Raw genomic sequence first — 71,032 nt, forward strand, 5'->3', positions numbered from 1 at the left:
GAGGTTTTTCATTTGTGTTGGCCAAGCAAGTTGCTCTCCATATTCTTTAAAGACTTTTTCTCCTTCATCTGCAATCTCTTCAAGTCCCTGAATTATTTCCTCATAGCGTAAAGCCATGAAGGCCACCATTGGCTGAATGGAAACTTGAGTCTGGGTGGCTTGTTCCAGAAGTCCAAGAACAATGTCATATTTCTGTATGCTTGGATTCAAAAAGGCATAAGCGGCTTGGTGAGCTTTTACTAAAGGTTCTGGAAAGTCAACTTTTTGATTTGCATACATTTTGTCTTTGTCTTTATCTTTTCTTTTTGGAGCTTTTGCACATTTGGCATTTTTCTTTGTTTTTTTGCCAGACTTTTTGTCTGCTAAATCCTCCTTTTCAGTATGTTTCTCCCTTTTTAATGAAGCTGTGTTTTTTTCCATTGTTTGACTTTCAGACTTATTCATGTTCACAGAATCTGCATTTTCCAGTTCAGCTCCTTGTATCTTTCTTTGGGGAGTCATTTGTGCCTCTATCTGAGATACCTGGAAACCCCCGGCGCCTTTTCTCTCTTTTATATTCTTATTTTTTGATCCAGTTGAATTATGTGTGTCTTTATCTTCAAATTGGAGATCTGCTGGGGCCTCTTGAGGTACCGGTGGTAGCATTCTCCCCTTTCTCATTACAGTCAAATTGCCAAAATTGTTCCCTTTTGATGGCGCACAACCCATGTTTGCCCCTTTTGCTAGAAAAAAAACAATTCCAACTGGTGTTATTGAACACCAGTGCAGCAGAATGGAGAGTTATGAGAGTAAACGAAAGCAACCCAGATCCTCATGCACCTGCTGTATCCGTTATTTCCAGATGGCTGTTGAGTTTGAGAAAATCCTTATCCACTGGAAAGCACGTCAAACAAAACAAATATAAATCCATTTTAAAGGTCCAACGGTTTCCTCCAGTTATAGATAAACAATAAAAAATCCATAGATGATGGTCATTTTTAAACAATTTCCCAGTAGCTTCCTGTGCAAAACATCCTTCTGTACCTCACAAAGGACAAGCAGCTGAGAGGATTAGTTTGGCTTTCAGGGAACCTCTGAGCCTGCGCGTATGTCATGCTAAAGCAAATAAAACTCACCTACTTGTAAGAAGATAAGCTGATTTGAGTAATGAGGGCTGGCCATAGGCTTTTTATAGCTCAAAGATACTATCTTACTTTTTGGCTGTAAGAAGAAAAAAAGGAAAAACATAGTTACTGAATATTGTATTGTTTTTGTTTTCTGTAGCAAAAAAAGAAAAACAGAAAACATGCACTATGGTTTTGTTCTATTAGATCAAAGCAGTTCAAATCACTGCAGTTTTAGACAAAAAAGCATAAAACTACTGTTTCATTTGTCATATATAGTAGGTACACTGACAGAAATTGTTGTAACCTGTGGTTATTTTGGTGATTCACTGATGACTGATCCCATGAGCTGTATTTCTGGCACCAGTCACTGGAGCAAGAAGGCAAGTTTTAAAATAACTTCAACCTCTTTGATCAACAGCCAGATTAAAAAAGTAATGACAAATCTTTCTCACAAATCCCCCCAAAAAAACATAATAAAATGCATAGTAGGAAGGGAAAAAAATCAATCAACACCTGAACAGCTTATTAGCTGAACAATATTAAGACTGGAAAGATGAGTCCACATTTACTATAACTTTAAAGGGCGTCTTAAGCCTTTTAGAATAAACTATGTCCATATATGATTATATATATTTCACACAAAAAAATCATTTTTTAAGGGCTGCAATATATGAGGAAAACTCGCGATTTGCAATATTAATGATCATTAAGGCCCGTACACACCGGGACGAATATTCGCCAGGCGTTATTCGCCAGCGTTTTTCGCCACGTTTTTTGTGTTCACACCCAGGCGATTTTCGCTGACGATGAGCCGAGCGAACATGCAATTTCCTTCCCTGACATTAGATGGCGCTTAATGTAAACAGAAATACTCCTGTACACAAGGTGGCGCTGCGCAACTTTACGCTTCTTAAAGTCGCTCTTCGCTCAGAAGAAGAGAGCAAGTATTTACGCGCTTGTCAGAATAATACAAAGAAAACATGAATATTTCAAGCACCAGTAGCTCCAACTGGTGCTTCGTTCGGGGATGTTTTAGAATGTCCGTCATTATTTCTTCGCGGCTGTGTAGACGCTACTTGGCGTCTATCTTCTTCGCTGGTATGTGTGCTCAGAAAGGCAGTTTTGTGTTTGAGCGCCCCCAAGTTGTGTTTTACTGTAACTTCAGAAGCTCCAGACACGTGTGCAAAAGCGCCATTCTCATTGGTCGAATAGATTTCGACGCGACGCGTCGAAAAAAAAAAACGAACCCGAGGCGTTTTTTTTTTTTGACGCTTTGACGCGTGGCGTTTTTTCACGTCGGTGTGCACACTCTCATTGGTGCCCTTTGTTTAGTCACGAGGCGTTAAACGTCGGCGAAAATCGCCGGCGAAATTCGTCCCGGTGTGAACGGGCCTTTATTGTGATGATGATATGACTTGACATACATAAACAAATAGCAAAATAATTGCTCTTTAAATGAAAATTGTGACGCAGTGACATCGCAATTTAGAGTCACTTTGAACTTTTTAAAACACTACAAGCTAAGAACAAAAGTAATAGGCAATTGACTTTTTAGAAATAATTTTCAAACGCTTGTTTTGAAATGTTTTGGAGAAAAAACAGAGAAAAAAACATGTTAAAGTCCCCCTTCATAGATAATGTTTTTTGAGGTTTTGACATGTATATGCGTCATTTTTCTTATGAAAGAGAACAAATGTCATAAAAAAATCATTTCATTTTATCATTTCTAAGTATTTCTCCTTTTCAATCGCTGTCAAACAAAAAGTCGCAAAGACACTTGTTGGGTATTCCAGGAAGCATGTTTAAACTAGCCTGACTTTAAGCCTGAACTCTGGCTGAAATCCGCCTTAACTTGTTTACTCTGGGTATGTCGGTTCCAAAAGACCGGATATGAGTTAGCATAATTACGCTCGACTTGGAAACCCTGGGTTAATGCACGTGCACAGCAAGTACATAAAGACATTCTCAATAGATCCCCGATTTCCGGAGTCACCATGGAAACGTGTGGAGAAAAAAAAAGAAAGCGCTATACTTCAGTGAGACGGAGTCTGAGTTTTTAATGACGGCGTATGAAGACGTCCATCAAAAAAGTAACACGGCTGCATCATCAGCAAAAGAAAGAGTTTCTTGTAGTAGAAGAACAGACAAAGTAAACGCACGAGTTTCTGATCTTATTTCCATTTTCCTTGTGACGAATATATATATATAACTTATCCAATTTTGCCAACTTAAATTAATTACTTCTATTGGTAACAAAGAATTGAGTTAAATTTAATCAACCTAATTTTTTACGTCTATAAAACTCAATAATTGTTTATACAACATAAATTTACATATTTATCTAACTAAATGTCATATTACTCCAATTCAATTCATATTTTTTCGATCTTAATAAATTATATTTCTTGAACTCTCATATGTGTAAGTATGAGCCGGCAGATATCCTCATTTGTATAACAAGAAAAAGAACAAGAAAAAAATGCACGTGGTGCATAAATTCATTATAAAATTTCCCATCATTGTCATTACAGCAAGAAATGGTAGGGGTGCTTTATAAAATCATCATTCTCTCCCTCCCTCTCACTCATGGTGCAGAGACGTAAGCAAAGTAGGACATAATAACACGGTAAAACACAGTAAAACAACTAAACACATTTGGTCAAAAACCCACACTTAAACCCAAATCCGTCCAGACAGGCAAAGGTAATGGTATCCCACATTCCCTTGCGGTGCCGATCTAACAGCAGCACCAAAGTTACAACTACTTAATTGAATTAATTTGACTGAAAGTAGAAAATTGTCTGAAAACTACTGTACGTGTTATTTTTAAGCTGACTTAACAAAAAAATGATTTATCTTAACTGAAGCAAATAATTAAGTTAGATCAAAGTAAAAAAGTTTCTCTTTCCAACATCCATATGTGGTCTTATCACCCTCTCATGGTGGAAAAAGTATTATCTGAGCTTCTTCATCAACTAAATCATCTTCAAATGGACACGCCATGCTGCTTCACCTCTCTGAAAACAAACTAACCTTCAACTAAACCTGCTCCAGACCAGGTTATGTTCAGAGCATGAGTTGCAGGGGAACTAAGCATATCCTGGAACAAACCTCCATTTCTGGAACTGAAAGCTGAGGTTATCAACTTCCTTAGCCTCAAATTTACTGTGGGAGCTAGCATAACCTGCTTTCTGGAATAACCCCCAGGTTTGAATTAATGAGCTGTTGTGATGTCACAATGGCAAATGTGCATTCAAGGATGGATTGTGTTGTTGGCTGCACGTATTTAAAATTAAACTCAAAGTTAAAATCCCATTTGTTGACATGTTCTCCGCATTTGTGTTCTCTCTCTGACCGAGTTGGAAGGCTTGTTGTCCCACAACAAACAGAGAGGGTAAAAAACAACAACAATACAATCGAGGGACCTTTTTTTCATTGCCTGGATGAAAATAAGAAAAATATCATAAAGTTTTTGAGGTCCGAGCAGGCTGACTCCCCATCGGGTCATCTTCTCTCCTCCTGCACCTGAGCTGATGTGAACGCTGGACGGGGCAAATCACAATGCGCATGTGCTGTTGTGACATCACAAAATCTCATTAATTTAAATATAGTGTCTCTTTGATTGACAGCAATTTAAAAGGAGAAAATTAAAAGGGATTTTGGTTAAAAATTTTCATTCATTCACTTATTTATTCATTCATTTGTTTATTCATTAATTCATCTTCTTCCGTTTTGTCCCTTTCCAGGTCACTGGGCTGCTGGAGCCTATCCCGGCCACTTATGGGCGAAGGCAGGGTACACCCTGAATCGGGCCGACAGTCTGTCGCAAGGCCACAGTCACACACCCATGCGCACTCACAACTATGGACAATTTAGAGTAACCATTTAACCTATGAAGCACGTTTTTGGACAATAGGAGGAAGTTGGAGTCCCCGGAGAAAAACCCACGCATACAGGGGGAGAACATGCCAACTCCACACAGAAAGGTCCCCTATTGATGTTCTGTTTTAGGTCCCCCATCCGGGACTTGAACCGGGGGCCTGGTTAAAAACATAAACATCATAATTAAAAGACCACTGCAAACATCTTTATTTTAAAAAAAATTGTCATGGGGGACTTTAAGTAAAAAAACAAACAAACAAACAGCAAGGCTGTGTAAGGCTTAAACAGAGGGTTTGTGTAGCGTAATTTTGATTAACTTTAAAAAAAAAACCTGAAATAATATTTTAAAAATTTCAAAGAAACAGGGTAAACAAAACAAGAAGAAAAAAAAAGAGCATTAAACATAAAAACAGACTCTTCCTTGTATTTACTTTAAATAACTGTCAGCTGTCATCGTAAAGTCATAAACAGAACTTTAATCCTAAATAAAATATTTTTCCAAATATAAATTCCTTCGTATTCATCATTTGTCCTTTTTTAAATCTGAAAATGATAGAAAGTGTAAAAATATGTGAAATTCATTTCTATACCAATCCCCGTTCATATATTAGCAGCCAAAATAAAAAAAATTGAATGTTCGAATTTCATAAATAAAGGATGATTTCTTAAAATGTACATTTATTATATTAATGCCGTCTTTAGCTTTGGGTTTTCGCTTCCGCAAAGGAGAAGGGACCGGCGGGAAATACCGAGGCATTGAGTGCGCATGCGCGTTCTGCTCAGTTCTGCTCCAGCAGTCGCGCGGTGAAAGATCTCTTCGCGCTGCTAACTCGACTGTGACGGGTCCACGTAAGTGTAAGTGTCACTTTTACCACTCAAACTTGGAAGCAGGCTCGTTTCACAAGATTGAATATTATCCGACGGTCTCGCAGGTTCGAGCAGGAGTCACGTGTTTGAAGGCTGAACGGGAACTCGGTCAATGTTTTAGATTTCTCCTTCTAGCTAGCTTAGCTACTGTAGCCGAAACCTCCTCCATTGATTCATGATTGACATATGAATGAATGTGCTAATTTGCGGGTATAATTTTTTTTATTACGTATCATTACGGAACTTATGCAGATAAATAATTTTTCCAATGACTGATTTTAAAGTCCCCTCTGGAAATGTGCACTAAACTCAGACTGCTGCTGTTTGGACACATTTCATGTTTGTGTCTTAATGTCTGTCTGTCATTATCATCATATTATTGTTGTTTGCATTCACAGTATGCCAATAGGTTCTCACTTTAAATATACTCTAGATTTACTTTTATTTTGAACTTCAGTAGTTTTTGATGCATTGAAATGAGTTCTTTAAGGTTTGAAAGAATAATGTAAATGTAATTCACCCAAAGATAAGCTTAAACGAATGTAAATCCATTAAATTTGAGCTTTTTGGTGATTAATGGGATAAAAATTCTTACAAATTCCATCAAAAATTCTTGCAAAAATTCAAACAAATCTTCAGCAAATGCTCAGATAAATAAATGTAGTCAATGATACACTAAATTAATGTGTTAACCTGTCTGCCATTTCCAACCAGCAATTTTTGGTGGTCCAGATCACATATGCACTAGAAGATGAAGACTCCCCCTTCTGCGTCTCTGCGAGTGAAACGGAAAAATGTTCGTCAAATCAGAAGACACCTCTGCCAAAACAGTGCCTTTGGTCCAGACGCTGAGGGATTCTCCTGGAAGATTGATCCAAGCCGAGACATTTGCTATGTGACGATGCTTCCAGCAGCTGTCATCCAGCGCCAGGAAATGTCGTCGTACTTCCGACTTCTGGGTGAATTACCGGACTTTAATGTCTCTCACAAATCCAGGGTTCCATGGTTAATTTTGAAACTTGATTTTAGATGATAAACTGATACACGACTTCTTGAGGATGGATTCCTGCTTTAAAATGACAGACAAGGTAAGATGGCCTCCAAATGTTTGTCACAGGTTTTATGTAATCCATAGATGTCCTGAGTCTGGCCTTCTAGGGCATTTTCTGCCTCTTTAAAGGGCCTGTGCCATGCAAGATCAATGTTTTGAGCTTGTAATTCTATATGAACAATCCCAAAGCAGTATTTTAAAGAGTCTACGCTGCCAGCACCCCCCCCCCCCCCCCCCCCCCCCCCCACACACACCCCAGGCTAACTCACACACAGACTTTTTACGTGGTGGACAAAATTGTTGGTACCCCTCAGTTAAATATAAAAGTCCACAATGCTCACTGAAATGACTTGAAACATTCAAAAGTAACAACAGTAACAATAATTAAAATTTATTGAAAACTAAACAATCTAAATCAGCCTTTACTTTTGAGTTGTTGATCAACAGAAGTATTTAAAAAAGAAAAAAAACTAATGAAATAGGGCTGGACAAAAATGATGGTACCTCCATAAAAGACTGAGAACTAATTGTCCAGGGGGTCATGATGAACTCAGGTATGTCCTTTAATTGACATCACAGCTGTTTTCAAACCCATAATGAGTCAGTGTGCCTATTTAAAGGGAGTCAAATAGTCACGTTGCTGTTTGGTTAAAGGTGTGAACCACACTGAAGATGGACAACAGAAAGCCAAGGAGAGAATTGTCCCAGGACGTTAGAAACACAATTATAGACAAACATCATGAAGGTAAAGGCTTTAAAACCATTTCTAAGCAGCTTGAAGTTCCTGTAACCACAGTGGCACATATTATTCAGAAGTTTAAGACCCACGGGACAGTAGCCAACCTCTCTGGACGTGGCAGGAAGAGGAAAATTGATGACAAATGGAGGAGACGGATAGTTGGAACTGTATCCAAAGAGCCCAGAACAACCTCCAAAGACATTAAAGGTGAACTCCTAGATCAAGGTACATCAGTGTCAGATCGCACCATTCGTGGTTGTTTGAGCCAGAGTGGACTTCATGGGAGACGACCAAGGAGGACACCACTGTTGAAAGGAAATCCTAAAAAAGCCAGACTGGAATTTGCACAAATGCATGTTGACAAGCCACAAAGCTTCTGGGAAAATGTCCTTTGGACAGATGAGACCAAACTGGAGCTTTTGGTGAGGCACATCAGCTCTATGTTGGTAGACTCAAAAATGAAGCATCCAACCAAAAGAACACTGTCCCTACTGTGAAACATGGAGGAGGCTCAGTTCTGTTTTGGGGCTGCTTTGCTGCATCTGGAACAGGGGGTCTTGAAGTTGTGAAGGTCAAATGAAATCTCCAGATGATCAAAGCATTCTGGGTAGAAATGTGCTGCCTAGTGTCAGAAAGCTTGGTCTCAGTCGCAGGTCATGGGTCTTCCAACAGGACATCGATCCAAAACACACAGCCAAAAACCCCAAGAATGGCTCAGAGAAAAGCGTTGGACTGTTCTGAAGTGGCCTTCTATGAGCCCAGATCTGAATCCCATTGAACATTTGTGGAAGGAGCTGAAACATTTGGAGAAGACACCCGTCAAACCTGAGACAACTGGAGCAGTTTGCTTATGAGGAGTGGGCCAAAATACCTGTGGACAGGTGCAGAAGGCTCATCGACAAATACAGAAACCGTTTCATTGCAGTTACTGCCTCAAAAGGTTGTGCAACAAAATATTAAGTTATGGGTACCATCATTTTTATCCAGCCCAATTTCATTAGTTTGTTTTTTTAAATAATTCTGTTAATCAACAACTCAAAAGTAAAGGCTGATTTAGATTATTACATTTTCAATAAATTTGAATTTACTGTTACTTTTGAACGTTTTAAGTCATTTCAGTAAGCATTGTGGACTTTCTTTCTTTAACTGACGGGTACCAACAATTTTGTCCACCACTGTATAAACACAATATGAACATCATCTTTGCAAAAGTTCAGATTTTTGTTTTGGTGGGAGAAACGCTGCTGAGGGCGGCTCTAGGTTGTCATGACAAGGAGCAAAAGCCGGTGACTCTGTCGTCTTACGTCCCGGTTGGAAAAGAATTCACAGAAATAATGCATTCTTCAGTCTGCCAAAGGTAATTTTTGATCATATATACATGGATATTTTTACTATAAAAGGCTTAAGTATAGCATGGTATAGGCCCCTTGAAATGGCTGTGTTTTCGGCACCATAAGGTGCGCTGTAATATAAGGTGCAAAAAAAGGTAAACGAGGCAAAACGAGTTTAGTTGAACTTTATTCCAATCTTTAACAATCCACTCACATTATTTCTTTTTATCAATCTTTTCCAACAAACCTATTAAAGTGTCTGAATGAAATAACCGCAACATTTTGGAATCAAACTTGCCAGGTTCCCTCTCATCGTTGTTGGACTCTGTTTGCTGCCAAGTGGCTCTTCAGCAATGATGGCAGGTTTAGTAGAAGCTCATACAACAGCTACAGCTCAGACTTTAGCCCATATGTCCATTCACAAATGGAGGAGCTGCCATCCGTCTGTCATCCATCGCTCCCACCACTCTATCCTGCTGTTCCTGCCGTGGCACCGGGAATGAGTCTTTTTAGGCCTGAAGGGACCTCAGAGTATGATCAAACACTCATCCTTAGGGTTGAATCTGAGTGACTTGCACAGACTCGCATGCAGCAAACATACTAGAAACACCTTTGTGTACAGTTTGACTGGATCTTTGTGCAGAGCGCGGCAGGCGGCCATGTGCCTGTGGGGAGCATGGACTTCCTGGAGCGCTCAAAGTCAGACACATCAGGGCTCCACTGTAATGTCGCCTGAGCGGGAGAAAACCGTCCATTTCAGCATGATCATCTCCTAAACGAACAGATGCTGTCAGACCAATCATCCGCGTATTTTTGGGACTGGCCGTGTAAAATGACACGACGGGGACAGCTTGTGCTCTGAAATGCCGTCCCAATCTTTGTTTTGGTCGCACTGAAGTGGGTTTCTGCCGGACCCTCTAGATGTGGCACAACTTTACCTCCACACACATCGTTTCCTTGGAGCACGGCTACCACTTTTAGGACAAACTGCCATGGGGGAAGATTCCAGATATGAATTTGGATTCAGGTGTGCCATGCGCCACAATCATTGTTTGTGACCCACCTGGGTCCATCAAAACACGCACAGTGCGCTCATCTGTGCGATCGCTACTCCTGTCAGCAAGAACTGGTCAAACAGGCGCTTCCCAAATTGGCACAAGAACATTTTTACAGGTTTTGAAACTCGGTGCACACAAAAGGCTCGATTTAAAAAAAAAAAAAAAAAAAGAGATTCGGCTTTTAAGTGCCTAATAGTGCTGCTAATACTGTAAGATTATTTTTAAGCAGAAGTTACAAATGAGAGCTCACTTCTCCTCTTTGATTATTATCAGTTTTTAATTGCATTCATATGAAAACTGTCAAGTGAGTTTTATTTTTCCACAGTTGTCACTCACAGAAAAAGGTTTTCTGTTGACGCTTTAACTACTTTAAAAAAAACAAAAGTTTTAACCAAATTGTCAAATCCTGAGTCAGGAGCAGAGGAAAAAATGCCGTTTGAAAGATTGTAGATGTGACAGGAAATAGTCTGGGCGAGCCACAAGCTTCCTGCTCCGCTCCATTCTGATGCAGACAAATACATCCATGTACGTCGTTTTCTGCAGCTGAGCTGGCTGAAAATGGTAAACTCATAATTAATGGGAACAGGTTTACAATAGATCAAGAATGACCAGTGGGACTTGAAAGGCAAAAACATTTGAATGGACTTGTTTTCTTTCTTCCAGTACCTTTTAGCCATGACCTTTGTGTACTTCAAACGAGCTCACTTCACTATTGCTGAATACAACAGAAGGAATTTTTTCATCGCACTGTAAGTTCAGTTGGAAATGATCCATTTTTTGTTTGATCATTAGTTCATTTCTGGCAGAAGTGAAGTGTTTAAACGGAGCTTCTGTTCCTCTGCAGTTATCTCGCAAACACCATGGAGGAGGATGAAGAGCAGAGCAAGTATGAAATCTTTCCCTGGGCTCTGGGCAAAGGCTGGAGGAAACAGTTTCCCCGCTTCCTCCAGCAGCGAGACGTGCTGTGGGCTCGCATCCAGTACCGAGCCGCTGTCAGCCGGCGCTGCTGTGAGGAGGTACGCCACAAAGAAAGCGTCCAGGAGCCCCCCTGAGAAGTGTTTGATGCCTCTCTGATTCTGCCCTCCAGGTGATGGCTGTTGTGTCTTCCCATTCTGTGTGGCAGCGAACACGGTCTGATCACCACAGTGGTGCCCAGCGGCAGTACAGCGATCCAGGCTCGCCTTTTCCACGGGGGCCCTCCGCCTCCCCGCCCTCCTGTGGCCTCTGCAACGATGGCGGCAGGTTGCATCACAGGGCCGTCTCCCTGTCTGTCTCCAGAAGCTCGCCAAGGCAGACGCTGGAAAAATCCCACTCATTTACGACTGCTGCTAGTTTGGAGGTCACCCCCCCTCGAGTTGCTGCCCCCCAGAGGAAAACGGTGAAGTCAAAGAGCCAGGCACAGCCATCGCAGCGCTTCTGCCCTGAGGAGATGGCCAGTAGGTCTCAGTAAAACTACAGACACAGGCATCCATGTCTCTGTCAGTCATTAGGAGCACTTGTGGTAAAAAGAAGTCCCAGAAAAATCTGATGAAAATAAACAGAGACAGTTATTTCTTTAAAAGTGACGCTTTGAATAGTAAAAAATTTAAGAAATTTAAAAAAAAAAAGACGTTAGATTCCTGAAGCCAAAACATTAAAAAACACTAATTTTGGAAAACATAACTAATTTTCAGAAATCAAAATGAACTTTTAAAAAAATGGAACAAGTTGAGAAACCTGGAAAGTTAGTATTATAGGACGTCACTGATTGGATGTTTGAGTTTTAAAGAAGGAAAGCAGACGCATGTTTGGCTGAACTGTAGGAAAGAAATCTTTATATCTGAATTTCTGTGGTGGGCGTGGCCAGAAGATCAAAGAAATGTATTCATCATCCAATCAGTGATATCCCATAATACTACTGTTTTTGTTGCTGCTTTTGTTTCATTTTATAGCATGAAACAAAATCTGGAAATTGCTTTAGCCTTCTGAATTTGTTTTTTTCTGTTCATTTTATTTTTAATTAGGTTTTGGTTTCTGAAATTTCATTTTGATTTCTAAAATGTTGGATTTTTTATTAATTGTCTTGCTTTTTTAGTTGTGAACTTTTATATGTTTTGCGTTGCATAATTTGGGCTGTTGGGCCACCGTAGTTTCCATATAAAAACGTACTTTAATTTAAAAGTATTCAACAAAAACTGTTCATCGCTCCTCAGAAAATAAGTAAACCTTTTGAAATAAATACACAAATAAAGAATTAGAAAAAAACAATATTGCAGGTAGTTTTTCTATGTGGTCTAGCCAAGAAAAGTAAAGTTTACATCTATTTAAATTGTAACCAAAAACAAGTGTTTTGTTACATTTCTGTGTGTGAAACATAACTGAGCAAAGTCTGATGTTTGAATTAGAAAAAATAGAATTTTTATGAGGTTTGAGTCGATTCAATTTACATTCCAGTGAATTCATGGTAGAATTGAGTTGTTGCAGATGCTGCAGATTCCTCTAATGTGCGGCAGAAAACATCAGGTTTTTCATTTTAAATAGTTACTATATAGAAAAAGCAACTAGTACTGTAAAGTAAAAAAACAACAACATTAAAGTAAACCAACTTTTTCCCTCATTCACCAACAGTTTGTATCACAAGTGGAACTAAAAGATTTGGATGGATTTTTGAGCCTCGATGCCACAGAAATGAATTGAAGGTCAGGAACCAGAATGAAGGCCAGCGGATGATAGATGTACTTTGAAGGATTTGAAGTCCACTGAATGGTTTGAAAAGTATTCCTTTAATTAGCTCTGATTTAATCGTGGTTTGTTCAATTTCCACATTTGTGTTTGAGATGATCTACAAACTTTAAGATGAACTTTAAATCACTGCTGACATCACTCTATACTACTAATTTACTCCCTTTAGACACATTATTTTCAAAGCCAGTTATGTGAAGCTTTTTCAAAAGTTGTGAAATATTTCAAATTTGGTAAAAAGGCCATTTTCTTTATGCCAAAAATCCAACAGTTTGTTTATGGTTTTATAGTTCTTGTTTTATTTTGTAAAGGGAGAAGTGAGACTTTGAGTTGTGTTCAGTGAGAAATGGACCCAAATGTTGCTTCCATCCCTGCTGAGTTTGGTTGGAGATGACGTCAGCTGCCGTTTCCATCCCAGCTTCTGTTTTTCCAGCAGCAGATGGAAGCTGGAGCAGCCGTGTTCTCCATTCCTGACACATATCAAAGGATGGGTTTGCCCTCCATCCTGATCAGTGACATGAGATCTGCCCGGCAACAATAAGACCTGCTTTTTTCCTGCTTCACATCCAACTGTAGAAAACTTCTGAGTTCACAGAGGACATGTGTAAAACTTGATGCACAGTTTTAACACAAATCAAACATGATGGCGTGTTTGGTTTAGGAATCTAAAAGCCTCCAGACTGATTATTTGTACTAATTTAAGTATATTTTGTGATTTTTAGGGGAGCCCTTTTCCTATGACTCGTCATACGGCATCATGGACTGGATGAGCGAGGTGTGAAACACCAGCGTCAGCATCTCATCTCTTCTGTGTATGAAATGAACGTCACACTCATGGAATGAAATGTTACTTTAGAGATCTGAGGCTCCACGTTTGTATCAATTAACCTGAAACAATGGTGATGGTTTCATGAGCTCCTGCTTCACCTGAAGGCCACATCTTCAAACGTGGCTCCAGCTTCATTATTTATTTAACTTATTTCTGCTTGTTGTCACGGAGTTTCTCATGTTTAACAGACCTGCTGGAGGAGTTCAGTACTGCATAACTGTTGAGTCGCAGGGCTTGAGTTCAGAATAAAAGGTTCAACTCGGCGTTTGTCTTTGTTTTTCTTGACTATTGGGATTGAACTTTATTTTTTCCAAAAAACTTTATTAACAAAGTTGCCATTTGTTACATAGAATCACACAAACAAAATTGAACATGGAGGCCAAAGGAAGAAAGCAACAAATAAAAGAAATGAAAAAGTAAAGAAAGATGGATAAAAAAAATACAGAGCACATTAATAATCAAACTTAAAAGGATTGGCATCACTAATAGATTTAAAATGGTTTTCCAAATATAGTCCATGTTTTTACAGTTTTTAAATTTTCCAAGTTTTCGATAGATTTTGCAAACATTTTGATTTCACAGATTTAAAATGGGCAAGAAGGGTTTGTTATCAGTATATTTACATTTGTACTATTTAGCCAGAATTAAAATTAAATACATAAAATAAATAAGTAAATAGATCCTGTTGTCTTCCTTGTATTACAAAAAAAACCCAAGATAGTTTGTTTAAAATGGAAACATTGGGGTAAGATGTGTTTGCAGCAGGTTAAAACGCCAGAGAAGAATGTTGAAGTATGCGTGAAGTCAAAAGAAACTTTTAGCCGATGGCTCACACCAACCCTTGTGTTATCTTAGATGACCCCCCCCCCCCCTTCCATTGACGTGTTCTCCCTACCATGACAAAGGTGGATAAAGGTGGAAAGATTTCATGTAATCCATGGACACCAGTGAAGATCACAAATCATTGAAGAAAAAAGCTTCAGAGCACTGTCTAGTGGGTCTAGATGACCCAACTCCCAAAGTTAACGTGCCTAGGATAGCACAAGGGTTACTTGACAGATTCTCCTGAGCCTGTTATCAGTGCTTCCAACAAGCTCACTCCTGATTGACAAGAGTGGTTGCCATAGAAACATTGATTTGGACCAATCCTTGCTTACTGATGTCGTCTGGCTCCTTAACTTCATCTTTTACCAAAGAAAAAGAAAACATGGCTTCTACAATCGTTTTAGTTGAAGTAGTAATCCTAGTAATGATGTGTTTTCAATGGAATAAACTGGCTCAGTCTTTCAGAAAGCAAAACTCTACCAGCTATTCTCTGCAGAACATAAAATTCTACATCAGATGAGCTGCTAAAAACAGAAATGCCACGATCCTTTAATAAACATAAAATATACTTTAAAAATTCCACTTCATCTTTAAATGATGGTGTAGGTTTTACATAAAAATATTCCTAAATAAAGGCCTATTAGTTGTCATATGTAGGTGTGTGTGAAATTTAACCTCCTTATGCTGAGTGTCAAGCAGGGAGGCACAGGTCCCATTTTAGAGTCCTTGGTATGACTCAGCCATGGATTTGAACTCACAACCCTTCAGTTTTAGGGTGGACACTCTACCACAAGGCCACTGAGCTGGTCATAGAGTCATAGGAGGATTCAACCATTTGTTTGATATGGCGACTGTCTGTTTGTGAAATGATTTGCAGAATAGAAAATAGCTGTCCCAAAGACATTTCATGGCTGTCTCTCCAAATGTCTGAAAATGTTAAATGGCGTCACTGAAGGCTCAAGCTTAGACACACCTGCTGTGAGCCTCTACGCTCTTCTGAAATCTTCACTAAAAAAGTGTTTGCCTTTCTAAGAAATTGCTTTCATGACATTTAGCCATTATGAAAGAGAAAAAACGCTAAATCAAATAAGACCACTTAACAGTCTCAAGTGAGAACTTTAACCCTTGTGTTATCTTAGATGACCCCCCCCCCCCCCCCTTACATTGACGTGTTCTCCTTACCATGACAAAGGTGGATAAAGGTGGAAAGATTCCATGTAATCCATGGACACCAGTGAAGATCACAAATCATTGAAGAAAAAAGGTTCAGAGCACTGTCTAGTGGGTCTAGATGACCCAACTCCCAATGGTAAAGTGCCTAGGATAGCACAAGGGCTAGACGGGCAGGGATGGGCTGCTTTGTCTGTTTCTACTGTTTACTAGCTCATGTCTGCCACCTACAGTTGGAAGAGGCTTGGTGCGAAAAGTGGTGCAAATCTCCTCCAGGCTTTTTCTTTCACAGCTCTATTCCGATATGGTGTCATCATTCCGGCTGGGCACAAACAAAACTATTGATCTCTCATCCATGATCAATTATTACACAGTTGGCACTACCATGAATTAAAAGGGACTGCATCCATACATCACTACCAAAGTTGAGTCCTTGATTGGCCAAAGTTTGACCTGGTTTAACTTGTTACATGTGTTTTGTACGTAGATTCCAGAAACAGCCTTAAAAACTTGTGTAGCAACGCATGAACTGAAGTATTGAAGGTGGAAGCCCCAAACGAGCATTTCCATGTGTTTCCATAGACTTTCCATTGGAAATGGAGGCTTGAACATGCGTGTGGAAGCAGCTTTACACGCCTGCAGCTAGACTTCCAAAGCATTTCAGAAAAGCTGCTGAAATATTGATGAGCAGTCAGGAAAGCTTTTAAAAGTATTTTATTTTTCAGATTGCTTCCAGTCAAATGATTTAGTTACATAAATAAGTGGAGTTCCTTGCTGGATTGGAGGCTAATGTGTGTACTTCCTCAGTTTCACTAGGAATGCTGGGGAAAGAAAACAAAGACGATAAGTGTTCAGATCTGACAAGAATCTAACTTGAGGTGTGCTGCTGTCTGACCTGTGTGACTCATCTGCTCAGGATGAGGTCTGGCGATGTATGGGACGCTGCCAAAGGCCGGACTGCTGCCGTCATTCGCAGAATCTTCTGCTTCTGAAAGAAGAATTTTAAACTCGACTCAGACGCCACAAAGCACCAACACTCAGATCCTTGAGTTTCCCGTCAATCACCTGTGTGGGTCTCATCTTCCTCTGTGGGTGGAGCTTGTCTGGTGTGGAACTGCCCATCCTTCTGAAGGGCTGGGGCCACCAGCCAGTCCCGTACTGGCATCTCTGTGACGCGCTCGCACAACACGGGGAGTCCACAACACCGCAGACCCTCCAGAAGGTCTATGACCTGTGTTATACTGTCAGACGAAGACGTTCATAAAAGGGAAACTCAGAAAACCTTTACATCTCTATTTAAGGCTTTAAAGACCATGTTTCCATGTTCCACGGCATTCCGTTATCTTGTGGCATTTTTATGGTAATGTGTATAATATAAAGAAAACTGAGCTGAAAATAGCATTTCTGAGTATTGTTTGACATAGACGGCATTTGTGACGCTGGGCGGCCTCAAGCTCCCCGCTCCGCTCATTTCTGTTGACTAGATCCATGAACGTCTTTGTTTTCCTCGTCTGAGCTGGCATCTGGCTCAGAACTACCTCAGACGTTGCTTGGCATTATTTCCCCCCGGTATTGTTAGGTTGGGGGTCTGAGGGGCTGTAAGCTAGCGTGAAAGCCATCTTAGAAAACTGCAATGTTTTTGATTTTGGTTAGAAATATTAATATAAAAACAAAGGCTTTTACAATAGATCAAAAGACGATCAGAGTAGGTCTTTAGGCTTTTTTTAATCCAATTACCAGTTTTTAAATATAATGTTTATGCTACTTTTTTTTTTTCAACCGAGTTATTGATTCTTCTCAAAAAAGGATGTGTTTTGGATGCAGTTACTGTGACAACGACAAAAGCGTCTCCTTCAACGGTTCCCTTTTTTTCTATTTCAGGTCATCTGTAAAGCAAAGGCTGCTTACATTTGTGTCAAAGCTAGAATGTAACCTGAGCAAACAGCACAGCAGCACTTTCACAGCAACAGCAAAAACACTTTTATTTGCTAAATTCCAGGAACATACTTAGCCAGATAGACGGCACACACAGCTCCGGGATACAGATGTGGGAGAACGGTGGGTAACGCCAGATGAGGACGGATCATGTCCAGAGCTATCTGTAACACAGTTAATGTATAGGCTAAATGATCACATAATGTATTCTAGATACTGATCTATAGCAGTATACAGAGGGGCAAAACTGTATTTAGTCAGCCACCAATGATGCAAGTTCTCTCACTTAGATGAGAGAGGTCTGTAACTTTCCTTAACTTTAGGGCCACCAAAAAAAAGCAAAATTAGATTTTAAATTGTAGATTTACGATAAAAAAATTGTAAATTTACGAGATTAAAGTGGAAGAGAGCATACAGAGCAGGAAGTGAACGCCGCAGAGCAGACCCACTAAACTTAGTAGAACAGGTGAACTGAATGTTTATTGATAACGTTCCAAATGACTGGAAGCTCATTAGTTTGATTTATGATTTATTAAAGTTTTATTTATTGATGGGTGGTTTGCAGGATCTCTGCAGCCGTTGATGAAGACGTCGGTGTCCCTGCAGCTGTTCACTTTGATCCACTCTTCCTCCACCAAAAATAAGATCTCTACGTTTGTGTAAAAATCCTAGAACCACATGGGGGACCTAGTGAATGACCTGCAGAGAGCTGGGACCAAAGTGACAAAGGCTACCATCAGTGAGACACTACGCCACCAGGGATTACAAACCCTGCAGTGCCAGACGTGTCCCCCTGGTAAAGCCAGTACATGTGCAGAACCGTCTAAAGTCTGCTAGAGAGCATTTGGATGATCCAGGAGAGGATTGGGAGAATGTGCTATGGTCAGATAAAGCCACAATAGATCATTTTGGTTAAACTCTACTCGTCGTGTTTGGAGGAGAAAGAATTCTGAGTTGCATCCAAAGAACACCAGACCATCTGTGAAGCATGGGGGTGGAAGCATCATGCTTTGGGGCTGTTTTTGAGCAAAGGGACCAGGACGACTAAACGTGTAAAGGAAAGAATGAATGTGGCCATGTATCTTCATATTTTGAGTGTAAACCTCCTTCCATCAGCAAAGGCATTGAAGATGAAACCTGGCTGGATCTTTCAGCGGGACAACCACCCCAAACACACTGGACGGGTAGTGAAGGAGTGGCTTAGTTAGAAGTATTTCAAGGTCCTGGAGTGGCCTAGCCAGTCTCCAGATCTCAACCACCTAGAACATTTTGGGGGAGTTAAAAGACCATGTTGCCCAGCAACAGCCCCAAAAGCATCACTGCTCTAGAGGAGATCTGCATGGAGGAATGGACCAAAATACCAGCAACAGTTTGTGAAAACTTACAGAAAACGTAAAGTTGGCAAAGACATCTGTCATTGCCAACAAAAGGTATATAACAAAGTACTGAGCTGAACTTTTGTTATTGACCAAATACTTCTTTCCACCATAATTTACAAATAAATTCTTTAAAAATCAGACAATGTGATTTTCTGGATTTTCTTCTCATTTTGTCTCTGATAGTTCAGGTAAACCTATGATGGAAATGACAGGCCTCTCATCTTTGTAAGTGGGAGAACATGCACAGTTGGTGGCTGACTAAATACTTTTTTAAATGTTTTGGGTGAAACATGCTATTCTGAGTTTTGATGTGAAAATGTTATAAATAACAAACATCAACTGACCGCATTAAAGGCGTGGCCACTGAGCAGGGGGGAGGCTGTGCAGAGGTCAGCGTTGTAAAACTCCACATTGTCCGGCCACTGCTCCCCTCGATGAAGACTCCACGACTTCCTCCAGCGCTCGTAGTTTAACACGGCTCTTTTGTGATGATCCTTCCTAACCTCCAGACTCACAACACTACCCTTTGACCCCACTGTGGAAATCCAAAAAGCCTGTTTAAAAACCCTTAACTCTAAATAACCAGTGGAACCATATTTCATACAGACATTTCTGAGACCCCTATATCATCAGCATGATCCAAACTGTCCCTAAAAACAATTTTATACAATCTGGTCCACATTTTCTGCCCTGTAGTTCATAATCAGTCCACTAGAGGCAGTAGAATGGCTTTTCTTGCTCATTTCAAAATGGATTCATCCATGAAATCTTAAAAACACTTTTGGTGGGAAAGAGGAGAATAACTACTTGCTGTATTGAAAGAATGCTAAATTTGTTGATTATTAATTTTTATCTTACAGTTATCCCATGTTAAAAATGTGTGGATCACATTTCAAACATTAGGTGTTTCTTCCTATTCTTTTGTGTTAATATGTTTGCATCTTAAACTAACATTACTCTGAGCAAAAACTAATACTATATATATCTAATTGAAAAAAAATGATACTGCAATTTTTTTTTATTTCATGAAAGAGTTTTAAAAAATATCGTATTTCCCCAACATTTGAATTTTCTGTCACATCTTTGATGAAGTTGAGGGTTTTATAGGTTGAAGTCAAACTGTCTATGAGTACATCACTACAGCCAGAGATCTTCTGGATAAAAAGTTGCTGTCCTTTATATATTTTGGATTTTAGTCAGATTATTATAGTAAAACATAAAGTACTGATATTTAAACTTGCTATCAGTTCCTATATACATTTTAAACAGTATTAAAACCTGAAAAGACCAAATCCAATCATCTTCGGATCTATTTTCAAAGCGTTCCCAGCGGTCTTTTAATTATAATTATGACATCTTTAGCCAAAGTCAAAAAACCTGCTCTAGGACATAGTTTCTGTTGAGCGACAGAAGTATTGTAGACATTCTCCTCTGAGTTGTGTGCTGGATTAATGGCGGGGAGTAAGCCTGCCCCCACTTCCCATCATCTCTTTGGTAACATTCTCTCCTGCTTCCTTACACCCCTAACCTAACAATACTGCTGCAACAAAAATGGGAAGCATTACTGGAGCCATGCAGCAAGGAAAAAGGCGAACATGGATCCATTTGTCTGCAAGGACACATCCGAATGAAGAGGATCAGCCTTGTGGCCTCTGTCCAGCGTATTTTCTAAGTAACAAATGCGCTTTTTTCAAACAGCATTTTTCTATTCTCTCCTGATTCCTCACAGATTTGCATAAAAACACCTTAGGGATGCAGTTTCAAGCTTAATTTTCTATATTTTTGTCCTCCATCATGAGAAAAAGGCCACAAGAGAAGATGTTAAAAACACCATTTTCATCAGAGTGGCTCTCTGAAAGGCAACGTCCAACAATTTAAATGACAAAACTCTCATCATCAAGAGAAGCTTTTGAGCGGGAAAATGTCTCTCCTGTAGTGAGAAAGGTGACAGGAAGATGAGGCTGACCTGCTCTGGACAGAAACAGAGACATGGCTCCCGACCCGGAGCCTGACTCCAACACACAGTCTCCCTCTGTGACGTCCATCATCATCAGCATGTTTGCAGCGTCCTGAGAAAAAAACAAGGTTTTACACTCAAAGTCAGAAAACAGGTTCATTTCAAAGTCCTGTTATTGCTCATCAGAATGTACCTTCGGGTAAGCGATTGCCGGCCCTCTCTTCATGTACAGCACATAGTCCTCTAGACTGGCCCGGCGTATGAAGATGGAAACCCCCCTGCTGGTTTTCAGGAAGCAGCCTGCAGGGTGTCCAGCTATGTCCTCATGCAAGATGACCCCCCAGCTGCTCTGCAGCCGAGAGCCTGCCTGAAGCTGGAACATCTTTCTGAACTCCACTCGCCTGTTCTTTCGATACTCGGCAATGAGAAGTTCCCCAAAAGTAAGCCAGCATGCCCCTGGAGGACTGTCTGTTGTCTCCTCCGTGTGAGGTGGCATGTTTGGCACCTCTGCTGCATCTGCGGCCTCATAGGTTTCCAAATCTTCCTGCTTGGGGACTGTCTCAGCTTCACTTTGCTCTTGCATGAAGCGTTTCCTGTGGATGTTTGTGTCTCCATCATGCTGTTGTTGCTGAATCTGCTCTCTCAGCTGCTCCACCTCCGTACTCAGGACCTCCTGGGGCAGGAGGCTGCTGATCCTCTCCAGTGGGGACAGCTGTCGCCTCCTCCTGGACAGCAAAGACTGCCTAGATGCCAGCTCAGAACCAGGGGGAGGGGCACCCGAGTTCTGCCCCTCATTGGAGCTGCACCTCCCTGAGGCAGTGGAGAACCGCTGAGCAATCCTGCAGCTTTTCCTTAAAAGCGAAACTCTTTGTGTATTGTGGGATGGAGTCCATATGCAGTCTGATACCAGTCTGTGCACACAGGGGAGTCTGAGAAGCATTTTTTCCATACACAGTTTAATTAAAAAGCAGTCCGCTTTTCTTTATTATCCCATGAATTTTGAGGAAACTGTAGATAAAAACCAACAAATTAACCCGTAAAATTAACAAATGTAAACAAAAATATAACTAGAGGTTATAAAACTAGGCTTACCTTAACTTACACTTGAGCATTAAAACATAGATGTTCCTCGTTTATTTACCAAACTCACTGCTTACTGCAGAAGAGACGGAGGTCACTCCTGATAGGGAATCCCACGGATCCAGCACGTGTGTACACGTCATCAATGAGCGACGACCAAACCACTTCAGTCTGCCAGCAGAGGGAGACATTTTTAACAGACCTGCAATCAAAAATAACATTTCACATTGATAATGAGTATTATAGAAATAATTATATTATTAGTAATAATAGTAGTATTTGCTGTTGTTGTTTATTTAACTACTTAACTTTTTTTGTCTTTTTACTTTCAAATACTCCCCTTTGGAATCTCCACAGTGATTTATCTAACTCTGTCAAACCTTTTCTTCTGACAATATCCATAAACTTCTTCTTTGGTCTTTCTCCAGGCCTCCTTAGTGCTGACTCCAACCTCAGCCTCCTTTTGCTGATTTATTCATTGTCCATCCTATAGGACCTCCAAACTATCCAATCTGGCTTTCCCTCAAACGTGATCTGTTCCTCTGATGGATTCATTCCAGGATCCGGATCTTTGTCACTTCCTCAGAGAACCTCTACATTTCCAACTATGCTTCCTAGTCGTAGTCTGACTTAAGCCTTTAGAAAAACAAGACACTCATTTGTATTGTTACTATTAAGATGAAGATAAATAAACTGGGATTTTTTTTCTTTGGTAATGAAGCATAAGCTTTAAGAGAAAAGGGCTGTTTTTAAAAAAAGATATAGTGTACAGTATTATTTTTTGACTTCCTTTCAAAATAAAAGACACTCAAAATGTTTTAGTTCACCCCACACTCCCTGTTACTCTGGACTGTCAAACATAAACTTTAGGTCCTTCACGTTCATCACCTCTGTTTCCCTTTTCCAATTGAGTTCCTCTCATTTACACACAGAAACTCTGTCTTGCTGCAGCTGACCTTCATTTTTCTCCTTTCCAGATGAAACTTCCACCTCACCAGATGTTCCTCCACCTTCTCCCTGCATGTCATTTGCAAACATCATGGTGCTCAGAGACTCATCTGTCATTCTGTCCATCACCACATCAAATCTGATCCTCAGTGGATTCATCTCCACCTTCAACTCATCTAGCTCACCTGCACACCACACCATGTTGGTACATCTACCATTCAAGTCCTGCACAACTCCAAAAATACTTTCTGTTTTACTTCACACTTTGTCATACAAAATTTCTTCACAACAACCAGTTTAAATTATAATGATTTTCAATTCTATGTTTTACAAAAATACAGTTGTAGTCATATATATTTTAAAACCTGTTATTACTAGATCACAAAGGTACGACGGAGTATTAGGGCCACCAAAAAAAAAAAAATTAGAGCCACCAAAAAAAAAAAAAAAGTAAAATTACGAGATTTTATCTCGTAAATTTAGGAGATAAAAACTCGTAAATTTACGACTTTTTATCTCATACATTTACGACTTAAAATCTCATAAATTTACGAGAAAAAAGTCGTAGATTAAGGAAAAAACACCGAAGTTGTCCGTTTATCGGAACCTAGCTTGAAGATGAAGTATGTGGAGCCTTTTGTGAAGCTTCATTTCCGGATTATTATAGGTTTAAAACAAAGAGATTCTGAACCTTTTGGCAACTCAAAATCAGATTATTTTCCGTGCAGCAGTCTTTCCGGGGTTCAGTGTCAGTAAAGCGGAGTTTAATATGTAAAATAAGGAGCTCAGAGACACGTTTGGGTGTAGACAATCGCTGCAGCCTTTATTCTCCTTTTCATTCACATATCCTGAAGTTCATTTGTCTCATTACGTCATGAACCTGTCATCCCAACACCAATGCGGAAGTAAACAGTGTTACAAACGCCCCCTCCTGCAGATGAAATGTCCCGTTTCAGCATAAAACAATAAAGAGGAATGAAAATAGTGTTTTATATTAGCTTTGGAACGTTGAAAATGCCAAAAAAAAGTGCTCCTCCTTTTGTGTGACGGAAGCGTCACACAGACGTAGAGTCTTGTCTTTGGTGGAAGAAGAAAGGATTCAAGCGAACAGCTGCAGGGACACCGACGACGGCTTCATCGGGCTGCAGAGATCCTGCAAACCAACCATCAATAAATAAAACTTTAATGAATCGTAAATCAAACAAATGACCTTCCAGACATTTGGAACGTTATCAATAAACATTCAGCTCACCTGTTCAACAAAGTTTAGTCGGTCTGCTCTGCATGCTAACTTCCACTGTAATCTCCTAAAATTACGACTTTTTTTCTCCTAAATTTACGAGTTTTTATCTCCTAAATTTACGAGATAAAATCTCGTAATTTTACTTTTTTTTTTTTTGGTGGCTCTAATTTTTTTTTTTTTTGGTGGCCCTAATACTCCGTCGTACAAAGGAGCACTGTACGATTTTGTCAAATATGCATCATAATTATGGAAACACTTACATAATTAATTTAACAAAGCAGAACAATGGAAAGATAATCAAACAATGAAAGTCCTTTCATCTGCAGAATCACCAAGGCCTTTAAAACTGTATTTAAACTGTAGGGGGGGGGGGGGGTTATAATAGTAAAAAACAACTAAACTAAAAGTAAATTATCTTCATTTGTAATGGTCAGAAACGTGATATATTTTAACTTTTTTATTTGTACTTAATGAAATATAATGTGAATAATATTTGCTTATTTAGGCAAATAACTCAAAAGAAATTTGAAGTGTCATCACAAAATGTAACCTGCAGTTATGTCAACACCTTCTGGCGGGCAAGAGGGGGCAGTCCTTGGTGAGTAACAGTGCGCATGCCCGTGATTGGACGCACGTGGTTTGTGTAAGCACGGCGGCGCACGCAGACGCAAGAAGAGCCACAGAAATGGCGTCTGACGGTGGCAGCTCATCGCTGCAGCTACCCTGCGTTTTCTCACCCAAATCACGCCAGTATTTGGCTGTGTGCGCTCAGGATGGGAGACTTCGAATCTGGAATACAGACAGCAAAACTATTCACCAAGAATACGTGCCTTCAGCTCATTTGAGTGCCACTTGCACGTGCATCGCCTGGGGACCATGCCGAACAGTGAAGGTGCGTGAAGCTACCGTTAGCCGCACGAGCTAGCGTCGGAGCGAGGCCCGAAAAAACTATGTGGCACGCGTTTCCTATCGAACGGACGCGATCCAAACTGTAAAGATAAACTATATTCATAGGTTGTTACATTACTGGGTCATGATTTTGCTTTACAAATTCAATGTTTGTCGAAAAGTTTTGTTTATCGGAATAGTTACTCTAGCTAGCTAGCATGAAAAGCTCCACACGAGCGCACATGTTTGTCCCACATGGTTAGTAGTAGTGAAGGAGCAGGATGTCCCATTTGAAGTGTAGCGTTGGTGACTCCCCAAACAGGAATAAATATGTGTATATATGTAACTAATATGTTGTCACGATGAGCTTGGTGGTCTCCATTTAAATAACTTAGTTATTAGCATTCTGACTTTATCAGTACTACAACCCATGATCAATAAGAGGAGCGATCAGTGTGGAGGTTAGTTGTCTGTCTTTATACAAATCAGTTTTTAAGAATGTGGCTTTTTGTTTGAAATAATATGCATATCATTGTTTGGGGAGGACATAACTAATGAATAGATGATGTGGGGGCATGTTTTCATAATTCATCTAATGTTCTTCAGGAGGGACCTCAGAGGAAGAAGAGGAAATCGGAGGCGGTGCAGGTGGAGGAGAAGGCCGACCTGTTGGCGATGGGCACAGCGGCTGGCAGCGTCCTCCTCTACAGCACTGCTAAGGGAAGCCTCCACTGTTCCCTGGTTAGTTTGGAACAGATGTAAAATACGCCTTTCACTGTGATCAGAGCTCAAACCTGCAGTTGGGACTAAAAATCCCATAATACCTCCAACACACACCTGGATGTGACAGATGGGTTAGAAATCATCTGCAGTGGTCTGGAGAGGAAACGGCGGTGAGGCTGATGCTGTTTCCTCACAGTCTGCAGAAAACTTTAAAGAAACTCACGTCTGTGTTGGTTAAAACATTCTAGAAGCTTTTCTATTTTCAGTTCATTGTTACTAAATTGAAGGTTTGAGAAAAGTAAAGAATGAAATAAACAAAAAGATAATAATGCAGACATGTTGGTTTTTCTGCACTAATTCATGACTGTTGGTAGCAAATCTTTGCCTAAGGTTGTATATTGAATGCATTGCACTTTAAAAAATAGCCACATTCTGCTGTAATATATATATTTTTCAATCAATGATATTTTATTAATCCCACTAAGGGGAAATTTGGTCCATTTTCTCTTTCAAATGAGAATTTTTGTTTTTTTAATGGTAGTTATGTGATGGTTCAGAGAAAATATACATCATAGTTTAAAGGATGAGGAATTTCAACTTGCAGGGAAAAAATCACTTTTGCTTCTGATAAATGGCAAAACCATTCAAATCAGACATAACAGTACGCTGTACTTCTGTTTATTTTGGGGAAAGAGTTGAAGTTATCAACATAGGATAGGAGTTTGCTGGTTTTTGGACCAACCTCCAGTGGTCGTTTGAGGAACTGCAGCATTCTGGGTTTGTGCCCAATTTAAGAAAGGAAAACAGTCAAAGCAGCAGTTTAAGAGGGAATTCTTTGGAATGGACAATGTAACTGTGATTGGCTGAAAAATGCTCAAGCTAGCTGCAGACATGTGGATGCATCAGCATCAGTCACAGGCAAAACCCAAAGGAAAGAATCTTCAAAGTTCATGCAGCTTGGTATGAGAAATGTTCTCCACGTTTGTCCCGTCCCCTGGGGGAGCCATTTGGTGGTTTAACACCCCCCCCCAATCTATATACCCAAAATATATACAGTTAAAAAAAATGTACACATTCATATTTGATAGAACAGTTGAGTGTTTCTACGATGAGCCGTATCACATATCCATGGTCTGTGAATTATTTGTGACGTCACCCATAGAAAATGACTGGCTTCAACCAAATAAACTCAAATTAGTTGACAGATCAAAAAGAGTCATTCTGACAAATAGATCGACTGACTAACAGCTGTTTATTTCTCTATAGAAGTCTATGGGATTTTGGTTTCTTGGAACCACTTTGTACTTCCTGTTTGGAATGCCGGGGGGGGGGGGTGTCACCGAATCCAGTTCAAATAAACAGTCAAATCACTTTAAATGACTTTTTAGTTGATTAAAGTACATAAACATATTTTTTCTGTGCCTTAAACAAGTAAAACACGTCCAACATTTTTCACATTGTTAACAGACTCATATTAATACAGTTTTATAAATATCAAAGTGTGATGTAGAGCAGGGGGGTCAAACTCATTTTCACTGAGGGCCACATCAGCATAGTGTCTGTCCTCAAGGGCCAGATATAACTTATACATGTAACTAAATGTAATGAAAAATAAATGTAACTACTCCTTAATGTTAAATAACCCATTGTTTATTTATTATAACCTTTTAAATGACAATTACAGTTGCATAGAATATGCATAAATATGATTCTGTCAGGTTAGGTTATATGGACAGTGTTTAAGTCATAATGTATAGTTGCTCAATCTGATATTTCAAGTCAGATTCCCCCTAAATATGAATAAATACAAACCAATTTTTATTTTAAGAAATTAAAAACATTCACGCTCTCGCGGGCCACATAAAATGACATGGAGGGCCACATTTGGGGCCTTGAGTTTGACACGTGTGATGTAGATTATATTTCAGTGAACGATCATTCTTAGCATGAATGTGTAGTCGTTAGTGCTGATGTCATGATGTATGTATAGCTGTTTTTTAACGTCTTGTTTTCTCTGTCAGGATGAAGCTCACAGTGCAGGAGTGAACTGTGTCCACTGGCACCCTGAAGACAGCGTGTTGTACAGCGGCTCAGACGACACAAACATTGTGGAATGGGACCTGCAGTCAGGAAAGATGAGGAGGTTGGTCTCCTAACGTGACATAAAAATGGTCACTGCCAACGTTTGACACTTTTCCCCCACTTCTGACGGTTCCAAACCAAATCAACACAAATCCAGTCATGTTGCTGTAGACCATGTCTAGAATGCTACAGTCATGTGATGTCAGGACGAGTTCTCAGAGGTAATACCTGGGTCAAGATCAGAACATTCTCCATACTGCACGATACAAGATGTTGGTTTCTCTACCGCGTTTTGTGACCCTTTTTTCACGGTTTTCTAAATATTTTTTGTAAAAGTTAAGTCTTCTGTCCGTTGATTAATTGTAAAGCAGGAGTGATGACACTTTTTTGGTCAGCTGAGGAAAAAATCCCCAAATCCACGGTTAGGAGTCTGAGGCTGAATGGCCACACTTCTCTGATGTTTAAGAGGAGGAGTGTGGGGAGGGCAGTGACGTTTGTACTGGCAGACGTACGATTGGCTGTTCTGTGTGTCAATCAAATGACTTCCTTCATGGCAAGGATGGTGATGATCCACTGAGGGCGAGTTAATATATATACATGACCCACAATCTAGCTCCCCTTCCTTAACGAACCACCAGTTGATCACGATCGATGTATTGGGCCCCCTGTTGAGAATTCTTAACGTTCTGTTAAAAATGAATATATCATAATAGGTTAATTCTCTCTGTAAAAGATGTCGTTTTTCACGACATTTAATCAGAAGTCCTGCGTTGTTGACCCCATTCATGTTCCTCTATCGTGGCGCCCTTAAATAAGGTATGAAGACCAGTTGGAGCAGTGGATGTCTGGCTGTACTGAGACACTCTGACAAATGAATGTGGACAGGGTTATGTTCAAGAGCCCACCGGTGATTAAAGGGGGAAAATCGAGTCCTGCAGGATCTGACTGATGACCTTCAGGAGACATTTGTCCTTCACTGGGATAAAGCAGAATACTTTAGGTTGTCATGTGAATGTCTGCTTCCCTAAAAACATGAGGCCGTTAGAAATGCTTTGAAGTGGGGCCTTTGGGGTGAAGACGCAGACAGTGATGTCACAGTGACATCCTGTCGGATGCTCGGTTAACCCATTGTAGTCCTTGGAATGGTTCAGGGCAGAGGTGTCAGAATCCAGAGCCTGGTGTTTTCCAACCAACCTGCCATTGAAGCTCATTACCTGTTAAACACACCTGATCCAGGTAACCAGCAGTAAATAAGACAGTATTTCTGGAGCAGGGGGCCGGTCCTCGGGGCCTGGAGTTTGACACCCCTGGTTCAGGGAGTGGTGAGAATTCTAAATAAAACAAAGACCAAGGAAAGCCACCCTGGACAACCCCAGAAGAGTTTTCTTCTGGGTCTGAAACTGCTCTGGGATCTCACTCTAATGCTTCTGGGTAAGTGAATCCTAATGTTCCCCTGTCTGCTTCTCTGTTGGAACAGTAAGTGGAAGGCGGACCGCGCCGCAGTGACCAGCCTGTGTGTCAGTCCTGACGGCAAACTGCTGCTTTCAGCGGGACATGTGATCAAGATGTGGGACCTGGACACCAAGGAGCTCTACAGAGTGAGGGATTGTCTTTATGTTGGTTGTTAGTTAGTCCACAACCCTAATGTTGTGTTTCCTCTGTAGAAATTCACAGGACATTCAACGGCTGTGACGACCCTGCGCTTTGCCACCACTCGACCCCCCGACAGCAACGGGCTGTACTTTGTGTCCGGCGCTGCACACGACCGGCTGATCAGTGTTTGGTGAGTGGCAGCCGTCATTGAAGTAAAGCACTGAGCACAAACGGGACAGAAGGAAATGTTTTTGTTAAAAGTATGAACACAGTAAAAGACGCCAATGCTTTCATGGAGCCATAGAAATGAAAAGGACTTCAGCCATGATGGGAGGTAGAAACAATCGATATTTAGATATTTTCCATTGAATAAAAATATAAAGGTAAACATAACGTGTCTTTAAGATGAACCAAAAACAAACTTCACTAAAGAAAAACCAAAAGTTTGATGACATTTATTTCCACTGACGGCTCAAACTGGACAATTCAAAAGCAGTTTGGTCATAAAATGTCAGCTGAGTGAATATTATTACATTTTTGTGAAGCTAGACTAAATTAAAGCTTTTTTCATGTTCAGACAGTTTTAACAAATGTCTATACAGAGTTTGACAGTAAATCATTTAAAATGCTAATGCTTATTAGCTTAAGATGCTTTTTTCCCTTTTTTAATCAAGTCCAGCTTGTTTTAGTGCCAGAGATGGTCATGTTGACACTGTGAGGAACCAACAGCCTGACAGGTTTGGGATTTAGGTGCTGACCTGATGTGAGCCCAGTTCTCAGAAATGCTTTACTGAGCTGCTTTCAAAGCCTCTGCTTAAAAACCTCTTTAGTGGAGCTGTGAGTAAATGTCAGCCCCATGTATAAAAAGGCTTCCAGGAGTTTAAAAACTATAGAACATCTGAACTTATGTCCGCCTGGAATCCCCTTTATCCCCTATAGCAGGGGTCGGGAACCTATGGCTCGCGAGCCATATATGGCTCTTTTGATGGTCACATGTGGCTCGCAGACAAATCTTTAATTATAGTTTTTTTTTTTCATTAGACCAGTCCTTCTCGGGCGCGATGCGATGCAAGAGGCGCGCAGTAGTAGCGGTGCTTGGAGAGAGAAATCTGCGCCAGCGCTATCAGTTACTATTATCTATTATTTCACAGAGTTTGTACCAGCTGGAAACCTGTGAATTGACGCGCCTAAAACTACGCGCTCCCGTCTCTGAGAAAGAGCGCGCAGATGCGGGGACGGGATGTGTGAGGGAGAAAGCAGAGGGTGAGGGTGGGGTTGTGGGGACAGGCAGCAGGTGAATCGCGCAGGGATTGTAAAAACGTAAAACCCGCTTCCCGTCACTCACTGCAGCGTGTGAGTGTGTGTTTGGCTCCGCGTCTGCATGTGAGCAGTCTCTCACATCTACAGAACATTCAGACCTACGATCACGTTTAAAGTCTCAACGCCTGCATGAAGCAGAAACTCACCACATAATCAACCAGACTAGACCATCAGCAAAACTACCACGAGAAATACTCATCATTTATTAGCAACAGAATAACAATGTTATTAAAAAGAATCCACAGACTTATTGTACTTTAAAAATGTTGAAATTAAATCAAATGCACACATTCACTTGTATATTTAGTTTTAAACAAATTGTCGCGGACTGAGTTGGATGACTGTTGGGCCGCGTTAAAAGTTCTGGAGTTCATTGAACGCGTCAAGCAGAGATCTGATTGGCCCTCAGTTCTGTCGCTCAGCCTGTTGTTAGGTAGTTTGGACCAATGGGGTTCAGCTATGGGCCGAATAAGGGAAATGGGAGGGCTGCAGCGGGAGCAGGGGAATATAAAGTTGGGAGAAGCGCTCTCGTGTCGGCGGGAGAGATTCAGGAGTTGCTGAATTAATTGAACGGCGTTTGTTGCGGTCTGCAGTAACCAGAATAAAGAACTTTAAAAGAGGTTAAGTCTCCGTGGGGAAGGGACACTACATTATTGTATGGCTCTTTCGAAATTACATTTCAAAATATGTGGCATTTATGGCTCTCTCGGCCAAAAAGGTTCCCGACCCCTGCCCTATAGGATTCTGAATGGATAACATGAAACCTGAAGTGAAAAAGGAACATTATTTTACGGGTTTACCCTGCTTACCTCAAAGCTCCAAACATGGAGAAAAAAACCGTCAGGGCGGAAGAATACAATAAAAATCAGCAGCAATTTTCAGAAGAATAGACATATTTAGAATTCATTTATCTGCCAACACCAATATTGTGCAGATGTGAAAGGGCATCGCTGCTTTAAACAGATAATGTCTAAACTTGTTTTTTTAAGGGAAAAACAAAGAAACTTAGCCTAAAGTTGAGCACAGGGACCGTTATTTCCCAAAACCATGAATCTCCTAACGGAGTAGATCAGTAATGATGCACAGATGTCCAGTTAGAAGGTTAAGGGGGGGGTTATTGTGATGTTTGCTGAACATGCTCTGCAAACATTTATGTATGCAACAATATTTTTCACATCTGAGGTTTTTCTTCATCCATAACAAAACATTAACATGAAAAATGCAAATGAAGTTTTAGCTTTTAGAAGTTGTTAAATAAAAAACAAAAATGTTTTTTCTTGTCTGTGAAATGTTTGGTGTTAAATATTACCATAAAAATGCTCCATTGTTACATTTCTGTTGGACTCTATGTAACTGAGAATTCTGACTTTAGGCAAGTACGAGAAGATGGGAAGGACAAGAACTCGGTGGTGTCGTTCACACTCACTGATGAGCCGAGACACGTTGACCTCGTCCCATCCAACAGCAAGGAAGAGGTTAGACGTTCTTTTTTGACTGGTGCTTGTTCTTCCAAGACTGCTTCTGCTCACTGAAACGTCTTTGTTCCTGCAGGCGGTAAGGCTGGCAGTGGTGTGTCAGGATGGGCAGCTGCATTTGTTTGAGCACTTTTTAAATGGGTGAGTCCTTCACTGATAGACCCTGTCTGTAATACATACTGTTTGTGATGTAAAATCAAGGAGCCGCAGCATTTAATTTTCCTACCTTTAAATATAAGAAAAAGGCGCTGTGATCTTGACCTTTAGTCCCGTAGAACAAACTCTGCTGCATACGTTCATCTGAACTCTAAAGCTGCGTTCCCAGCAAACACAATTTGCACACCAAATTGGTGTTGGTTGCCTTTCTTTGGACCGTGAATTCGCTGCTCGACCCCTGTCCAAAGATGTGTTCATAAGCTTGGATGGATGGAAGTTAAGGATGAGAACAGCCAGATCGATCCTCCATGTTGGATTTGTACGCCACACGGTGATCGAGTCCCTGAGCACGTCACATGCCCAAAGCTGAGACCCTGATTTTTGAACTCTGGACATGCCACAACGCTCAAATTACACTGCTGTCAGACTGCTGCGCCGCACCCGACGCTCAAAATGCGCCGCAGGAACTCTGATGCTGTCTGTACGTTGACTCTGAATTGAAACTGGACACGCGCATTGGATTCGCTGTGAAAGTAACTTTACAAATGAAGCTACACACAAACTGGGCATGTGATGCACGTTCAATAACGCACGGAACACGGGTACTTCAATGAGCCAGGGGCCTTGGTGTTCACGCTGGACAAGCAGGGAGGAGCTTATTGTTTAGCGGCGCATGTCCACAGCTGGAAGAGGCTTGGTGCTAAATGTAGAAGCGATTCAGCTCTGGTGAATCTTGTTCCAGGCTGTTTCTTTCACACCTCTGTTCAGATACATAAAAGACTGTCTGACTTGACACAAAGAACAATTATTCATTTCTCCTTCATGATCGTTTATGAAATGGTTTGAACTTCATAAATAAAAAGCTACGCCATCCATATGTGACTACCAAATCAGAGTCCCTTATTGTCCCATATTCAATGGCCGTGTGTTTGGTACCCGAAGCCCAAAAACGGTTGTAGAAACTAGCATAGCTACACATGAACACCGGAAGCCTGACACGCACGTATACACATCTAGAAGCTTTTCGTTGGCCACTTGAACGTATGCTGCCATGGGCAGTGTGAACTTAGAGTTTTGATGTTCCTACCCCCGTCTCCTGGTTCAAATACAGTCACTTTGAATTTAAAGTGGTTTTCCTGTAAATGTGTGCCCTCAGACCCTGTAAGAAGCCCTTTTTGCCCTCGTGTTCGGTGCAAATGGCAGACACCAGGGAGTCACCGATGCCCATCCCCATGCTGGCTGCTGTGCTCGGAAGGGATTCCCGGTCCGTGCTGCTGGCCTACGGAAACCACCTGCAGCCCGTCATAGAGCAAGTGGTGAGTGCAGAGGATCAGGAACTACACCCCAAACAGTCAGTAAACACACGTGTGTGAGGGGAAGACAACCATAATCGTCTTAATATAAGCAACAGAACGAGGGGCTTAGAGGTAACAAGAATGAACAGATGGTCAAACACAGCTTTTGGTTGTTGCTTTTCACTCAGAGGTTGGAGATAAACAGACAAGTGAAGCTCAATGAACTTTTGGTTTTTGATCTAATTAAAGTCCAACTCCAATAATTTTTTGATCTGAAACTTCCTAGTGGACATCATTTCTGCAAAGCGGCAGGAGTTCATCAGAAACTTGCCACTAGTTGTGGACGGGACTGTTGCCATGGAAGTAAGCCTCCACTGATATCCCATCATTCCCCTGCTCGCACTCTCCCGCTACCTTGCAGCCCTTCACATTTGCGGTGCAACAAAAACGGCGAGCAACATTGGAGCTATCAGACATAAAGTTTTAAGCTAGAATCCAGCTCAGAAGAGGAAAATGGAGACATGAAATGATCTTATTGATGCATCCAAATGGAATAAAGCAGAGAGACTTTGACCCGCCCATTTCAGTTTCTGCATCACATCTGAGATCTTTCAAACTGTATTTTTTTTCCATCTGCTTCTGTTTCATCACAATTGGAATGAAGAAATGCTTACAATACAGTTTTAACTTTACATTCTTACATTATGAGAAAAATGCTTCAAGAAAATGTTAAAAAAAAACATTTAAATGAAAAGGAAAATTGAAGTTTGGATGAATTCCATCATTGTTTTCTCCATCATTCTTCATTGCAGATTCTTGGTATTAAATTAACCTCCACTAATTAAACTGTACAAAAAGCAAAAGTTACAATAGTTGAACTTTTAATAGTTGGTTCAGCTTTTATTGTTGGCCTTTCCACAAAGGATATACACACGCCTGAGTCAAGTTGAAATCGTTTTTCTTTACCTTCAGCTTAATGTGAAAAAGCAGCAACAGACTCATTGGAGTTTCTACTCTCGTGGAGTTTGACCTACAATGATCAAATATTGTTATATAGTTTTTGTGGTGATCTTTTTCTGACGATGGAGGACAGAAACTTCACAAAATGAAGGGAAAGACTGCATTCCTGAGTATTTCTTGGATCTGCAGTGAATCAAGAGCAGATGGGTTTCTAATGAACTCCTGCCGCTCTGCAGAAACTATGTCCTAAAACGGCCTAATTCTAAATACAAGACCACCAGGAACGCTTTTAAAATGGATCAGACATGATTTGAGTGGGACTTTAAATCCAATGTTGGCTTTATAACAGGGGTCGGGAACCTAAGGCTCGCGAGCCATATATGGCTCTTTTGATGGTCACATGTGGCTCGCAGACAAATCTTTAATTATACTTTTTATTTCATTAGACCAGTCCTTCTCGGGCGCGATGCGATGCCAGAGGCGCGCAGTAGTAGCGGTGCTTGGAGAGAAAACTATCAGTTTACTATTATCTATTATTTCACAGAGTTTGTACCAGCCGGAAACCTGTCAATTGCCGTGCCCAAAACTGTTGCGGGGACGGGATGTGTGAGGGAGAAAGCAGAGGGTGGGGTTGGGGGGGACCGGCAGCAGGTGAATCGCGCAGGGATTGTAAAAACGTAAAACCCGCTGCCCGTCACTCACTGCAGCGTGTGAGTGTGTGTTTGGTTCCATGTCTGTCTCACATCTACAGAACATTCAGACCTACGATCCCGTTTAAAGTCTCAACGCCTGAACGAAGCAGAAACTCACCATGTATCAACCAGACTAGACCATCAGCAAAACTACCACGAGAAATACTCATCATTTATCAGCAACAGCATAACAATGTTATTAAAAAGAATCCACAGACTTATTGTACTTTAAAAATGTTGAATTTACATCAAATGCACACATTCATTTGTATATTTAGTTTTAAACATATTGTCGCGGACTGAGTTGGATGACTGTTGGGCCGCATTAAAAGTTCTGGAGTTCATGAACGCATCAAGCAGAGATCTGATTGGCCCAGTTTTGTCGCTCAGCCTGTTGTTAGGTAGTTTGGACCAATGGGGTTCAGCTGTGGGCCGAATAAGGGAAATGGGAGGGCTAACGCGGCAGGAGCGAATATAAAGTTGGGAGAAGCGCTCTCGTCTCTGCGAGAGAGATTGAGGAGTTGCTGAATTAATTGAACGGCGTTTGTTGCGGTCTGCAGTAACCAGAATAAAGAACCTTAAAAGAGGTTAAGTCTCCATGCCTCAGTGTGGTAAAGGGACACTACATTAATGTATGGCTCTTTCAAAATTACATTTAAAAATATGTAAAAAATGTATGGCTCTCTTGGCCAGAAAGGTTCCCGACCCCTGCTTTATAAGAAGGCTTTGTCTTTTGTTTTTCTTTATCCATCCTCAGGTTTCAGTTTAACAGAGTTTCTGAGCTCATGGTAAAGGATGATGACCGATGGGATCTACGTTGAAACTTATTTTTAAAACACATATTAAGATGAACAGTTGGTGGTTCCAAGTCTTTGGCTGCCTAAGTGGATGAAATTTGGATCCAGAGGATCATCAGTCAAAAAATGTGGTCACCAATAAATGAACAAGAATCTTATGAAAATCAAATCTGAGGCTTATTATGTCTCCTGTTCTATGTAGAACTTTAAACGATGTTCTAATTTGAAGCAGTATTATGTGAACAAAACCTGAATGAATGTGTTTTCCTCTGTCACTCTCCACAGGAGGTCAACACCACAGAGAGACACGTGTGTTTGAGTCGAGACGTGAAGACCAGCTTGTCTCTCACCATGGAGAGCACCGTCTCAAAGGTAACAGCACTTTTTCTGAAATCACAAACCTGTGGGCACAAATGAAGAAAACAGCTTGACTATTTTGTTTGAATCATTTCCTCCAGGTGAAAACCCCGGTTGTTAACACAAAGAGCAAAGTACTGGTGCCTGGACTTCCTGGTCACCAAGCTCCATTAAAAGGATCCCATCTTGAAAAGGCATCAGAGAAAAGAAAAAAGGACACCAAAGAGGTCAGTGCATGTGCACCAGTTTCCTGGCTGCTCTTTCCTTATTGATAAGATTTGTTTTCACACCGAGTGAGAGCAGTGGTTGTAATCAGCCAGGAGACGTGTTTAATAGTGATCCTGTGTCACACTGTTCTGTTAATGAAGACATTCATCATCATCAGGCTGTAATTGGAGGCTTGCAAACAAAACCTTCCACCTTTATTTTAAGCACACGTGACAGTGGCATCATTGCTTTCTTAATAAAGACTTGTCAAATAAATGTGAATAGAAGTCTCCAGGCTTATCTGTAATCTCTCTCCATAGATGTCAATAGCTGAGCAGCTTGGCGAGATCGATCTATCAGCCACATCCAGCGAGAAGGTGAAGGCGTCTTTACAGACGGACAATTATGCGGTGCTGTTGGTGCAAGGTCTGGAGAGCAACGACGCCGACATCCTAAATGTAAGTATGATCTCCAGATTCTCACATGTGCAGATGAAAGAAAGACGTGTAGTTTGTTTTGATTTCAAGTTCATTTCTCTGCAGAGATGTTTATCCTAAAACTACCTTTATATCAAACACGTTTAGGCGTCACGGGTGTCCAGGTTCAACGTTGAGTCAATGTGTAGAGACGATCAGAGGTTCTCGGGCAGTGGCGGTTTTTGATATGGGTGAGGTGGACGGTGGCCCAGGGCGGCACTTCATAGGGGGCGGCATTTTCCATGCCCACAAAGTTACACACAATGAAATACCAAATTCAAAGAGCTGATGGGGTTACTTGCACAAGGGGTAAGTTAGTGTAGAACCGCCACTGTTCTCGGGTGCGTTTTGATCTTTGGACGGGGTGTGGTGGTCTGGCAGCAGTGCATGTCGGGGGTTGCGGTGTGATGCTTTTAAGAGGTCAGAATTTTGGGGAAGAAAAGGCGTCGCATTAACTAATCAGGGCCGTCGCTTTGCCCCGTGACATGTTTTGGGCGGAGTCCAAAACCAACATGGAGGAGAATCTGATCCTTCTCCTGAACTTAAAGATATGTATTTTTTTTTGCATCGAGACAATAAGAAAATTATTTTATTTATATTTTTCCATCCTTGGACTAATGCGGCACAGCAAGAGACAGAAGTACCGCTGAGAGCGGCCGTCATTCAGACGCAGTTCATCGAACAGGCAGAGTCTCTGAATCATTTCATGAACCTGATGTGAGAAATGACTATCGACGCTTTCGTAGAGCCCTTCAATAGAAATAAACCTGATCTCTCCGCATCATTGGTCGTGGATGCACTGCCTATAAAATGGGGATAAACATTCAATGCTTTCATGGAACATCTTTTCACAGTAGCTCCTCCCCCTCCCTCAAAAAGAGGTGGCAGAAATGAATTTAACGCGTGAATGGCGTTTGGTGTGAACGTAGCAGAAGAACGTTGTACTGAAAGTTTGGTGGAGGGACAAAGTTTATCTGAAACGTCTGCAGAGTTCTGGACTTTTGAATGAACCTCGTCAATTTTTTTTCTTGCAGAAAGTTTTACAGACTCGTAAAGAGATGGTGATAAAGAAGACGGTTGCTCGGTTACCGCTCTCTGCTGTTCTTCCGTTGGTTAAAGAGGTGGGTCATCAAATACGGCTGTGCTTTGACACGCTAACGTCTACATTCATAACTGCACCACAGACGGCTGTCATTTTAATCGGCCATTTCTCTGCTTTATAGCTCACAAATAGACTTCAAGGACATCCTTTTGCGTGAGTGAAAAACTTGACTTATTTTGAAAAGAATGTTCACTTTTTGTAAAGCCTCGTTTTTCCTGGTTGGTTGACATTGTTGACCATTTTCCTCTCAACAGGGGAATTCTGATGGTTCGGTGGCTGAAGGCTGTCCTCATGCACCACACGTCGTACCTGGCATCTGTGAGTCCACTTTATTTTCTTTAGAAAATATTGTAACAATATTTTCATTTTTTCTTTAAAGACCCACTCTGTTGATAATTAAGATTTTGGTGTTTTAACCTGTTCTTGTAGTCTTTTTCTGTATTTATATTTATAAGAAGTATTTCTTTATCCAAATTGTTTTGAATCAGTAGAAGATGAAAAAATGCCAGTATAAAGATTGTATTTGTGACGTAGAAGATGCACTGGGCAGATCACATGATTCCTGCTCTGCTCCATTCTGATGCATCGTCTCATAGACGACTGCATCCATGTGCGTCTTTGTTTTCCTCGTCTGAGCTGATATCCAACTCAAAACTGTACGTCTGGATAGCTCCAATAATGCTGCCATTTTTGTTGCACTGCTATTAAGTTGGGGTTGTGAGGGGCTGTAAGCTACCAGGAGATTGTGTAAACAGAGAGCTCTCGGCAACGAGGGGGAAGGGGTGCGGGGTACAGGGTTGCTTTTTGCCAACAGTCCTGCCCACAACGGCACAGGTTTTTTGATTTGGCCTAAAAATGGACTACCGTAATTTCCGGCCTATAAGCCCTACTTTTGTCATACGCTTTCGACCCTGCGGCTTATTCAATGATGCGGCTAATTTATGGATTTATTTGACAGCCGCCGGGAGCGCTCGTGCAATCTCGGAGGGTGGCTGAATGCATGATCCAACTTCCAGCAACAAGCCTATTTGATTTAGACACACCTACAAGCAGCCAAACAGCATGGACCTCACTTCAGCTATTAGACCCTTCAGTCAGGGTGCAATAAAAGAAACATGCATGCCCAGCCGCATCCCACAATCCTTTGGTGCCATTAGACCCAACGTGCACGTGATCGCCACTACAATATGACGCAGCTTTCAAGTTAAAAGCAATCGTTAAAAGCAGCGTGAAATAATCCACCATCACCGACGGATTTGGAAAAGCCGGTCAAGGAGCCCGCGGGGCAAGATCATGACCATGTGTCACTGTTGTGGAAGGAAACTCCTGGCGCACGCGCTGCGCTGAGGTGCGCGCTTTAAGTCACTGCTGCTTTCTTTTACTTGTCTGTTTTTTTTAACCCGCCCTGTTACTACCATACTGCTGCCGTGACACAGGCGGAAGGAGAGGAGAGCTGCTCTCCTGTTCTCCCCTCCTCCCGCTGCAGCTCCCTGCTCCTTTGTAAACACGCACGCGGTTTCAGCACATATACATCCTCAATCTACAACACAATGTGGCGACCTGGGGGTTAGCCCCGCCTTAAGCCCCTAAGACTCATGGGAAGTGGGTGTGAATTTCCTCACCATAACTGAGGGAGCTGTGAGCAGAAGTGAGGTCCATGCTGTTTGGGAGATGTGGGTGTGTTCAAATAAATGGGTTGACGCACTGTTAACTCCTCCCTCAGTGAGACTGAAGCCAGTCGTATAGTCTGTGGGTCAGGATAATCAGTGATGGGCCGATAGTGTTGGTAGTAAATTGCGGCTCGTGTATGTAAAGTATGACTTAACCTCCTTAAATTGAGTCGGTGCGGCTTGTAATCAGGTGTGCTCTATAACCTGAAAATTACGGTAAACAGACTTAACAGACCACTGGGAGCGCCTTTAGAAAAGATCAAAGCATGATCAGAAAAGGTTTTTAAAACTTAAACATACATTTTCTGCTGGAGTCACTTATCTTGTGTGCTGCTGTTCTCTGCTCTGATTCAGCTGCCGGACCTGGTCACTGAGCTGGGAGTCCTTTATCACATGATCGAGAGCAGAGTAAAAATGTTCCACAAACTCACAAAACTTCACGGGAAACTTTACCTGCTGATGACGCATGTAAGTCATTTTGCCGAATATAAATTGCATTTCCTGAATATAAATGTACATAAACCTGTGAAAAGAGGTGATTTCCTACAGCAGAAGCAAACACCAGCATGTTGGTTCTCTGTGGGTCAAGTTCCAGCCTCTATCAGGATGGAGTTGGATCATTGTTTCAAACATGTCTGTTGATCTGTAATGTCTGTCATTCAACCACTAGGTGGCGGCCAGTGACAGCAGCAACATGGTCTCAGAGGTCGACCACACAGCAAAGCTGGTGTATGAAGACGGTGAGTGTGACTAACAGCTGCTTCCCCAGCTGTTGTCTTTGACCTCTTTCTGAGCATATTCTATGCTTCAGTACTGATGGACTGAATGAACCTTAACAGAAATAGCTTATTGTTAATTTTTAGACCATAACTTTTTTAACTTTTCAGCAAAATTATAGATATTAAAATACTTTTTATTATCCTGTTTGTATGCCTTTATGTGCCCACCATCTATTCTATAACAGGAGTGTTTAAAGACACATCCAGATTATTTTTCTCTCTTTAAAGCATTCCCAGTCGTCCTTTAATTACGATTATCCTGCTTTTAAATAAAATAAAAAAACGTGTCGTTTTTTAGGACGCAGTCTGCAGAGCGGCAGTAGTTCATTAGAAAGTCACCTCACAGAATAAACCCGTCCCCATTTCCATCATTCATTTAAGTGGTCTCCCGCTAGCTCACAGCCCCTTAGGGACCCAACTTAACATTAACGGGGCAACAAAAATAGCAGGTGATATTGGAGCTATTTTTGTACTAAATGAACAAGGAAAACAAAGATGTACATTGATCTAGTCGTCTACAGCAGGACAGGGAGCTTGTGGCTTTGTGTTTTTTCTGCAACACAAACGATTTTTCAAACTGCTTTTTTTGTCTGTAAAGAAATACTCAGAAATGCAATTTTGAGCTTAATTTTCGTTAAAAATGTCTTCCGTCATGAGAAAAAGGCCACAAGAACATGTTAAAATCACCAAAAAGGAGATTTTCATCAGTGGATCTTTTGACACAAAGATGGATTCTGTTTCCTGGCAACCTGACCACCGGAATTCAGATCCTCCCCTTCGAAAACGGCAACCAGACCCTTTTGTTAGTCTTCATTTCTCATTACCAGACTGTAAAAAAAACTTAATTGAAGCACATAGAAAATGGCAATCATGATATAATTAACCTGTGCTTTGAATTCTAAGTCCCCTGTCAGTGGGTTTAGGCTGTGAAGCTGCAGTGAACAAAAACCCAATAAACCCAGCTGATTAGGAGGAAGAGGAAGTGAGGTTCAGTCAGCCCTTTGTGGGCGATGCATTATGGATCCAGTGTGGGAATGTTTGACCACATTCAAACATTTTTCTCATAAGTTTGTGTGTAACTAATGTATAAGCTGCTATAGATTTAGAAAAGTTGACTATTTGTTATTTTGGATAAGTGACAAATAAATGTCAGTTCTTGCCTGAAATCCATTTAAACAATTTAGAAGTAACTTATTTCTGCTGATCTTTAAGACCACAAAGCTTTTCTTGCTGATTGTTAAACTGTATCTTTGGAAATCTGAGGACAGGCTTCAAAATAGCAAGTTTACTTATGTGGGTGTATGAAAACACTCAAAACGAGACATTTTTTTTGGAGGAAACTGCACAGAAATCCATCAAAACATGAAGGGAAAACCATTTAGCACACGTTTCACACTCTCTCTGTAGCAACCATTTGTCAAACGTAGAATCAGTAAGCATCAGAGCGAGCAAAGTGGTCTGAAGAAACCTCTGACCTTTTTTTGGTTGTGCAAAAGATGGAGATGGGAAAACCTGTCTTGCTTAAGTGCACAGAAAGTCTTTTGCCTCTATGGCTTTTTAGGAAACCAGTTTATCTCTTTTTGGGGGAGGTGACAGTAGGTGGGGTAGGGTGGGAACATTGACTGACCAAGAAATTGGGAGTTTGCTTTTCGGCTCATCTTTTTCTTCACTACAGCAGATGATACGACGACTGCGTTACTGTAGGACCCATCTGGCTGTCAATCCCACCCTCCATTATTCCCTCTTTGTGGAAAAAGAGTCATAAAGTCCTCCACTAGCAGCAGCAGCTCTCCACCTCTCTGCAGAGGGCAAACCACCCTACAGATTGAAAAGAGTAACCCCTTCATGTGCCAGTCCAGAGGCAGCGTCCATGACCGCCACATGAAGGCGTGCCACCAAAGACCGCCCATCAACACCTACACACATGAGGTTCTCATGGCAGACTCCCCCGTTTCACCTTTTGACCCCCTCTGTGGACTGCATCCTCATTAGCTGGTTCCTCAGCAGAAGTTGTCAGGAGGTCCTCATGGTATTCCTTCAATCTTTTGACGATGCCCTCAGTTGAGGTCAACCTCTCACCACCATTTTCCACAGTGTTCCTTCACTATTTTGCGCCTCACCTTTCACGTTCTCACCATTTCACTTCAAGTAAACGATACATGTACATGTTAATAACCCTTCCCTCAGTCACCATTTGTTTCCTGTCCTGCCCTGGACCAAAACTCCAGCGCGACCACACCCACCGACACTGTGATAGGTCTGGGGGGGACTACTAGAGGGGAGCCGTCTACTCTGGTTTCTCTTCTTTGTTCCCCTTTCATTAAACCATCCAACTGCAGGAATGTGGGTGTCCCACCTGGAGAATACAAATGTGAACTGCACCCATGATGAAGCCACTGGGATGAGCAGTAAAACATTTCAAGGAAGATTTGAAGTCCAGTTGCTATGACTATAACCCTTGTGCTATCTTAGCTGACCCCCCCCTTCCATTGAGGTGTTCTCCCTACCATGACAAAGGTGGATAAAGGTGGAAAGTAGGGCTGCACGATATGAGGAAAACTTGCGATATGCGATATTAGTGATCAATATTGCGATAACGATAAATTTGCGGTAAATAAACAAATAGAAAAATAAACAAAAACAGCATTCCCATTTCATTGCAACAGTTTAAAAATTATACTCCAAATGACCCTCATCGACATGGGGGACAAACGTCAGGGTGGCTAACCCTGGTCCTCAAGAGCCTCAACCCTGTCTGTTTTCCAATTCTCCCTAGACTGCTCGATAATGATAACCAAAATCAGGTGTGTTCTGTCAATCAGGATGTGAAATCACTTGAGTCAGCCAATCAACAGCAAGCTGGTTAAGGAGAGCTGGAAAACAGGCAGGGTTGAGGCTCTTCAGGACCAGGGTTAACATAATAGGCCTCCATCTGATTGGTCAACAATGGAAAGGCGTCCATCTGATTGGTCAAAGCATAAAGGGATTTATTTAATTCGTTAAATGCTTCAAGCTGCTAGAAGATTGTTTTAACACATTTTGGGTTTGCGATTTATTGCGATATTCGCCGTCTTTTGCGATATGCCTATTGCAGAGCTGGATATTGCGATAACGATAAATTTGCGGTATATTGTGCAGGCCTAGTGGAAAGATTTCATGTAATCCATGGACACCAGTGAAGATCACAAATCATTGAAGAAAAAAGGTTCAGAGCACTCTCTAGTGGGTCTAGATGACCCAACTCCCAATGGTAAAGTGCCTAGGATAGCACAAGGGTTAAGACATCATTTGGATGAATGAGAACCAAAGATCTATAATTCTACTTCATGGGTTTCACTTATTGCAAGTAATTTATGGAAAGTATCTCCTTCAATAAACAAGGGAATGCTGTGTAGAACTCCTTCTGTCTTCTGAGAGGCTGAATAGTTGGGCAGTATTACTCTGAGGCTGACCGCTCATCCTCCTTCCTGAGCTCCTCAGAGTTGATCCCTGCATGGATTGTTGATTCCTATCAGCGGTCTCAGTGGTCCCACAACCCAGCCAGGCTAGATCCTTTACATCTGGTGACCACCACTGGGTTTGTGGAGTGGAGTCCTGGCAGGCAGCAGAGAGCTTACAGCCATAGTTTGTGATCAGTGATCGAAAACATTCCGTCTCAATGAGGGGAGATGAGGTAGATCTATGAGATAGATCTATGAGATAAGATAGATTGTGGAGGGACTGTACATCAATACATACTATAGACTTTCTCCTCTTTTACACTTTTGGAGGCTGGTGTTCTGTGGAATTTTTATTAAGGAAAAAGTCTACCTTGGCTCAAAAGGGGTTGAAAAACACAGAGATAAGAAACAAAGAAATAGATCCAGTTGATCCCACGATGGGGACATTGATTTGTCACCATAGCTCCAAAAAGAAGATGATAATAAAGAACAGATAATAAGTAGCACTAAAACTAGACAATAAATAACCCAGTTAATGATGCAGTTCCTTGTAGAATAGAGTAGGACTCTATAAATCTAATTTGAAACTTCATTTGGTTGAAAACTGTTGATTGACAGAAAAGATGCACTTTGTGACAGAACAGCTGTTCAGTGGAGCCTGTAGCTGACTTGGCTTAACTAAATCCAGGACCCAGACGTGTTTGGAACAGACATCCCCTCTGCCTGACTGATCATTTTGAACAGACTTTGCTCCTGCAGATTTTCAGCTACTCCAGTACCGATCCTCAGACCTGGCAGTGTGAAGATCTAAGGCTCTATTCTAATGTCTGTGTCTGAGCTGCTTTAGTGTTGGATGCTGATGGATTTGTTTGCTTTGCTCTCTTTGCTGTTTCCAGAGTCATCAGATGAAAATGAAGCTTCTGGTGATGAAGTTCTTCCTGAGGATGACTCTGATGTAAGTCAGATTCTGGACAGATCAGGGGTCTGCAACACTTGCAGCCATTTGGGTCCATTTCTCACTGACTAGAACCCAGAAGGAGCCACAAAATCACTCATTTATGTTATTGTTGCTATTCTGATAAATAGAAATGAAATATTAGCATAAATAAAACATGCATATGAAGAGAAAATCCAATGTTTTGACACATTAAATAAGTTGTGACAGAGGTTCACATAACTTCCTTTCAAAATAAGGCGTCCTGTACAACATATAATAACAAAGCCACACATTTAGAGGCAGCGTGATGTCATGCAGAGACTATTGTTGGTACAGCTCAGCCAGAAATTCGTAAAGCCGTACAAAGTGACCCTTTCTGTATTTGTCTTTCTATGAGGCGCACCTAAAATCCTTGTTTGTTTTTTTAAATAGGAAATCCATTGAACAATCCGGCCTGTCTAATGTTCAGCCTCAGGCTGTGCTGATTGATCTCCACTTGGTTTTCTGTGATAAACACCACTCCAAACACCGTCAGCGTTTTAGTACGACTTTGATGAAATACAAAGCCACACCGCTTAATGGTTGTTGGAGCATTGTGGGTACTGTAGTCAGAAGCCTTGCAGAATGGTGAACTGTGCCTAACTGTTTGTGATTGACGACTTGTCTGTTTAGCTTCACTAGAAATACTTTTGACATTAACAGCCTCGTGGTTGCAGACCCCTGATCTAGATGTTAGCAGCACAGTTACAGACAAAGCGGCCTGATTCTGACCCATCTTACCTTCCTCAGCACTGGGAAGAAGAGGAGGGCATGGAAGAAGACCAGCAAAGTTCAGAGGAAGAGGATGAGGGCAACAGAACAGAACCCAAAGCAAACGGAGAAGAAGACATGGAGCATGAAAATGAGAGTGAAGAAGAATAAAAAAACCTGTTGATTCTACATAAAAAGGACCTGAAAGAGTTATATATATATACTTTCATTTTATTTTCCTGCCTTTGATTTTATTAATTAGAAAGGGTTTTACAGAATCAACGGACAGGTTGAGACGAGGCCAGATGGTCCCCCCCCACCTCTCCTCAGCCCCACAGATCTTCTGGCTATGGTCCCAGCAACTTTCAGTTCAAGTTCGGTTCAAGCTCCGCTCCTGCATCCCAGCTGGACATCCTGGAGGAACCACTCCTGGGTTCTGTCAGCGGTGGTCAGCGTGCCGCTCCTGCATTCCAAATGTTGTGACAGAACGGAGCACACGCTTTGTTCAGTGCAACATCTGTCGGGGCCGTTTGGAAGCTAACGGTACTGAAGGGGAGTCGGGATGCGGGCCCCATCCCCACTCGTCTGTTGAACAGAACACCAGAACAGGAGGCTGCAGGATCATACATCATGTTCCCACAAAGTGTAAATCTGTATGTACAGAAAAGGGTTTGTATGATCACGTCCCTCCACAGCTTCTCCTGCAGATGTCGGTATTAAATGAACTCTTGTAAAGTCTTCTGAAGGTCTTTTTTTATTTTTACTGTCTTATCAAAATGTCAAAGGTTTCCTTTAAATGTTCATTTTGAGTTCTTTTCCGTTTGTGGGCGTTACCCACGACCGCAGGGGAACCTGAATAAAAGACTGTCAATTTTGCTCCAACTGGTGAATAAATGAGTTTTTCAAGTGCTTTGCAGTGCTGGTAGACTCCTAAAACAGCTGAGGCAATGGTTACAATGAACAGCTGATGTAGGCGAATTATTTTACCACACTTTTGTAATTTATTTTTTTTAAATGATTAAAGTCCAACTTTGATCGTCTGTAGAACTCTTGACCGTTTCCAGTGGTGGTTTAATTAGGATTTTACTGTTTTTAGGCCAAAATCCAAACCTATCATTCTGTTGGACAGTGTCTGCAGAGCAGCAGTAGTTGGTTCATTTGCATCTGAGATGTGGGCGGGACATTTGAGAGCGACCCCACCCTCCCTTCCCATCACCCATAACTGAGAGGTCTCAGTTTACTGGATTAAAAAAAACGTTTAAATCATCTTGCCAACTTTGACTTACTAGAAATATATTTAAATTTTGTAAAATTTCTGAATTCCTTTCCACCATTTTAGCTTCAGGCAGCAAAGAACAAGTGACATTCAAAAAAACCGCTTAAAAGAAACCGGGTTCCAGCAGACTCTCAAAAAGTTAGACATATCCATATTAAAACAGAGGTGGGATACTCCAGACCAGAAGGGCGGACGTGTCTACATACAAGATATGGTTGATCTAATGGCTGGACACACCTTTATGGGTGTGTCCAGCCAATCAGAACATGGCAGAGTGAGACATGTTAGAAAACAAGCTGGACAGTAGCCCTTAATCCCTAACCCTTCCCTTAAAATCTTAAGGTTTTTTGATTTGAATGGTCCTAAATTTACTTAAAAACATGTTTTTCTGTTTGCAGGCCTCATGTTTCAGCTGCTGCATTTATGCTGCAGGGAGGAACTAACTTTTGTGAAGTTGGTCTAGGTATGAATAAAATACTAACATGAAACTACAGAATGAAGGTAAAACATCAAAGCAAATTTATCAAATCAAAACTCATCTTTTTTTAATTAAATCCAAAGCAAAGCAAAAAGATCGGGGAGATAAAAATAAATGATAATACTATAGCGCTCTACTACCTCCTCAGAGACCCCAAAGTGCTGCACAGTCTCATTCACAACCACATTCCCACCTGATGGTGGCTCTGCTGCCTCTAACCACCAGGTGCATTGTGGGATTCAGTGTCGCCCAAGAACACTTCTACACGTGTGGGAAGGGCAGGAAACCAAACCTGCAATCCTTTGATCAGAGGTTGGCCGCTCTACCTCTGCACCACGGCCGCTTATAATTACACAATCTAATATAAAAAATAAGTGAAACAAGTAAAATACTAAAGAATACAGATAAAAAGTAGTTTATTATTCAGGCACCTCCCTACATTAGTTTAAAGCAAAACAAAAATATATTTTTTTATTGATTGATTGAATTTGTTGCACGTTTTGTTTTGTAGTTACTGAATAATATACCACAAAAATCTGTTTTTGAACATCTGAGAAAACATATTTTCCCAAATAAATAGGATTTAGTTGGTCATTTACTTTGTTTTACATTCAACCCTGGAATGGGACAATCTGACTCCTGTAGGATGATAATTCTAAAACTTTTTGAAACTAAGGTGTAAAAGGTGTTGAATTATTATCTTGTGACTGAGGAGAAAAAAATTCTTTCCATTAGTCAAAACACCTTGTTAAGGCTTGAAACTGGTTTTATATAATGATCGCTAACTGAAAATAATATGTTTAAATTAGTATCATGTGTTTTGTTATTTGTGAGAAATGTTCTTGTTCTGATTTTTGAATTCTTTATTATATACAAGGTCAGTTTTTTGTGTAGGGTTTTGTAGATATTGAAGAGTATCTGCTCTAAATGACACTTTGGCATCTTTCATTTTTATCTTGAAGGCTCTTTTAAAAGAAAAATTGAACAGTCTTGGAAATTATTTTGCCAAATTCAGATATTTTTCAGGATCCCGTTTTCTTCCACAAGTGCATCAAGGACTCACATTTAAACTTCCTGGTGGCTGATCACTCTACCTATACTGAGATCTGCCTGGTAGAGAACGGCTGTGAGGTCAAGCAAGAATGGAGAGTCAGGTAAAAAAAACAAGCCATTACACATTCAGCTGCTGAAACGACCATACAAAAGGGATGGAAGATGCATACAGGATGGAGCAGGGCGTCTACTTCTGCATTCTGCCCGACTCCTTGTCTCTGTCAGCCCTCCTTTGTTGTCTGCACTTGTAGGTCTTACATTAAAAGTATTGCAGAACTCTTGGCTTGAAACTTTCTGCTAACTCTTTTGTGTTCCATCACGGTCTCACTTTTTGCCAATATCCATTTGCTCTCCGCTACTGTCCTTCAGCTGAGCTCCTGTTCTCAAAAATGACTGTGAAATACCACCAGCACATTCAAAAGATGCAAATAAAAAAAGGGAAATGCAATGCCACTCTGCAATAAGGCTTTTACAGTTTGCTGGAGTTTTTGAGAGGGTAGGTACTATAAGACATCACTTATTGGAGGATGACTTTGGCCATTATTTCAACCTAAAGATACTTGATGTCCTCTGTATTAATCATAAAACTTATTATCATGCAGACAATGAAGACACATTTAAATAAAATGTACTCGTCAAAAATCCAACATCCTCATCCAATCAGCGATGTACCGTAGTATCTACCGTTTCCCATTTCTCATTGTGATTTTTAACGTTTCATTTTGATTTCTGGAATTTACTGATGTTTTCTTGGTATGGACAGGTTTTCTCCAACACAAGAGGCCTTCAGCTCTTTCCTGTTTGCTCAGCTGTTGGACAGGACAAGTTACCATAAAAAAATGTGATGCTGTTTTTTAAAAAATAATTATTCTTATGATCTTGTTACTGTGACTTGCACTTCAGGGTCACCGTAAAAAACTGCTTTTATTTTCCAATGGCTATGTCTCACCCAGAAATGTGAAGGGAGAAGTGGAAAAACTGTGGTTTAACCTTATTGCTGGATTAATGCAGCACCCATATATACCCCATATATGAATCAGTGGCTTAAAATGAATGGTACTGCATATCAGGGTAACTAAAGCTGCAGGAAGGAGCTTCAGCATTCTTTTTCTCCAAAGTTCACTCAATCTACACTCTGGCAGATGGCGATTATAACCCAACAGAAAGGCTTATGTACTTAACACTCATCACATTCATGTGTTTCATCCCCATCCTGTACTCTTGTTGCATTCACTTTTGCCTTAATCACATGGGTTTTGACCTGCAGGAGTGCTGCAGGGTTTTTGGTTGTCCAAATCCATAGAGGGTCATGGACAGGAGGGGGGTCTTAAAGGGGGTTCAGGTGTGTCTAAGGTGGCTCATTAATGAATGTCATGAAAATGGATAAACCATTTTTGTGCATGTGGCAAGTGTATTGTGATGTATTTGTAGGGATAATGAAAATTAAACCCACTTATGATGTAACGGTGATGCTCTCCTACTGTTCCCTTTACAGAACACTCTAGTTGTTAGTAACGTGCATGTACTGGCTCTTTGCCGACCGCATGTACTACTGCATGGATGGGGTAGTACGAAAGTACCCTAAGATGCCTGTTTGTCCACACAAACTATACTCTTTCTGATTTCTAACAGCCAGCCTGCACGCGAGGAGCACACCCCTGCCACTTACACAATAAGTGAGTAGTACTCAGGGTTCAGGGGTAAGAAAAATCCACACAATGTGCATGCATCTCACCTACTGCACCCTTACTTACCCTTGTGAGTTTTTTACGTTTTTGCTGTAATCAGACAACTGCAACATGCCTGTAAAAAACGGGGGGAAGAACATTGTCGCTCTCTCAGTGAGCGATCTACGGGTCGGAGGCTTACCCCGTACATGTTTACTCATTTTTTGCCCGCCGACAGCCTGTAAGAGCAGTTGTGATGAAAGCATAACATCCATTTTGTCCTCTAATAGGGCTGCCCGATCCTGCTCCTCAAGATCTACCACCATGCCTGTTTTCCAGTTCTCTCTTTCTTGCTTTTTGCTGATCAGCTGACTCAGATGTCTCCTCATTCTGACCCACTGGTATTCAGCAGACAGAAGGGCAGGGAGAGCTGTAACACATGCAGGGTGGTAGATATCCCTGACGACAGACCGCCTGTGACCAATCAGTGCGTACTGATGTTGTCTGGCTCCATCACTACAGAAATGACCACAGAATTCACTTCATTTAGTTGAAGCCGGAGGCGACTTATTTTTCTGTCACTTCGTGCCGTTCTCAATGGTTGCTGCATTTGTAGCAACATTTTTAGCAACAATTATTATTATTATACAAATTATTAGTCAATATTTAACTGATTTAGGGGACAAAAAAGTAACATTTAACTAATTATTAAAGAACTGTCAACTGTGGAAAACAATACATCAAAAACAGTTGGCAGAGTTTGGTAAAAGTTGATTTTTTTTTTTTTTTTTTTCGTATACTTTATTTATCCCTCAATGGGGAAATTCTTCTCCGCTTTTGACCCATCCCCTGGGGGAGCGGTGAGCTGCTACTGAACTGCGCTCGGGAGGCGGTAGCGTTAAGGGCCTTGCCTAAGGACCCTCACTGAGTGATGTTAACTGCTTGTCATTGATATGGTAATTGCCCCCAGTACCATTGTTTCTTCCCCTCCGGGAATCGAACCCTGGATTCCTGCATGATATTTAGTTCTTCGATAATTGAGAATCCAAGAGTTTAGAAGTGCTTAACGGATTGTGAGGACTTCCTGTAATGAGTGTAGAGGTCTCAATGAAAAACATGTTGAACAAGTTTTAGTTTTAGCATTTTAGCTAAAAGGAACTACTTTTTGTCCAAATCCAGAACTAGAATTTCATGCTTAAAAGTAGTTTTTACATTCTCAATCATTTCCGTCAAACTGGAACCTAAAACCACCCACAGCCCAGGGGCATCAATCTTTCTAAACCCCGTCTCCTTCCTGAAAAGGCTGTGTCAGTCTTGAGATGACAATGACCCAGAAAATGGAGAAGTGAGACTGGAAAATGGAGGAGGGAGACAATCTTTATGCCGTTAAATGTCTTTGAGTCCAGAATAAATATTTTAAAGCTCCCATTTTATGCCAGGTACTGACCTACCGGATTTGGTTGGGATTTATTTCAGCAGTTGTGTCTGCACCAGTTGTCCGCTTTATTTTTAGTGTGAATGAATGACATAGTTAATTTGGGAAACCGAGTATTTTTATGGTTACTAGAGTGGATGCCTTTGCCACACCCTTTGTTATTTAGGCAGAGGGATGGAAAATACTTTCTGTCCTTTGGTACTTTTTTGTCAGTGGCAGAGCTATAACATTTACATGGGGGGATGAGAGGGGGGCAGAAACCTTTACAAAGGACTAGACTAATTCACAATTATTATTGTAGCAAATATTAAAACAGCTGTTCATTTAGTTGAGGTGCTATTACTGATGCGTTAAGAAGCTTGTATTGATGTTTTCTTCATCTTTGTTAATAACAATATTAATATTGACTCAAGAATTAGGGGGGCAAAGCTTTTTGCTCGGGGGGGGGGGGGGGGGGGGCAGCCCTCCTTGCCCACTCCTCACCCCCATCTTCCACCCCCTCTTAGTCTGCTCAGGCCAGATGAACAAAAACTGCTTTTACAGTTTGATTTTAATATTGCAGTCACCATCCATGTGAAAAAAAAACATTTTACATGACCAGTGAGTCATACAAAAAAACAAAAAAAACTTGATTTTAAAACGATCAATTCTTGCATTAGACTACGACTGAATGCAGTTTTTCCAAGAAAAAATACAAGCAATTACTTTAAAGGAAAATTGACTTGTGGATTTAAGGATTTGATTTTGTTAATTTCAGGGACATTCATGCAATATAGATTTTTTTTAACAAAGCCCCATAGATTTTTATTCCCAGTCTCCCAAGTGGGCTTTACAGTAAAAATGCTTGTCATGAAGAATATGTATGCACTCCTGTTATGTTGCTTCATGTGTGCAGCTTTTGCTTGTTTCCCTCTTTCATAACCTGACCTCAGTTTCTTTTTCTGTTGCTTTATTTCCTGGAGGAAGAAAAAGCCTACATCCTGTGCTGAGTTGTAAAACAGAGAATTTTAATGAGATACAGCAGGATCTGGGTTGGATATAATTCCTCCCTTAGCAGTTAATGTAAAGTTGACATGATGTTTGGGAATAATTGTGGCTTTTTGTTTTGTTTGCATAGTGCTGTATGGATCCCTTTAGCACTTAGGCTGCCCTCAGGGACACAGAAAACTAATCTAAATGTTGAATATATATCCATCCTTGCAATTTAATTATGAAAACATGAAAGCAAGTATATTCTCTGAGAGATCAGACACCAGCAACAAGGGAATTTGGAGGTCTTGTGAGCCACTGCAGAGCTGTTCAGGGGCTTTTGGGCCTTTGTTATTTATGAGTTCAAGCAGAGAGCATCCAAATCCTTGGCAATAATGTGTTTGTTTGTTTTTCCACTTTTCACATTATTCTCATTTTTCTCAAACTCAAAAAATAAACATACTGGATCTTACTTGATGCTGCCGGTTTTTTACCATTGCTGTTAAATACTTTTTGATCTGTTTTAGCCTTTTGGACAGACAGTGTTTGAAGTGGTTAGCACTCCCTCACAGCAAAAAGGTCCTAGGATAAATCCCTGTTGGGGCCTATCTGTGTGGAGTTTGCATGATCTCCTCGTGCATACGTGGATTTTCTCCAGGGACACCAGCTTCCCCCCACAGTCCAAAAACATTCCTGATAGGTTAATTGCTGACTCTAAATTGGTGTAAAATGTGATCTGTGTTGGGTGACCCCACCAACGCCCAACAGTAGCTTGGTTGGCTACAGCAGCCCCCTGGGGGTTCACTTGTAGCATTGCCACAAAGGTTCCCAGTGGGAAAAAAAAAAATCCAATTTAAATTACAATTAAATACTGCTATGAAAAAAGTCCCCCTTTGTTTGAAAACTATTGCTCTAACCCACATGGAAATATTCCTTTGTTTATATAAATATTGTTTAATATTCTGTGTCAGTTTATGTAAATGCTGGAGGAAGTGGGTGGAGTCACCAGCAAGTCAAGTCAATAAAAAGGTTTTGGGTGGGCGGGGCCGTCAGAGAAGGAAAGATGCAGAAAAGTCAGGGAAAGGATATTAGGGGACCCAATGAAGAAATAAAGAAGACAACCTATCCAGGAAACTGAAAGCACCTAAGGTTTGGGTGAGATCGTTCCATATTTGACGTTTCTGGGACTTACTTTTCCTCATGGATTTACATTTTTTGGACATTCTAATTTCAGTTTGAGTGCTGGAAAAGAGAATAAAGAGCCCAAAGAGACCGACAAGAATAAAAGACTTTTTGTATTTTTAAATGTAATCTAAGCAGTTAGTGGTCCATCACCACAGAAAGCTTCACCTGACAGCATTAGATGGGATCTTGTGTCTTGTCTCTTTTGATTCCGTCTCATCACAGATTTTCTCAATTCCTTCATTTCTAAAGTGAAAAATATGACCCATATTCTTTTTTTCTGTTCTTGACGATTGAAGTGATTTGAAATTCAAACACTCAGTAGTGAGCTCTTGAACTGTATGGCCACATCTTCATCTCTGCCTTGTATCTGCTGGCAAAAAAATGTGTGTTTGTTGTTTTCTTTGTCCACTTCCTGAAAAGTCTTGTGGTTTCATTTACGCTGTTTGACTTGACCTTTTGTCCACACTTTACAAATCGGGTAAAAATGTGAAAAACAGATCTCCAAACTAAAATGTATCAGAATAAAAAAAGATGCTTTTAGTCCTGTTTGTTTTATTCTTGTTCCCCTTTAAACAATATTTTCTACCAGTGAGCCATTTACTGTGTCTAAACAAGCTTTGCAAAGGGCAAAGGGTTTGATCTCTGCGCAAACCACCTTTCGATTAATGCGGTCTAACATTTACAGGTCAATGGCTGGACTGTTGTTGCCCTCAGAGTCCCCTCAAGATATGGAATACATGTCCAATCTTTTCGTTGAAGTGCCCAGGGGATTTCTGTTCTGGTGATGCAATTGACTCCACTTCATATGAGTGCAGATAATCCAAGGGGATGTGTTGGCTCATTAACACAGCTCATGCTTGAACTACGGTTAGACAAGCTCAACTAAGGGAAGAGGAGAGGAAAATCTGTCCTTCTTCCTAATGATTAGTGATGGCTGCTTACTCTGAGCCACCAGTATTTGTAGTTAACCGTTCGTGAACTAAATGTCAATGCTCCACTAAAGCTTTAATTGTGTCAATGAACAAAAGGCTGTCTGCTTATTAAAGAATGCATTTATGCATAATTCAGTGTCCCATTAGTTCAGACCTTTTCATTGCACAACACTTTAAAACATTAAAATAAAAACAAAGACAGGACATTTGCTGTTGTAGCAAATACTCAGGAATACAAGCTGCACAAAAATGTGTCGTTTTACTTGTCCGATATTGTGTTGCTCTGTACAACAGCTCTCCTCTCACACACACAACATCCCTGCTTGCCTGCAAATTTGTCCTGCTTCACCTCCAAAATGGGTTCCTGCTAACAGAGTTACAGCTGCTGGTACAAATGTTCTGCTTTCCAGATGAAGCCCTTCTTTTTACACTGCACCTCTTTTTATTTTTATTATTTTAGCTGAAATATTGTCAAAACTCTTAAACCATGATTCAGGAATCAGAGCTTACTAAAAGACACAGTCATTTTAGCTAACAGTCCTTCCGGCTTTGGTTAAGTTTAAAAAAGATAACAGTGGTGCGGGTTTATCATAAAAGCCCACGTATTATCATGCAGAATTGCATCCATATTTTACTAAAAATATTACTTACTGTTGAAGTCTTCTTGGTGTCTTATAGTTTCGCTTTTGGATACAACAAAGATCCAAAAGTAAAACTACAAAAAATAACAAGCACAAGTTACAGAAAAAGCCTAATTGCAATGAGAACAATTCAACATATAAAAGCAGGACATTTACTAATTTTAATGTGCAACAAGAATTTGAGATTTTAAGGAGAACAATGAAATACAATAAAATCCCACTGTGATCATCTCTTGATCTATTGTAAAATCATTCCCAGTGGTCATTTATTTATGATTATGCAATTTTTAGAAACAAAAAACAACTGTGTTCTTTCCTAGGACATAGTTCCTGCAGAGCAGCATGGGTTTATTAGAAATTAGGAGGGACTGTTGGTGTGCAGTAAGCCTACCCGCATTTCCCATCATCCATCTGTTTACATGGTCTCCCACTAGCTTGCTCCTCACAACCTTAACCCTTGTGTGGTGTTCATATTGTTGTTACTCAGCCAGTGTTCGTGGGTCTGGTGGACCCGTTGCATGTTGTGGTTTTTAATGCCTCACAATCAAAAACTTTGATGTTAAAATACTCGACAGATGTTTACCTCATCCAATTACAATCAGTATATTTGGTTAATATTTGCCCTTTACCTTTGTTAGATCACATTCACAACTCATTATTTAAAACGTGATAAAGAAAATCAATTAAAATCAAGATATAAGTGGAAACAAATTTTCAAGTGAAGCAAGGGTTTTCAAAACTACTGACTTTTATTTATTTGAACACAGAAACTGAACCCATTCAGCTGCACAACACAAGCTGAACACATAGAGTAAACCTATTAGTCAAGACAACACATCAGCCCCATTGAACACATGGCCTCCTAGCCACTAGCCTGTACAACACATGGTCCTGGCTGCTGACGGCCTGGTCCTGTGGCTGGGTGCTGATGGCTTCGTTTTGGAACTGGCTGATGCTCAATCTAAATGGTAAATGGCGTATACTTATATAGCGCCTTTCTTCCAACAAGGACAAAACACTTTACACTCACAGACCCATTCACCCAGTGACACACACATTCACACACTGGTGGTGGCTCCGCTGCCAAACACAGGCGCCCGCCTCCAACCAGAGGCAAGGTGGGGTTCAGTGTCTTGCCCAAGGACACTTCGACTCAGGGGTGTGCAAGGCGGGAATTGAACCTGCAATCTTACGATCATGGGCCAACCACCCAACCGCTGCTCCACGGCCGCCCCAATCTAATCATCTTCTTCAGAGTCACTGTCAGACTCTGAATTTTTAGAAATGTGATCCTCTAATTCTGAAACCTCCTCTTCTGAATCGTCTCCCTCTACATCATCATCAAAAACGTCTCTCTCTTCTAAAATCAACTCTGCGCAGAAAGCTTTTTGGCCATTTTGATCAGTTGTGATAAGAAACCACACTGGCAAAGCTATATTTAACGTGTCCCGCCTCCAATTTGTAGCTGATAAAGAGTGAGATATTAAAGATTCCTGCAAGAAAGTCAAATGGTCAAATGTGCGGGAGAAAGAGAGCAAACAGAGTTGATGCTTGAAGTATTCTAACAATGTTGCAACCTTGTGCAGAAACCACAGGTGCAGAAACAGAACTCACATTTACAGTGAATCTCTCTTTCTCTGCCACTCTCTCTCTCTCTTTCTCACTGGTCACACACACACACACACACCCACACCCACACAGCAGGCCCAGACAGGTGGAGGAAAGAGTGTAGGTATATAAAACATCAATTTCCACACTTCTATTTGCCCCGGGTCCAGTGGACCCGAACATCTTATATGTAATAGAAATGTGTTGGGGGGGTATACGGTGTGTGGTCATTAAAAATGTATTCTGATATATGTTCTTCACAAAACATGAGCCAAGGCCAGTGAGTCTGAGTTTGAAAAATTAATTAATTGTATCATTTTTCTTTTGATAAAAAATGAAAACGGGTCCCACAGACCCGAACACCACATAAGGGTTAAGGCCCGTTCACACCGGGACGAATTTCGCCGGCGATTTTCGCCGACGTTTAACGCCTCGTGACTAAACAAAGGGCACCAATCAGAGTGTGCACACCGACGTGAAAAAACGCCACGCGTCAAAGCGTCAAAAAAAAAAAAACGCCTCGGGTTCGTTTTTTTTTTTCGACGCGTCGCGTCGAAATCTATTCGACCAATAAGAATGGCGCTTTTGCACACGTGTCTGGAGCTTCTGAAGTTACAGTAAAACACAACTTGGGGGCGCTCAAACACAAAACTGCCTTGCTGAGCACACATACCAGCGAAGAAGATAGACGCCGAGTAGCGTCTACACAGCCGCGAAGAAATAATGACCGACATTCTAAAATATCCCCGAACCAAGCACCAGTTGGAGCTACTGGTGCTGGAAATATTCATGTTTTCTTTGTATGATTCTGACAAGCGCGTAAATACTTGCTCTCTTCTTCTGAGTGAAAAGCGACTTTAAGAAGCGTAAAGTTGCGCAGCGCCACCTTGTGTACAGGAGTATTTCTGTTTACATTAAGCGCCATCTAATGTCAGGGAATGAAATTGCATGTTCGCTCGGCTCATCGTCAGCGAAAATCGCCTGGGTGTGAACACAAAAAACGTGTTGAAAAACGCTGGCGAATATTCGTCCCGGTGTGTACGGGCCTTGAAACTAACATTAGCGGTGAAACAAAAGTGGCGAAGAATGTTGGAGCTACAATTCTGTTTGTCAGTTATCAGTCGGATGCCAGCTGGGATGAGGAAAACGAAGACGTACATGGATCTAGTCGTATACAAATGGAGGCATCAGAATGGAGTGGAGCAGGGAGCTTGGGGCCTGCCCTGCATATTTGTAATGACACAAATATGTTCTTTTTCCAAAGGCATTTTTCATCTGCTCCTGATTCTTGATTTGAATAAAGAAATACCATTTTGAGCATTATTTTCTTTATATGTGTCCTCCATCATAAAACAAAATGCTACAAGAATATGTTAAAAACTCCCAAAACACAATTTATTGGAGTGAGTCTTTCACTGGTTTTATTATAATTGAGGGTGAATGGCCTATTACAAGTGTCTAAATATCAAACAATGTTTATTTATGCTACTTTAATACATTACCAGGTCATGAGCAAATGACATTCCTACAGTGGATTCAAAAAACTCTCCATTATCCATTTGCAGCTTAGCTGAAGTTTGAAAGTACTTGACATATTGCAACACATTATTTTTAACAAACAAATGTGATTACCTAACTAAAGTTACCATGGAGACATTTTTCTATATTTCTGTTAGTGGTATTTTTGCTGTGAGGCTTTTTAATCATTATCCCATCATTTCAGGGTACAGATCTTTATTTACTTGCAGCTTTTTGTTGATTAATTTATTTGTATGTTTATGAGTTCTATTGCAGTAGGTTATAGTTTTCTACACTGGGTTTTAAATGTTGCATTAAAAATACAAATCAAAGAATGTTTAAAATGGAAAACTGGAAAAAAATTCTTAGTTTTAAGGTCAAAACTACACATATTTTGATATTTTGGTAGGTATTTTTGCGTAAAAACTTTCAAGACAGGAAAACTAGGTTTACTGAGTTTACTGTTATGACAATACACTATTTTAAAGACCCGCTCCAATGTAGCATGTAACATGTAACATGTTCTTTGGCATTGTTCTAATGATAGAGGGCATTTAAAAAGAAAATTAAGATCAAGCTGGCACTTCTGAGTCTTTCTTTCTTTAAATTGTTGTGAAGAAGGAGCAGATGAACAAATGTGGTTTGAGAGAGATTGCATCTGTTACGTATAATAAAGGCTGGGTGGGCCACAAGCTCCCTGCTCCAAGTTCTTGGCAACAAGGAGAGGAAGGGGAGAAGGGGTTGCTGTGCACCAACGGTCCAGCCCACAACTAATGATCTCCTGCTGCTCTGCAGAAACTATGTCCTAGAAAACCACACAAATGTTTCAATTTAGGCTGAAATGGGCATCATCATAATTAAAGACCACTGGGAACACCTTTAGAATAAATCAAAAGATGATCGAATAGTCTTTAAATACAAAATAAAAAAATCCATTTACATGACACCTGTAGTACCTGAAGGTCCTGTTTGGTTTTTACCATCAAAAATGTTTGCAGTAAACATGCATATCAACACACTGAATGTTTCATTTATTTACCCAAACCATAAATTGTGACATGAATCTTAAAGCAATATTGAGTTGGATGCCGGCCTCCTTCAGCTTTCAACATTGGATTCAAATGTCTTTCATTTTAGGAGTAAACGTATCCAAAACGATGTAGAGTCTGCTGAGCCAATCAAGGTCCTGCAGTGGACGAGCACATGGGACAGAAAACCCATGGATCTGCTGCTGCCACCATTCCCCCTAGAATTTCTCTGAGCCCCGGTTAGCCATGTCTCCTTTTAGCAGAGCAAATCACAAGAGGAGAGGGGGGCAAAGGGCACCGCGAGATGTGTTTCAACTGCCAATGGGGAATGTCAGCTTCACTCACAAACCGGGAATAACAGAAAGCCTCTCGAGTGCCTCGACAAGTGGCTGAAGCTAACTTGCATAACCTCAAGTCCGCAGAGACTTCGGCGAGAGGCAAGCACAGCGTCCTTCAAGGGAAACGGATCTCATTTAGTGCTTGCAGACATTTTGACAGGAATATCTTCCATATTTCATTGCAAGTCTGCAGTAATTCAGTCAACGCCAGAATTCATGAGCAGGAAAGGCTTGATTTTATTAACTGTCAGCTTGACATCTAAACATCCACTTATTTAGATCACATTGGATCACATTTTGGAATGGATTTTGTATTATGTATATATTAAAGTTTTGTGGAAATCCCTCCAGATTAAAAGCACTTTAAAGTTCTCACTTGAGACTGTTAAGTGGTCTTATTTGATTTAGCGTTTTTTCTCTTTCATAATGGCTAAATGTCATGAAAGCAATTTCTTAGAAAGGCAAACACTTTTTTAGTGAAGATTTCAGAAGAGCGTAGAGGCTCACAGCAGGTGTGTCTAAGCTTGAGCCTTCAGTGACGCCATTTAACATTTTCAGACATTTGGAGAGACAGCCATGAAATGTCTTTGGCACAGCTATTTTCTATTCTGCAAATCATTTCACATACAGACAATCGCCATATCAAACAAATGGTTGAATCCTCCTATGACTCTATGACCAGCTCAGTGGCCTTGTGGTAGAGTGTCCACCCTAAAACTGAAGGGTTGTGAGTTCAAATCCATGGCTGAGTCATACCAAGGACTCTAAAATGGGACTGTGCCTCCCTGCTTGACACTCAGCATAAGGAGGTTAAATTTCACACACACCTACATATATGACAACTAATAGGCCTTTATTTAGGAATATTTTTATGTAAAACCTCTACCATCATTTAAAGATGAAGTGGAATTTTTAAAGTATATTTTATGTTTATTAAAGGATCGTGGCATTTCTGTTTTTAGCAGCTCATCTGATGTAGAATTTTATGTTCTGCAGAGAATAGCTGGTAGAGTTTTGCTTTCTGAAAGACTGAGCCAGTTTATTCCATTGAAAACACATCATTACTAGGATTACAACTTCAACTAAAACGATTGTAGAAGCCATGTTTTCTTTTTCTTTGGTAAAAGATGAAACCTTCTAATATATTTCCATAAAAATACTTAAAAATCCCACATTACCACTCAACATGTGTTTAACACAAAGAAAGAAACCAAGGAATTTATCACAAATTTTTATTTAGACAAACAAACCAAGCAGGGATACCGTATAGAAATGCAGAGGCACACATCTGACCCAATGTTTTCTTGTATTTGTAGAGGTTCATGTTTAACAGATAGATATTTTAATCCTAAAAACTATTAGCTGGAGTTCACATAACATGAACACTGACTCGTTTATTACCAACAATGAGTTTTTGGTTTATTTTTCAGTTTAATTTTTTAACACCACAAACACCTAAACAACACTATCTTTGACCTTTTACACAATCTATGTTTATGTAAATCAATTAATTCTGGAGAAAAGCTGGTTTTCATAGTGACTTTACTAAAGTAAAGTTGTGTCAGTGCAAATCCACCTTTCTCGGCTTCATTATTAGCTGATTTACGTTAATTGCATAAGCACTTCACTACCGTACAGTGTTGTATTTCAGAACAACGAGGGTTTCTCCACTTCAGAACCTCTTGGAAGGAAAGAGCTCAGGTGTTAAAGGGTTAACAATCTTATTAGCAATTTTTAAAAACATCACTTCATGAGAATCTTGTCCCTCCATATTATATCCCACTTGCTTGAGGAACTCCCATGAAGAAGCACACTGCTTGGGGTCGTTGATATCAAAGACATAAATTGCCTTAAAGCAGCCGTCAGAGTGTCTTCAGGGTGCCTGACTAGCTGACACAACGTAAGCTTGAGGACAGCATTGCATCATTTGTCCAAGGGCCAGAACAGATGGGTAGGGTCTGAACTCCTGGAGGTACTTCACCAAATATGTTCCAACCTAGGATGCGTACAAAGAATGATAAATGAAAGTAAATCATAAGCAAAACAACAGATAATTGGCATTATAACAAGTGGTACCAACCATCTATATAAGAAAGCTAAATCATTCAATTAATTACGGTACTCCACTAGAATGCCTTGAACCCCTGGAGAGAACTTCTGTTCTTCATAAGGGTATAGTGTAATCCTGAGAAACACAATTGTGCTTACAGGTTTGAGGTCAACAAAGGCTGACCATGCCTCTTCAACCAGGTGGTCTTTTTGTTGAGCCCGTAAACCGACTGTGGGATTATTGCTGGTTGGGCACCAATATAAGTGTCAGGATGGTGCTTGCATGGGTTTTCTCCGGGGACTCCATGTTCCTCCCACCACCCAAAAAAACAAAACATGCTTTATACCTTACTTGGTTACTCTAAATTGTCCCTGGGTGTGAGTGTGCTTTGTTGTGTGGTTGTGGCCCTGCGACAGACTGGCGACCCGTCCAGGATGTCCCCTGCCTTTGCCCACATGTGGCCAGGATAGGCTCCAGCAGCCTTGTGACCCTGAAAGGGACTAAATGGATTTAGAAGATGAATGAATTTTTGTTGCATTGACATTACTTTGTAGAATTCTGTTTTCACATTGACATTGAAGGTCTGGTAAATTTTTGTGCGATCAAAGACTAATTTTATTGAGCATGAGTGATTTATGAAAGCCACAAAAGGGACAAACATCCAAGGGGGGGAAGACTTTTGCAAAGCCCTGCAAGTATTAAGAAGTTATTAAGTTTAAAACAAAGGAAGAAGACTGCATTTGTGGAAATTCATTTTAAATTAACACACGACTCATTGACAACATTAAACTACATTAACATGGAGTTCAAATATAGCCTTTTTCATTTACTTTAGATAAGTGAAATTGGGCCAGTCTAAAAATGATCAATTAGTGTAGATCTTCTCTGTTGAATTGCATTAGATTGTCTGAATAAATGCCCAGCCATTATCGGTTTATAACCAGTAAAAGGTTAAAAAAGTACCTTTAAATATACATTTTAATCTTTACTTTAATTATAAAAAAATACATAATGTAAGAAATGAAAAAGGAAACAAAAATTGATCAAATAAGTAAAAAGAAACACCTTGTTTTCTATATTTTGTCATGGTTTCACTTTTCTTTGCTGTTATTTACATATTTTGTCCCCGAGTCCTAAAACTTGATACCTTCTGACTGCAGAGGTGCTCCAGAAGATGAATCTCATGTACTTAAACAATGTGCTGGGAAAAGATATGCGGCTCTTCTGAATTGCAACTGACAGTGGAGTAATTGAGGACAAACCACTAGATGTCAACATTGTTCCTCTTTTAATGAATAACATTCCTTAGAGGTTGGAACTCTACATAGTCAATAAAGAAAGAAGGACGTTTCTCAATGAGTCTGAGTCTAGCAGTGACTAACAGCACCACTACAACATTCTGGAACATTTGCTTCAAATAGGAGCAGCTGTTCCAAAGCAGAGGGTCAAGTTACGCAGTGACCAGAATGGGCAAACTCTGCCAATGAGCCGAGTCGAGCACGGCTTCAACTGTGTGTTGCCCTTTCAAAAAGCCTTGTTCATGAAGAAGACTGCATACTTGTGTAATTCAGTAACCTTCCCAGCTCCTACTGATGTTTTCTCTTGGTCTTTTGCTCATTGCCCGGAGAGGATGGTGAAGGCCATCACAGCACGCTGACTGAGGCTGGAACCATCAGCGCTTCTGTCTCACAGCACATCCACATGTGCATGCGCTGCTGAACCTTTCTGCCCATGTGCAAACCGAGAGTGAAAGCACACAAAAACCATTATTCCTTGAGCTGGGAAGATCTTCAGTATCATTCCTGCCAAAGAAAACATTTGAACAGTGATATGCATCTCATTTAAATAAATAAAAATTAAAACATTTTTCTGGTCACACCTATTAGAATAATTGGTCTAATAATTTAGAGGAAGGAATATTAATGGAATGAGTTTAACTTTAAGCTTTTTGTGTGTAACAGATTGCTCTTATTGCATCAAAAGCTATATTTAGCGCTGTGATATTTCCACCTAAAGGGCACAACTATTCACTGTGGGCTAAACTCTACTTGGAACAGAGATCAGCTGATCAAAGGTCATTAGCCTTTACCTGGAAAACGCACAAAAAAAGCAGGAAGAAATCCAGGCCCATTATTTGGTCACAGAGGTGATTCTAAGCTGTGGTGCACAGAGATGGAAGTCATGAAACTCTTGAAAAGAAAAGACTTTGATGATGAGTGTTGGTCACTCAGTAGTTTTTATTTCATCTTAATACCTATGTCACTGTTCTAATTCAAAATGTTGGACATCACAGATATAAAAATAGATACAAAAGTAAAATGTTATGACAGAAAACCAAACATCAAAGACAGCAGGGTTAGTTTTTTTTTGGCGATTGTCTTGGAAATGTAGCAGAGATGTGCGTTCAGGGGAGGCAGTGATACAATAACTGTGTTGTCAAATAACTTTTTTAATAACCAATATATTCATTTTGATGATCAAAGCTGCTGTATTTTGCGTATTTCCTGTCCAATTAAAGTGTAGGCTGTGAGGCAATGGCGCACAAAGCTACTTTTTTTTAAAATGTATACATTTTAGAATTTTTTTAAAGTTTCCATTTAGCTTTAAAGTTTAGTTATAAACATTTAAAGGTGGGCAGAAAATCTGGGCCCAGCATAGGTTTGTCTGCAGTTTCTGTGTTGGAACCACTTGTGTTTGCGCACATTGGCTTAGGTGGGCACTTATGGGCTAGCTCGCTACGCTAGCCTGCTGCCAGGGGCGGCAGAGCTCGCTACGGTGCCCAGCAGCCGGGTGGTTAGTGTCGCAAGCCCACCAACTTAAGCCAATGTGGCTTACTGTCTGGTGACATTTCGCACTAAGCCTCTTCCAACTTTGAGTACATGCGCCAGTATGGGTTAGCGACAGTCCATTGTAAACAGCACAAACTAAAAGCACGTTCAAGAACCCACGTTCTTGATTCCGGGTTCAGCGTGTTCTTCAACGCGCATCACATGCCTGATGTGTATGTCCGTTGAAAAAGTGTCTAAGTTGGACTTTCATTTAAAATGAGTGAAGAATGGACCAATGCTGGACCAGCACATCTGCATGGAGATTGAGAGAGTTCTAAGATTAAAAGAAGCTAAAAAGAAGACGTTTACACTCTGAAAGGGTCATTGCCTCATTAGCCATAACCCTGATCGCCACTGTAACATAGTCACATTTTTAAAGTAAAACATCACTATAAGTCTTTTCCAAGTTACAATGTAGAGTGGCACGGCAAAAAAACAACATGCACACACAGTATAAAGCTTCACATTTGTAGATCGGTACCACTTTAAGAGTGATTAGCATTACCATCTGTGCAGACAATGTGTCATCCTTCTGCTGCAGAAAATCACTGCTAGGCTCTCCCCCTTCTGTTTTGTAGCCAAAATCGCAGGCTTTAAGGGTGGTAAGTGGAGACCACTCCACACAGTTTTTTGACAGTTCTGAGTGGAACTCTTCAGACAAGGCTTGAAAATACTAAATTACATAAAATGACAAATTCAAGAATGCAAGTTTGAAATTTAGGACAATATCCGGCAGACACTCTGACTGTGCTGGATTTTCTCAGGTGTTTATTTGATCAGAAACTTTAATTATGGCAGATGACCTTATGAACTATTCCCTCCTAGATATGACATATTTTGCCCTTGATGCTATACACACTAATAGGCCCATTGTTTTGGTGATACTTCAGTGTCTAATTCACAAACATGAAGCCTGGCCAAAAAAACAGCTTTAGGAAAACAAGGTATAGAAGTCAGGTAATGTACCAAAGCACAGGGAAGCAATCTGGGGGGGATGGAGTGGAGGAGGTTGAAGGTCTGCTTGACGTTCCCTTCATCCTCCCAGAGGAAAACAAACACAAAGCACAGACAAGGAGGGAGTGTAAATAAGTCACTCAGAAACTCAGTGAATTGCATTAGCCTCTGTTTGCGTGCTTGAAATATTTCTGAGTGTCTGAACGCCTCATGCTTTCTTTTGCAGTCATTTACAAGCATTTCTGAAGCGCCTCTGTCAGGTTTCAGAAACAGTTTTTAAATGTTTTAGAAGCCTCTTAAAGAAGCAAAAGCAATCAACGGTGATTCACATGGTGTGCCAAAGTTTTTCTTTTGTTGAGATAATCGAGCTTTGCAGTATCCAATCACCTGAGAACTTTTTCTTTAAAATAGCCTTTTCTAATTACTGGTAAGCCTTTTCATATGCTCATCTTTCAAACCATTGAGTTCAAGTCCCACTTCAATCATATTTTTATTATTTATAAAAGCATTTCCAGTGGTCTTTTAATTATGATTATGCCAAATTAGCTAAAATAAAAGAGAAAAGCCTGTGTTGTTTTCTGGGGCATATGTTGGGGAGAGCTGCAGGAGTTCATCAGAAATTTGCCTCCAAGTTGTGGGACTATTGGTGCAGAAGTAAGCCTCTGCTGATATCCCATCATCCCTTTGTCTACACTCTTTCCCACTAGCTTACAGCCCCTTATAACCCCTAGCTAATATTACAGATGCATCAAAAATGGTGGGCAATATTGGAGCTATCCAGCCATACAGTTTTGAGCCAGATGCCAGCTCAGACGAGGAAAACAAAGACCTACATGGATTTATCCATCTTCATGTGGATGCATCAGAATGGAGCAGGGCAGGGGGACTTTGGCCCACCCATAACACTTGCTGTGTCAGATAAGACAACTTTTTTAAATGGCATTTTTTCATCTGCTCCTGATTTATTCTGTCTTAAATAAAGAAATACTCACAAATGCAGTTTTAATCTCAAATTATTTTATGAATGTCCTCCATCATGAGAACAATTCCAAAATGTTAACAAAAACACAAAAAGACCATTTTTATTGAAGTGGGTCTTTAGGTTTATAGTTATTCAACAGAAATGAGTATATGAGTTTTTTCCTTTTGATAAAACAGGTTCAGACAATGTAACTTGCCTTAGTGAGTGAAAAATGGGTAATTTTGTACAGACCACACAGGTGGCCCACAGAAAATATATGAATCATTGATTGCTTGTTGAACCCTTCCAGTAAAAATGTTTATGCACGTTTTTCTATAGGCATGCTGGTTGCAGTGAACAATTGCACAACATGTAAGGTAAAGTAAAGTGAAGCAGGGGTGTTGTACAGATTTTTTTTAACGCCCTCAAAGCCTGCGCAAGGAGCCTGTTAGTGCTGTTTTAACCCTCGTGCTATCCTAGGCACTTTAACATTGGGAGTTGGGTCATCTAGACCCACTAGACAGTGCTCTGAACCTTTTTTCTTCAATGATTTGTGATCTTCACTGGTGTCCATGGATTACATGAAATCTTTCCACCTTTATCCACCTTTGTCATGGTAGGGAGAACACATCAATGGAAGGGTGGGGTCATAGGATATCACAAGGGTTATGTGAAAGGTGTGTGCTCCTTGTGCGTACCCTGTGTGCAGCCTGACTGTTAGAAATAAGAAAATTAGTGTAGTTTATGTGGTCAACCTACATGGATCTTACAGGTACTTGCATATCGTGCACAGTCATGCACACTCCATGCGTGCAGCATTTGCACACGGTTGCCTTACTAACAACTGGGGCGGCCGTGGTGCAGCGGTAGGGCGGTCAACCCATGATCGTAAGACTGCAGGTTCGATTCCCGCCTTGCACGCCCATGAGTCGAAGTGTCCTTGGGCAAGACACTGAACCCCACCTTGCCTCTGGTGGTAGGCGGGCGCCTGTGTTTGGCAGCGGAGCGGCCACCAGTGTGTGAATGTGTGTGTGACTGGGTGAATGGGACTGTGACTGTAAAGCACTTTGTCCTTGTAGGAAGAAAGGCGCTATATAAGTATACGCCATTTGGATTCTTGCATAAAGGGGACTGTCTGACAGCATCGCCCATGTGTCATCAGTGAGTGACTTACATTATCTGTCCGAATACTTCATGATATACACGCACAAAATTCATATGTTCCATTTTCATGATTAAGGGAACTAGCCATTTAAAAGAACAGCAACCATTCTAAGAAAACATCTCAATGTTTCAACTGAGAGGTCTTTGTCTGGATAACTTTTAACTTAAAGCTGCTCATGTTACTGAATCGAAAGATCTGTATAAAGTAAAGGACAGGAAGCAGATTTTATCCTGTACACAGACTCAATCAAAGTGTCGGAATGTTTTTTCAGACAAACAAAAAAGAATTCCAGGCCTGGAATGGTCCTCTAAATGAATGCAAACTTCACACTATACCATACATTTGCATCCCAACACTTTGCATTTGTTTTGATGAGCTGTCTTTTAAACAGCACTTTGCTTCAGGCTTAGTCCATAAAGATAAAAAAGCAAAGAGAAGCAGATGGTGAACAAATTCAATGTGCCATTAAAAACACCAACACAACCCAGATATTTACCTCATTTTGGATTGATACTGAGGTCTTTACTCATTGAGCCCCATCTCCCTCTGTGTGCACTTTAATATTTTAACTCTCCACTGTTGCTTTGATGCTAACGTGCATTTTACATCTCTTTTCAAAATGTAAGTAAAAGATAAATAGAAAATAGGCAATAAAATAAACTGAGGTACTTTACAGTTAGTTACACTAAGCCTGATTTACACCGGTCTGTCTTTAGCTCCGTTTCCATGGGCAAAAGTAATCGGAATGAACGCCTGATCAGAAGAAAAATGCGTCATGTAAACACGCCGTTCGGAATACTCTGCCCCGATCAGACTCGTTCAGATCAAAATTTCTTTCCGATCGAGATAGGTGGGTTATACCGATTGTTGATCTGATCATGTTGCATGTAAACAGTTCATTCTGATCGTGTGTCACTACTGCTGTGGTTTAACGTCACGCATGGACAGTGAGGCGCTCCAGAGAAAGCTTTAGAGCTCAAACAGGACCGACCGGCTGCTCCGCGCGACTGAACCGTGTCTGTGAGCAGAGCAGCCGGACTTATAGCTTTGTGTGTGTGTGTCTGTGGGGGTGGGGGGTTGGGGGTTGCTTTGTCTCTGGGTGAGCTGCCGGACTCAGGAGAACTGTGTCTCCCGGTAGAACAGTGTCTCCTAGCAGGAAGTGCGGCGCATGTAAAGGTTTGTTTTAATCGGAAAACGTTTATCTGGGCCCATGTTCACGGTTGAATTCTAATACGATCTTTGATCCGATCAAGATATTTTACACATGTAACCGCAGCTTGTGGTGCATCTCTGCTGTGTCGACACAACAAAAGATAATGTTCATTATTCAGTCTGAATGTTTACATCGCCTGATTTTTGCGTCTGACATTGGTCTCTCTGCAACGGAAGCTTTATGCAAGTGTTCTTTTTCCAGTCCTTCAATGCATAGATTTTGTGGCAAAGAGCCGGAGAAATGGGAAAAAGTAAAAACTAAAAACTTCCGTCGTACTTTCAAAATAAGATTTGTATTTATTATTGAAGGTGTGCCCACATGGCATGCACATTAACACTGCAGAAAACACTGTCATACATTTTCGTGGATGACAAAAGTTGAATTTTGGAAGTACAAAAACATGAAAAATGTATGCCACAAAACATGCATTATACAAGGAGAAAGGCATGGGGCCTGATTGCCTAAGTTTTAAGTGTTGATGATCCATGACTTATTTTTAAATTTCCATTTCTTCTGTCTTATCCACTCCTCTGGAAGTCAGGGGGAGGGAGGACAGATTTGAGATGCAACAGAGACGATGTAAACTAACTGACTGTCGCGAGAGGAACTCCCACGCACCGCAAGAGAGATGCACCGCAGACCAACCCGTGTAAATCAGGCGTTTGTGCTGCAGTCTCTTTTTAGTTGTTGGTAACTTAAATAGTCAATGCACAATGACCTTTCCTTTTACAATATATTGTAACTCTTTTGTGCTAATAGAACTGCAGCCTTTATGCATTGTCTTTAACACTTTTAGCGTGGGAGATTATCTTAAAAACCTTTTAAACAGTTTACAGTCTAGATATAATACCCGATTACCTGTTGCAGGATTTCCCAACAGTGGTCCTCAGGTACCTCTGGCCAGCATTTTTTAATTATCACTGATTTCAACAACTGGTGTGTTAAACAAAAAAAGTGAACCATTTAGGAAAGTAGCATCTGAGTATCGACATTAAGAAACACTTATCCAATTTAGTAAAAAAAAAAAAAGAAAAGAAAAAAGCCCTAGATTGGGATGTGTTCTCCATAGTGTAATTTATTAAGTAGTCTTTTTGTGTTTGAGGCTTTCACTGCCAGGCGTTAAAGCTGGGATTTAGGTTTTGGAATCTAGGTTCTGAGAGAAAGATGGGGAGTACCTGGTCAACCTCTCACCAAGATGCCAGTCAGAATCCCGGTGACCCAACATTAGCCACCAAGACCAGGGTTGGAAGGACCATAAAAAGTCCTTTTACTTTGTCCAAAGCCCTATGTTCTCTAAGGTTTTTTTCTGTTTGATTCCTTCCATCCAGTGACAGATCCCTCCAGTATACAAGCATACTCTTCTGTCTGAGTTCTGTTTGGTGATCTTTTAAGGTCATGAGGTACTGAGCAAAGCACAAAAAACAGAGGTATTAAAATGTGGGAGTGCCAGCTTCTATTACAGTGAGTGTTTTGAGCGAGGGCTCTACATGCAACATGATCAGCCAACAGACTGCACTGCGCTCTCGTGATCCTGTGGATTTAGGAGGGATCAACACAAAGTTGTGTTGTGCATTTAAGGGAAACCTCACAGGTAGCACTCTGACTTCTGTTCTGTGTGTCTCTCAGGAAGAGAAAAGCGGCAGGCTTAAACGAGCAAAACGAGGTTTATGCAGATGAAAATAGTATTTGGAAAAACTTGTGAAAAAAAGCATCAGCAGGATCTTTGTTTTACACCCCATCTTAATACTACTTATATTGTAGGTCTTTCAAATGTATCAGTGCTTTTGTGTGCTTTGACTTTGTTGCTGTGCTGTCTTTACCTAAAATATGACAAAGATGATAAAAACCAAACGGGGGGGGGGCACAATGGTGTAGTGATTAGCGCATTGCCAAGCTGGTCAACCTGTTGTGAG

The 71,032-nt window shown here is 40.8% G+C and overlaps 4 protein-coding genes across 7 annotated transcripts in view; 2 read left to right on the plus strand and 2 right to left on the minus strand.

The window, feature by feature from the left end:
- Window positions 1–1,531, minus strand: part of c22h2orf71 (chromosome 22 C2orf71 homolog) — a 6,716-nt gene extending 5,185 nt beyond the window's left edge. Inside the window, exon 1 of the mRNA XM_011490802.3 lies at window positions 1–1,531. This exon is cut by the window's left edge and continues 2,651 nt beyond it. Coding sequence (XP_011489104.1) covers window positions 1–708 — 708 coding nt within the window. The 5' untranslated portion in view covers window positions 709–1,531.
- A 4,184-nt stretch (window positions 1,532–5,715) lies between these two features.
- Window positions 5,716–13,847, plus strand: spdya (speedy/RINGO cell cycle regulator family member A). Of its 3 annotated transcripts, none has more exons than XM_011490774.2 (7): window positions 5,716–5,843; window positions 6,570–6,814; window positions 6,885–6,943; window positions 10,698–10,783; window positions 10,879–11,050; window positions 11,158–11,470; window positions 13,478–13,847. In XM_011490774.2, exons 2-7 carry the CDS (start codon window positions 6,607–6,609, stop codon window positions 13,534–13,536), a joined length of 897 nt encoding a protein of 298 aa, XP_011489076.1. In that variant the 5' UTR covers window positions 5,716–5,843; window positions 6,570–6,606; the 3' UTR covers window positions 13,537–13,847. The 3 variants fall into 3 exon arrangements, with proteins under 3 accessions (XP_011489076.1, XP_020569029.1, NP_001265817.1); XM_020713370.2 differs by having other exon boundaries at window positions 5,717–5,837; window positions 11,122–11,470; NM_001278888.1 differs by having other exon boundaries at window positions 5,744–5,843; window positions 11,122–11,470; window positions 13,478–13,801.
- Window positions 13,848–16,275: 2,428 nt separating this feature from the next.
- On the minus strand, window positions 16,276–22,078 carry trmt61b (tRNA methyltransferase 61B). 2 transcript variants are annotated; one of them, XM_004082827.4, is made up of 8 exons: window positions 21,943–22,078; window positions 21,044–21,858; window positions 20,860–20,962; window positions 19,238–19,428; window positions 17,587–17,678; window positions 16,645–16,820; window positions 16,475–16,567; window positions 16,276–16,400 (listed from the first exon to the last, which is right to left on the minus strand). In XM_004082827.4, exons 2-8 carry the CDS (start codon window positions 21,797–21,799, stop codon window positions 16,366–16,368), a joined length of 1,446 nt encoding a protein of 481 aa, XP_004082875.1. In that variant the 5' UTR covers window positions 21,800–21,858; window positions 21,943–22,078; the 3' UTR covers window positions 16,276–16,365. The 2 variants fall into 2 exon arrangements, with proteins under 2 accessions (XP_004082875.1, XP_011489106.1); XM_011490804.3 differs by having other exon boundaries at window positions 21,044–21,761; window positions 21,943–22,076.
- Window positions 22,079–24,753: 2,675 nt separating this feature from the next.
- On the plus strand, window positions 24,754–46,031 carry wdr43 (WD repeat domain 43). The gene is made up of 18 exons (XM_004082805.4): window positions 24,754–25,013; window positions 25,616–25,750; window positions 27,754–27,875; window positions 29,292–29,412; window positions 29,479–29,597; window positions 32,100–32,202; window positions 32,279–32,343; window positions 33,515–33,674; window positions 36,388–36,474; window positions 36,561–36,686; window positions 36,987–37,124; window positions 38,177–38,263; window positions 38,366–38,397; window positions 38,499–38,562; window positions 40,269–40,382; window positions 40,585–40,654; window positions 45,030–45,088; window positions 45,860–46,031. The coding sequence occupies exons 1-18, from the start codon at window positions 24,807–24,809 to the stop codon at window positions 45,989–45,991; spliced, it is 1,941 nt and encodes a 646-aa protein (XP_004082853.1). The 5' UTR covers window positions 24,754–24,806; the 3' UTR covers window positions 45,992–46,031.
- Window positions 46,032–71,032: the final 25,001 nt, after the last annotated feature.

Source organism: Oryzias latipes, chromosome 22 (assembly GCF_002234675.1).
Source record: "Oryzias latipes chromosome 22, ASM223467v1".
NCBI classification, from domain to species: domain Eukaryota; kingdom Metazoa; phylum Chordata; class Actinopteri; order Beloniformes; family Adrianichthyidae; genus Oryzias; species Oryzias latipes.

Bases quoted from the DNA above. Each gene is read 5' to 3' on its own strand.
- spdya (XM_020713370.2), top strand. From the start codon at position 6,607: ATGAAGACTCCCCCTTCTGCGTCTCTGCGAGTGAAACGGAAAAATGTT. The intron at 6,944-10,697 runs GTAAGATGGCCT...TCTTTCTTCCAG, and splicing joins GCTTTAAAATGACAGACAAG to TACCTTTTAGCCATGACCTT. The intron at 10,784-10,878 runs GTAAGTTCAGTT...GTTCCTCTGCAG, and splicing joins AGGAATTTTTTCATCGCACT to TTATCTCGCAAACACCATGG.
- trmt61b (XM_004082827.4), bottom strand. From the start codon at position 21,799: ATGGAAAAAATGCTTCTCAGACTCCCCTGTGTGCACAGACTGGTATCA. The intron at 20,963-21,043 runs GTACATTCTGAT...TTTTTTTCTCAG, and splicing joins CGGCAATCGCTTACCCGAAG to GACGCTGCAAACATGCTGAT. The intron at 16,821-17,586 runs GTATGTTCCTGG...TTCGTCTGACAG, and splicing joins TGTGCCGTCTATCTGGCTAA to TATAACACAGGTCATAGACC.
- wdr43 (XM_004082805.4), top strand. From the start codon at position 24,807: ATGGCGTCTGACGGTGGCAGCTCATCGCTGCAGCTACCCTGCGTTTTC. The intron at 36,687-36,986 runs GTCAGTGCATGT...CTCTCTCCATAG, and splicing joins GAAAAAAGGACACCAAAGAG to ATGTCAATAGCTGAGCAGCT. The intron at 40,383-40,584 runs GTAAGTCATTTT...TTCAACCACTAG, and splicing joins TTTACCTGCTGATGACGCAT to GTGGCGGCCAGTGACAGCAG.